General features: G+C 29.4%; 27 protein-coding genes across 27 annotated transcripts; 14 read left to right on the top strand and 13 right to left on the bottom strand.

Annotated features, from left to right (window-relative positions):
* Positions 1-454: 454 nt before the first annotated feature.
* On the top strand, positions 455-2,323 carry BN7_2023 (sodium/calcium exchanger protein; the record flags this gene model as incomplete). The annotated part of the gene is made up of 1 exon (XM_011277355.1): positions 455-2,323. One exon carries the CDS (start codon positions 455-457, stop codon positions 2,321-2,323), a length of 1,869 nt encoding a protein of 622 aa, XP_011275657.1.
* Positions 2,324-2,342: 19 nt separating this feature from the next.
* On the bottom strand, positions 2,343-3,662 carry BN7_2022 (ferric reductase family protein; the record flags this gene model as incomplete). The annotated part of the gene is made up of 1 exon (XM_011277354.1): positions 2,343-3,662. The coding sequence occupies one exon, from the start codon at positions 3,660-3,662 to the stop codon at positions 2,343-2,345; it is 1,320 nt and encodes a 439-aa protein (XP_011275656.1).
* A 5,895-nt stretch (positions 3,663-9,557) lies between these two features.
* LST4 (Lst4p) lies at positions 9,558-11,714 on the top strand (the record flags this gene model as incomplete). Its single annotated transcript, XM_011277353.1, has 1 exon — positions 9,558-11,714. One exon carries the CDS (start codon positions 9,558-9,560, stop codon positions 11,712-11,714), a length of 2,157 nt encoding a protein of 718 aa, XP_011275655.1.
* Positions 11,715-12,041: 327 nt separating this feature from the next.
* SET2 (histone methyltransferase SET2) lies at positions 12,042-14,489 on the top strand (the record flags this gene model as incomplete). The annotated part of the gene is made up of 1 exon (XM_011277352.1): positions 12,042-14,489. The coding sequence occupies one exon, from the start codon at positions 12,042-12,044 to the stop codon at positions 14,487-14,489; it is 2,448 nt and encodes an 815-aa protein (XP_011275654.1).
* A 1,533-nt stretch (positions 14,490-16,022) lies between these two features.
* On the top strand, positions 16,023-17,318 carry TOH1 (Toh1p; the record flags this gene model as incomplete). Its single annotated transcript, XM_011277351.1, has 1 exon — positions 16,023-17,318. The coding sequence occupies one exon, from the start codon at positions 16,023-16,025 to the stop codon at positions 17,316-17,318; it is 1,296 nt and encodes a 431-aa protein (XP_011275653.1).
* Positions 17,319-17,934: 616 nt separating this feature from the next.
* Positions 17,935-19,362, top strand: STE3 (Ste3p; the record flags this gene model as incomplete). Its single annotated transcript, XM_011277350.1, has 1 exon — positions 17,935-19,362. One exon carries the CDS (start codon positions 17,935-17,937, stop codon positions 19,360-19,362), a length of 1,428 nt encoding a protein of 475 aa, XP_011275652.1.
* A 367-nt stretch (positions 19,363-19,729) lies between these two features.
* On the bottom strand, positions 19,730-20,165 carry RIM1 (Rim1p; the record flags this gene model as incomplete). Its single annotated transcript, XM_011277349.1, has 2 exons — positions 19,730-19,832; positions 19,897-20,165. The coding sequence occupies 2 exons, from the start codon at positions 20,163-20,165 to the stop codon at positions 19,730-19,732; spliced, it is 372 nt and encodes a 123-aa protein (XP_011275651.1).
* A 688-nt stretch (positions 20,166-20,853) lies between these two features.
* Positions 20,854-21,879, top strand: MYO2B (Myosin-2; the record flags this gene model as incomplete). Its single annotated transcript, XM_011277348.1, has 1 exon — positions 20,854-21,879. One exon carries the CDS (start codon positions 20,854-20,856, stop codon positions 21,877-21,879), a length of 1,026 nt encoding a protein of 341 aa, XP_011275650.1.
* A 501-nt stretch (positions 21,880-22,380) lies between these two features.
* On the bottom strand, positions 22,381-25,350 carry SYP1 (Syp1p; the record flags this gene model as incomplete). The annotated part of the gene is made up of 1 exon (XM_011277347.1): positions 22,381-25,350. The coding sequence occupies one exon, from the start codon at positions 25,348-25,350 to the stop codon at positions 22,381-22,383; it is 2,970 nt and encodes a 989-aa protein (XP_011275649.1).
* A 393-nt stretch (positions 25,351-25,743) lies between these two features.
* On the bottom strand, positions 25,744-26,124 carry BN7_2014 (uncharacterized protein; the record flags this gene model as incomplete). The annotated part of the gene is made up of 1 exon (XM_011277346.1): positions 25,744-26,124. One exon carries the CDS (start codon positions 26,122-26,124, stop codon positions 25,744-25,746), a length of 381 nt encoding a protein of 126 aa, XP_011275648.1.
* Positions 26,125-27,640: 1,516 nt separating this feature from the next.
* Positions 27,641-28,162, bottom strand: BN7_2013 (uncharacterized protein; the record flags this gene model as incomplete). Its single annotated transcript, XM_011277345.1, has 1 exon — positions 27,641-28,162. One exon carries the CDS (start codon positions 28,160-28,162, stop codon positions 27,641-27,643), a length of 522 nt encoding a protein of 173 aa, XP_011275647.1.
* Positions 28,163-29,356: 1,194 nt separating this feature from the next.
* On the bottom strand, positions 29,357-32,035 carry SWE1 (tyrosine protein kinase SWE1; the record flags this gene model as incomplete). Its single annotated transcript, XM_011277344.1, has 1 exon — positions 29,357-32,035. One exon carries the CDS (start codon positions 32,033-32,035, stop codon positions 29,357-29,359), a length of 2,679 nt encoding a protein of 892 aa, XP_011275646.1.
* Positions 32,036-37,600: 5,565 nt separating this feature from the next.
* Positions 37,601-37,993, top strand: RPS22A (40S ribosomal protein uS8; the record flags this gene model as incomplete). Its single annotated transcript, XM_011277343.1, has 1 exon — positions 37,601-37,993. The coding sequence occupies one exon, from the start codon at positions 37,601-37,603 to the stop codon at positions 37,991-37,993; it is 393 nt and encodes a 130-aa protein (XP_011275645.1).
* A 649-nt stretch (positions 37,994-38,642) lies between these two features.
* On the top strand, positions 38,643-39,476 carry BN7_2010 (40S ribosomal protein uS11; the record flags this gene model as incomplete). Its single annotated transcript, XM_011277342.1, has 2 exons — positions 38,643-38,652; positions 39,058-39,476. 2 exons carry the CDS (start codon positions 38,643-38,645, stop codon positions 39,474-39,476), a joined length of 429 nt encoding a protein of 142 aa, XP_011275644.1.
* A 734-nt stretch (positions 39,477-40,210) lies between these two features.
* On the top strand, positions 40,211-41,566 carry BN7_2009 (heme-dependent oxidative N-demethylase family protein; the record flags this gene model as incomplete). The annotated part of the gene is made up of 1 exon (XM_011277341.1): positions 40,211-41,566. The coding sequence occupies one exon, from the start codon at positions 40,211-40,213 to the stop codon at positions 41,564-41,566; it is 1,356 nt and encodes a 451-aa protein (XP_011275643.1).
* Positions 41,567-42,195: 629 nt separating this feature from the next.
* SOP4 (Sop4p) lies at positions 42,196-42,894 on the top strand (the record flags this gene model as incomplete). Its single annotated transcript, XM_011277340.1, has 1 exon — positions 42,196-42,894. One exon carries the CDS (start codon positions 42,196-42,198, stop codon positions 42,892-42,894), a length of 699 nt encoding a protein of 232 aa, XP_011275642.1.
* A 575-nt stretch (positions 42,895-43,469) lies between these two features.
* On the top strand, positions 43,470-44,729 carry BN7_2007 (uncharacterized protein; the record flags this gene model as incomplete). Its single annotated transcript, XM_011277339.1, has 1 exon — positions 43,470-44,729. The coding sequence occupies one exon, from the start codon at positions 43,470-43,472 to the stop codon at positions 44,727-44,729; it is 1,260 nt and encodes a 419-aa protein (XP_011275641.1).
* Positions 44,730-45,024: 295 nt separating this feature from the next.
* Positions 45,025-51,543, bottom strand: BPH1 (Bph1p; the record flags this gene model as incomplete). The annotated part of the gene is made up of 1 exon (XM_011277338.1): positions 45,025-51,543. One exon carries the CDS (start codon positions 51,541-51,543, stop codon positions 45,025-45,027), a length of 6,519 nt encoding a protein of 2,172 aa, XP_011275640.1.
* Positions 51,544-52,095: 552 nt separating this feature from the next.
* Positions 52,096-52,749, bottom strand: BN7_2005 (NuoI/complex I 23 kDa subunit family protein; the record flags this gene model as incomplete). Its single annotated transcript, XM_011277337.1, has 1 exon — positions 52,096-52,749. One exon carries the CDS (start codon positions 52,747-52,749, stop codon positions 52,096-52,098), a length of 654 nt encoding a protein of 217 aa, XP_011275639.1.
* Positions 52,750-53,118: 369 nt separating this feature from the next.
* On the bottom strand, positions 53,119-54,860 carry BN7_2004 (Cytochrome P450 2C25; the record flags this gene model as incomplete). The annotated part of the gene is made up of 2 exons (XM_011277336.1): positions 53,119-54,716; positions 54,812-54,860. 2 exons carry the CDS (start codon positions 54,858-54,860, stop codon positions 53,119-53,121), a joined length of 1,647 nt encoding a protein of 548 aa, XP_011275638.1.
* Positions 54,861-55,376: 516 nt separating this feature from the next.
* Positions 55,377-58,482, bottom strand: CCT2 (chaperonin-containing T-complex subunit CCT2; the record flags this gene model as incomplete). The annotated part of the gene is made up of 3 exons (XM_011277335.1): positions 55,377-56,062; positions 56,553-58,113; positions 58,468-58,482. 3 exons carry the CDS (start codon positions 58,480-58,482, stop codon positions 55,377-55,379), a joined length of 2,262 nt encoding a protein of 753 aa, XP_011275637.1.
* Positions 58,483-58,518: 36 nt separating this feature from the next.
* PEA2 (Pea2p) lies at positions 58,519-60,054 on the bottom strand (the record flags this gene model as incomplete). The annotated part of the gene is made up of 1 exon (XM_011277334.1): positions 58,519-60,054. One exon carries the CDS (start codon positions 60,052-60,054, stop codon positions 58,519-58,521), a length of 1,536 nt encoding a protein of 511 aa, XP_011275636.1.
* A 743-nt stretch (positions 60,055-60,797) lies between these two features.
* On the top strand, positions 60,798-62,474 carry APN2 (DNA-(apurinic or apyrimidinic site) lyase APN2; the record flags this gene model as incomplete). Its single annotated transcript, XM_011277333.1, has 1 exon — positions 60,798-62,474. The coding sequence occupies one exon, from the start codon at positions 60,798-60,800 to the stop codon at positions 62,472-62,474; it is 1,677 nt and encodes a 558-aa protein (XP_011275635.1).
* Positions 62,475-62,529: 55 nt separating this feature from the next.
* Positions 62,530-62,955, bottom strand: BN7_2000 (uncharacterized protein; the record flags this gene model as incomplete). The annotated part of the gene is made up of 1 exon (XM_011277332.1): positions 62,530-62,955. One exon carries the CDS (start codon positions 62,953-62,955, stop codon positions 62,530-62,532), a length of 426 nt encoding a protein of 141 aa, XP_011275634.1.
* A 1,314-nt stretch (positions 62,956-64,269) lies between these two features.
* On the top strand, positions 64,270-65,673 carry REX3 (RNA exonuclease; the record flags this gene model as incomplete). The annotated part of the gene is made up of 1 exon (XM_011277331.1): positions 64,270-65,673. The coding sequence occupies one exon, from the start codon at positions 64,270-64,272 to the stop codon at positions 65,671-65,673; it is 1,404 nt and encodes a 467-aa protein (XP_011275633.1).
* Positions 65,674-65,775: 102 nt separating this feature from the next.
* On the bottom strand, positions 65,776-66,681 carry BN7_1998 (uncharacterized protein; the record flags this gene model as incomplete). Its single annotated transcript, XM_011277330.1, has 1 exon — positions 65,776-66,681. The coding sequence occupies one exon, from the start codon at positions 66,679-66,681 to the stop codon at positions 65,776-65,778; it is 906 nt and encodes a 301-aa protein (XP_011275632.1).
* Positions 66,682-67,160: 479 nt separating this feature from the next.
* On the top strand, positions 67,161-68,289 carry ERG27 (3-keto-steroid reductase; the record flags this gene model as incomplete). The annotated part of the gene is made up of 2 exons (XM_011277329.1): positions 67,161-67,204; positions 67,320-68,289. The coding sequence occupies 2 exons, from the start codon at positions 67,161-67,163 to the stop codon at positions 68,287-68,289; spliced, it is 1,014 nt and encodes a 337-aa protein (XP_011275631.1).
* Positions 68,290-70,810: the final 2,521 nt, after the last annotated feature.

The raw sequence follows: 70,810 nt of genomic DNA, 5'->3' as shown, positions 1-70,810 counted from the left end.
ATGGAGAATGTGGAAAATGCAAATAGATAGCCAAATAAATAGCCAATTCCCTTTCTTTCAAAACAATTGAAATTCAACGGAGTTGGTAAAGATCTAAAGATTTCAATACAAACTTGATTTTTTTGTTTTTGTTTTAAATTAATCAACAAAAAATCGCCAATTTTATGGAATTTACGCGATTTAACCACAAAAACGAAAAATTATTTCATTTTGGCGTAAATTGGCGTAAATGGCGTAGATTTAGAAGTCAATTACTTTAATAGGAAATAATTGTATTTCTTACATAATCTCCGGGGCTGAGTATGACTAAGCAATATAAGATTATAAGATTTAAATTGATGTCACCTTAGAAACGAATTTTTAGCGTTTAAAAAGAGATAATCTTATTTAGTTAATCTTGGTGGATATTCTTCTTTGAAATTTACAGATCTTTTCTTTAATCCTTGATTATAGGATGTCTAGAAATAGGACTCTAGAGTTCATTAAGAAGAAACAGAATTGGTTATACTTGATTTATTTATTCCCATCAATTTACATTTATATTGACTCACAATATGATATAGCAATAAATCAATATGATGATTACAATACAACTGATATATCAAAAAGCTTAACATGTGATGTTTCCAACTTTACAAGAAATGATCTTATATGTGATTATATCTCTGAGAATTGTGATTTAGCAATATTCAATCATTCAAAGCAATTTTATTGTTCTAATTCAAATCTCAGCAAGGCAACATTAATAATTACAATATCAATCATTATAATATTAATTTTCATAACATTTGGTTTAATAACTTCAAATTTTCTTTATCCAAACTTAGATTTAATTTCCCAATTTTTAAATATATCAAATCGTATAAGTGGATTAACTTTATTATCTTTAGGTAATGCAACACCAGATTTTTTCAGTATTTTTAATGCATTTAATTCAAATTCAAATTCTTTAGCAATGGGGGAATTAATTGGTTCTGTTAATTTTGTTATAGTTTTCATTATTGGTTCAATGGGGGTTATGAAACCATTTAAAGTTAATCATGGAGTTTTTTTAAAAGATTTAATTTTTTTCAGTTTACTAATTGGTTTAGCAATTTTTTTTATCCAGGATTCAAAATTATATTCAATTGAATGTGGGTTGATGATTTTATTATATATTGGATATGTTAATTATTCCATTTTTTTCACAAATGAAGGTAAAGATACATTACTATTGGAAGTGGTTACTAATGATGAAGAAATGAATTTACCTCAAGCTGATCATCATGATCCAGAAATATCATCAATATTATCCACAATTGATGATAATAAAACCAAAGGATTAACAAAATTTAATTTCATTGATGCTATAAACATTTGGAAATCCATATCTCGTAATTCTAATAAATCATCAAATAGTTTAGAAAGACCAAATTCTGAACCTATTCAACCTCAGGTATCAATAACTCAAAGATCAAGATCAGAAAGTGAACCATTATTACCTAAAATTCATCATCCCAAACCAATTCATATACCTCCAATAATATTAGAAACACCATCACCATCGCCATCACCTCCACCATCATCACCAAAACTTCTTGATTTATTATTATCGAAAGACCCTATGGACCCACCATCATCAATATTAATCAAATCAACATATCCAATCTTAATAATCCTAAACCTCATAATCCCAGTATTATCAAATAAATCCAATCCACCAAATTTCCTAAAATTCAAACAAAAGTTATTAATCCTCCAATCAATAATAATCCCTTGGATAATCATATATCAAACATCGTTACCATGGACCATATCACCCTTGATTACAATCATCCTCTTCATATCCCAATTTTTAATCAATTCAAGATATATAATCCCTCCCTTGGGGTTCATTACATCAATATTAATAATAATAATCTTATCAACCCATCTAATAAACCTTTTAAAAAACATTGGAACTATGTTTAAAATTTCAGAAACTTTATTAGGTCTTACAATCCTTGCCCTAGGGAATTCAATGGGTGATTTAATATCAAATTTAACATTAGCAGAATTAGATCTATCTATTGTTGGTATAAATGCATGTTTTGGTTCACCATTAATTTATATTTTGCTGGGGGTTGGTATAAATGGATTAATCATTAATTTCCAACATGGTGAAAAAGTTATGGATTTAGATATTGATTTACAATTCAAGATTAGTTGTTTAGGATTATTTGGTGGATTAATCGTATTAGGTTTGGGGGTTCCAATTAATGGATGGTGGATTGATAGAAAGATTGGGATTGTTTGTATATTATGGTGGTGTTTAATAACAGGATTAAATATTTATTATAAATAAAGTGCTGGGTGTTTGGTGCTTAGAATGAAAATTCTTCAGTTATTAAATTAATATTATAATTTGAAGATTCTTTCCAAACTATAGTTTTTAAATCATTAATTAATGTTGTTGGACCACAACTTATTATACTAATCTTGGAATAATCTTCATTTAGTGAATCATAAATCAATTGTGATATTTGAGGTCTTCCTTGAGTAGAAGTATACCAAATTATAACTTGATCATTATTATGAAATTTTATCTTGGTTAATAGTGATGGATTTCTAATTATCCAAATGAATGATATATCAAATTCTGAAGAATTATGGAAATGATGGAATGATGATAAAATAAATGAAATTCCTGCACCACCTGCAATAAATATGATTTTTTGTTTTGGAGGGGTTATTGATGATGCAGTTGTTGTTATTGAAGAAAATGAATTTTTTGATATTAATTGAGTTGTTTCTGTGGTTGTTGTATTTGGTTTAATTATTTCAAAAGGTGATGATGTTGGTTCATGATGATGAATTGGAAATTTTTCAAAAGTATTACCATAAGGACCATGAATAAAACATGTATATACCTGGTTATTTGTTTTAAGGGCATGATGGAATAATTTTTTGGTAAAACCTTTATGTATTTTGATTATTAATATTGGGTTGGAATCTATTGGATGATTAGCTATAGTGAATGGATGTGATTGAGTCAATGAGATCCATGGTATATTTATAAATAAATGATTTGAAATATCCCATTGGAACGTTTTACCATATTTAAATAAACAAATATTTATAAATTTTTGATATTTATTCAGTCTTTGATAATTCAAATCAATTTCTAATATCATAAACTCATCTAATGGAGTTATATTTATAATTTCAACTTGACCAATCCAAAATTTCCAAATTAATCTAACAATTCTATCAAATCCTAAAAATCCAATAATGAATAACACAAATGGTTTACAAACATAATGATGTTTATATAACAAAGGTAAGAATCCAACAAAACTTAATAAATGTAAATAATAAAAAACTTCATACCACTTGGTCCTTATATAACTCCATGAACTTATTGAAATTAAACCAAAAAGAAAGATTGATGATATACCAGTTTGACCTTTTATTCCATTAAATAAATAATCCCAAGTTAAACACCATGAAAAAGCTAGACCATGAATCAATGCCATCACTATGACCAACACACCAATAAATTTATGATAAACAATTAAATTTTCATAACTTTGATTAATTAACATTAATAAAGGACCTGATTTTAATGGGATTAGATATAGTAATGGGATATTTATACCCGAGACTAAACCTGATCTTAGAGCAAAATTGAATGAATCATCCATTGGTAAATTAAATAAGAATATAAATAAATTGATTGAATAATATATTGATATTATTATGAATTGAGTATATTTGTTGAATATTAGGTTTATTGGATATGGTGGATGTGAATTTAATATTGAATTGATTCTATTGGTCCTTTGTGGTTGTTTACCTTTATAATATGTCCATACTTTTTGTAATTGTACTATCAAGATATAAATCAATGATATAGTTATTATAAAATTTTGATATTGATGTGTAATGTTTTTTGTAAACCTAATATGTTTATAAATTAAATCATGATCTTTCTTGAAAGGATCATAGAATCTGAATGGAGATTTATGTGACATTATAGCATTGTGTGTGGTCTATGAGTATATGGTTCTATGATTGTCTATGATCTATTATGTGACATATTTATGTATTGAAATATAAATATTTGATCTCGCTTACTCGGTGGTATTATAAATGGGTGTAATTGGCTTATCGGTGGCTTTACGTGCATGGCTTTGTGAATGCCACAATAGGAGAACGGGTCCGTCTTTAAAGCACCGTGTGTTGATTGTCTTATTATCAAAACTATACTTATACTACTATACTGTACTATACTACAGATCACTAGTTTATCAGATCTAATAGATGTAATAGATAATAATTGTGTTCTGTATGTGTATTACATAATCACTGTACCACACATTACATAATACAAACAATACTATAAATTAACCGCTGTGTGTTTTTTTGTTCACTTCTTAAATTCTTTCTTTCTTTTAAGAACGTTATTGTTTTCTTCTTCTCTCAAACATTGATCTGACTTTAAATTGAAGTTTCTCATACCTAATTTGAATGAGTTTGATATATTCTTTTTTCCTTCAGATGATCAATTGGCCATGATGAATTCTTTCGATCATGTCTTGAATGGGTAAATTGGTAGATTTAAAATATATTGAATATATTCTTCTTGAATGATTGATATTAGTATGTGGTATATCATGATTATCCAAATAAGCAATCTATATACATTCATATAATACAATGGGTATAATCAGAGTCATCTTTATTGAATCATATGGTTATCTATGTTTTTTAATTGATTTAATTGTAGTTGATCTATTGTACATGGCGGCTAATACTAATATAAATAGAACCAAAAATTCATGTCTTGTGTCTTTTTCAATATATTAACAATCAACTAAAACTTTTGTAACCTTTGAAGAAGAATTTTCGGCAGATAATGTATCTTCCTTTGGGTGTTTTGTACCAACTTGCATTTTTGTGTTTGATCATTATCAATTAAACACTTGCGATCTTTATTATGTGGTATATACTATGATTATTTAAATGATTATAATCTTATATATATTCAAATTAATACAAAACAAGAGATAATCAGATTCATTCACGTTGATGATGATTATTATTTATATTCTTATCTAGTTTGATTGTAGTTGATCTCTAATGTACATGGCGGTTAATTAGATATATCAATTGATTACAAGATCACGTTCATCACAGACCATATATAATGTGTTTCATAACCAAGCATTCTACTTTAAAACAAATCAAACATCGTATTAATTCACCTAAATTATCATGGACTTATCAATTGAGCTCTCATTAGAAGCTCATCAAGTGGGATTATATGCTCTTTAGGAATCATTCATTTGGATTATAATCAATGATATTGGAAATTGGGATCAAACATAATTTTATATAAGAGCAAGAACTAGTTATTGTTTTGATAAATTTTATCAAGCATTCATGGTTACAACTTACTTTATAATAAATTGAAATGAAAGTACGCGTTAATTAAGTACTTATATTCACTGCACTATATATTACATAATACAAAACGCTACATATAAATAAATTCAACAATCCTTAATTTTTTTGCCTTCGAATTAAAACTATCAAATTTTAATTTATTCACATCAGCTGCATTGATTAAGAAGAAAATCTCATTTGGTTTGTTTCGATTTATTTCAAATCTGGAAGAATCAACAAACTTTTGTTAATGAATACAATTTTCATGATGATAGGAATATTGATCCTTGATCTAGATTAAAAGATAATTAAAAGTAATTATATTGTACTTGACATGTTTATTGTTTATATGATGATTACTTGAATTATTAATCTATATAACACATATCAATACAATAGTTTATCATAATCAAATTCATTTATTTATTGATGATGATTATATCTGTTTTCAATTGATTAAATTGTAGCTGATCTATTGTACATTGTACATGGCGGTTAATACAATAATTGAGAAGGATCAATGGCAATATAATCATGGAATTATATTTAAGCATAGATTTAATATGGATAAATAATACTAGTATAATATCAACAATGTTGTAATGTGTGACGTATAATGTGTCATATTATATTATCCTGATTCATAATATCATTGTACTATGGATAATTATATAGATGTGTAATTTAAATTGAACTACGTGAGTACACAAAGCTTTATTTTCAATGTAAATTACACAAAAAAAAATTAACCGCTGTGATTTTGAATTCTTTCTTTTAAATAAACAACAAGAACAACTTCATGATCGTGAAGTATAGTACTATTTGATCTTCTGATTTGACTAATATAGTTGAACTAGCTCTGTTTCTTACTGTTTCAAATATTCTGTTAGAGAAAATATACCTCTTTACCCCTTATGAGCTGTGAAATTTGGATCTTTTATTTCCATATTTTGTTGGATGATCTTACTTTTATTATGTTTATACATTGATTATTTGATTGAGTAATCTATATAAAACATAGTACAATACATGTGAGTAATCAGATTCATTAAACATTGATGATGATGTTTATTATTTATTTTTCATATTCTTATCTATAGTTTTGTTGTAGTTGATTTGTATTTATTACATGGCGGTTAATTTAATGATCATTTGACGGAGATTACAAAAGGTTAATATAAGATAAAACAAATTAAGAAATAATAATTGAAGCTCAACATATAATGAATATAGAAAAAAACAGTTATATTGCTTCAATACAAATTTGATCAAGCATTAAGTATTTTCGATAAAAAAATATCAAGATAATGAATACCATGAGGATTATGACTTGAGAAGAATCAAACCACGAAATAATTGATACTAGATCCGAAATATATGATATATATTATATATTACTAAATATTAAATTGTATCATTCAATTAGTTATTGTACATTGACTTTTTGTAATTATATCTACAAATTCACAATGATGATCACTCATTTGATTTACATTACATAATGCACAGTTTATAGTATATAAATTAAAAAAATTCAAATTAAAAATTTCATCCTTTTTATATTTTACCTTTATACTCATCGGATCACTATACGATTCAATTTTTGTTGGGTAAGCATTGAATTGCTGTGCCATATTATTATAAATGGCGTGACTATTCTGTGGATATTGTAAGAAGACGGTTCAAGACTATTTTGGAAGTTCAATTCATAATAAATTATGGGTTTATATTAATGATTATTTAAATGATTATAATCTATATATAAACACACATTAATACAAGGTCGATATGATCTGATTCATCCAAAAATTGATGATGATTATTATTATGTTTTTGACTAATACAAAATTATGTAGTTTGATTGTAGTTGAACACTAATATAGACATGGCGGTTAATCATTCGCCACTAATCAAATAATTGAATCAATCAGTATAATAGAATTTCAATAGTATTTAAATACAGCACTATGATAAGATTGATTAAAAACATTAAATAACTACATATTTGGTATTAATAATTAAATCTCGTTGATCATTTATAACCCATGATTTTATTATTGTTAAATTGTTCTGATCTATCATGTGCATTAAATAATTGTAAATATTTACACAAAATAAATATTAACCGCTGTGATGTTTTTTGATTTCTTTCTTTTAAATAAACAACAAGAACAAGAATCAGAATTAACCAAGAAGATCAGTAAAACTAGGAAGAACAAATTTTAATAATTAAATTAATTAGTTTTGAATCATTGTCTTTAAATACAAGTCATTTTTTTTATGTTTGCCTAATTCTTAATTTTGGACAAGGTGGTCATATTTGATTAATGTCAAGTTGAAAGATATTAAGTGATATATAATGATTATTTAAATGATTATAATCTTATATATATTCAAATTAATACAATATAAGAGATGATCAGATTCATTTATTTTACATTGATGATGATTATTATTTATATTTATATCTAATTTAATTGTAGTTGATCTATTGTACATGGCGGTTAATACATTAATTAATAGACAATAGACGATAATCATGAATCAATAACTAAAATTAACATGGAATAACTATAGGAATAGTAGAGTGACTTCAATGTTGAATGTGTTATTTCATATCATTGTATATCATCATAAGATCATTAGTACTATGTTACTATAAAAAGATCATATAATACACAAAGTTGATCTTATTTTTCATGTATAAATTAAAAAAAAAATAACCGCTGTGATTACAACTTGTTTATATTTATTTAATTCAACCAACAACCCCAACTTTAAACTTGTTATATTTTGTTATCATATTTGTTATGGTTCATCGAGTACACGACTTATAATGGCGTCAACTGTGTGTGCTTTTCCTATAATTATGGAAGATTTATGATGTATCTTGTTCACATCGAAATATGATGTTTTTTATGTGGTATATAATGATTATTTAAAAGGTTAATCTATATATTCATAAATACAATGATATATAATCAGAGTCATTATTACATTGATGATGATGATTATAATTGTTTTTGATAATTATTAGTTCACTAATTGTAGTTGAACAATATTATTGGCGGTTAAAATCATCTTAAATTGTCACTACTTCCACTAATCAATTAACAGATTTCTGAATATGTAATATTTAATATATTAGATCCTATGTAATTGTATTTTTATAAATTAAATTACATAAATCATTTCGATATTTTGATATTGATACTTTGATACTGATTTTGATCATATTCTTGTTGTTGTATAGTATATTACGTAATCATCATACTATGTATTATATAATACAATATACTATTCTATGATCTAAGTTGATAACTATTAATATTTATATGATAGTATAGTTATATTAGTATATAGATATGGTGTATGGAGCATTCTCTCTCTAATAATACTAGTTTCAAGTAGATTGGATCACTTTGAAATTTCATGTTTTTACAATATGTTTAATTTTGAAACAGATTTAAATTTTATGAGGTTGATAAAATAAAAATTATAATTTTAAAATTCAAATAATTTTTAATTTTTGCATGTTTTAAATATAATTTTAAGATTATGTATATATAAGATATATCATTAATAAAACTTGAGATCATATTGATCATAAATATCCAAGTTCCTTAAGTATTAAATATACCATACTAATTCTACCACTTATAATATTACATAATCTAATAGATAACGATTACCTAACCAGAAGAAGTCTGTCCCCTACCAATTTCTCAAATGAATGATCATTATTTTTCTTCAGATTTTAATCAATAAATTGTACTGGGATTTAAACGAAATATAAACAACTGCTAAACAAATTATTAATAGACTAAGAAATTCTTTTGGTATTGGTAAAGATATAAAGGTATTATTATTACTACTGCTGTTATCACCACCACTGTTATTACCCCAGATTATCACTATTACTACTCCAGTTGCAAATCTTGGTTTAAGTACTAGTTAATCTATACTAAGATCATCATAACATTATTACAAATAATTAGACAAAGAAACAAACAGGTATTCATATATCATATTATATTATATCACAAATCACATAAACAACACTTGCTTATTTCAATTTTATGGTTATTACAATATAATATTGGCCTTATAAGGCCTATCAATAGTATAAGAATATAGTCATAAATACCATCATGTTGGGTAGATTATTTAATAATAGATCTAATGAACAATTAAATTCTCATCAAAATTCATCAATAAATATTTGTCATACCATGAATAATATGAATAGTTTAAACACTGGGAATAATATTATTGAAGATTTAAATTCAAGAACTATTCTTTATGGTACTTCAAATCCAATATTACCAATAAATATAAATTTATCAAAGTTTAGATTATTTATTATCCAGGATAAAGGTGAATTAATGGTTAAAAATAATTTTAAAATTTATTATGATTCAAATATAACAACAACAAATAATGGTACTACTACTAATAAGAATAAAATTGATTATAATATTTTCCAATTTTTAGAAATTATGTTTGGAAATTCAATTCATCATGATTTCCAATCAAATGAAACCATTAAAATACATAACTTGGAATCATTACAATTTACTTTAATTTCAAAACATTTTAATATAAAATTATCAAATCAAAAGAAAAATTTAAAATTTGCCATTGGTTTAATTATACCATGTTCAATAGATTTAATATCAACAACTATAACACCCAATTGGCAAACAATAATTCATTATTTATCAATATTCCAATCAATATTTATTAAAAATCATTTATTAAATTATAATAATTATTTAGATATTTCAATATTTTACAAGAATTTCATTAAAAATTTAAAAAATTTAATTATAACTCCAAGATTATTACCAGGATTAAATTTCATTAATAATAACTTCTTCCTCAAGAAATGGTGTTTTGAAATTAATAATTGGATTGAAATTAAAGATGGTTCAAAACCTTGCTTAGTTAATGGTTCAAAATTTTTATTAACTTTATTAACAATTATTCAAACTGTTAAATATCAATTGATTAATAATAATAGTGATGAATTTATAAGAATTATTATAATGGCTTCAAATTCAATGGTTGCAACAAAATTAATTTTTATATTGAATGGGATACTACCATTTAATTTAAAAATTAATCAATTAAATGATGGGAATATTGAATTAAAGAGAGATACAACAACAACAACAACAACAAACCCAATAAGTACAGGTACTCATAATGATAATCAATATCACCCACCTTCACCTCCAACACCACATCCAATGAAAAAAGGTTGGGAAATCCCCAAAACTCCATCAAAATCAATAACAACACCATCATTAATGACACCATGTAAATCATTAATTATTCAACCAAATTCTTCAACAAATTCCTCAATCCCCACATCAAATTCAATGAGTTATTTATCTTCTTCATTATCTTCATCTTCAACAAATTCATCTTCAACAATTTTTTCAAATTCTTTAACTAGAGGATTCCAATATTTACAAAATTGGAAAAATTCAACAAATAATGGGAATACAGGGGATGTTATTTCTTCAGGTTCAAGTTTTAAAACTCCTTCACCTGGGTTAGAATATGATGATTATCCATGGAATTCAAATCATAATGGTTCAATAAATAATAATATTTCAAATGGATATAGTACTGGTAGTAATATGAATACCATGAATAATAATTCAATTAAATTTAAAAAAATTGAATTAAATTCTTTAAATATTAAAAGATCAACAACAACATTATTCAAGATTAATAATAATATTTCCAAAAATGGAATTGAAGGTAAGGATAAATTTTCCCAGGAATTTAATGATCTTATGAATTCAGATATTGATTATAATTATAATTATGATTCATCAAAATCTGTATCAATCTTAGAAATCCCATTTGATGATGAAGACCAAGAAGACTCCGAGGATAAAGATTATGATTATAAAAAATTACCAAAATTATGTGGTTATGTTCAAGATTATTTACCAGATTTCCATATTCAAGCATGTCCAAATTCTCAAGATTTAGAATCAAAGATAATATCGTCAATGAAGAATTCATTAACTCAATTTAACAAATCCAAGACTTTTTTAATTTCATTAAGAATTAGAGAAATTAAAGAAATTCAATTAACAAAAAATGATGAAAAAAGGTATACTTCTTCAATAAGGAAAATTTATTATAATTCAAAACCAAATTTGAATTATTTAAATCAAGATAATTATACCAAAATTGAAATTTTATTTGAAAAAATTAGAAATTTATTTAAACAAGATGAAAATGATGAAGAAATTAATAAAATTCGGGATTATTTAAAGAATTTATGAAGATGAACCAACAAACAAAACAATATACAACATACAACATATAATATAAATATATATACATTTATAAATCATATAGACTATAATAATAATTTAAAAATATTGGTTAAATTGTATGAGTATAAAATACTCCGAATTGAAAAAATATTCGCGAATTTATTTTCAATATTTTGATTTTTTTAGCGCGCGTTGGAAAATTATTGAACAAATATCAACAAAATATCAGTCAAATTGGTAATTAATAAGCCATATAGTTGAGCTAGAGATCTTTGCTTAAGGTTATACACTAATTGCTTGGTATTGACTTGAGGTATTCAAGGTGTTTCAAAGATGTCGGAAAAACAGGACGTTTTCTCAAGTGATGAAGAAGATTATGAACCAGAATTCAAGAGTGAAGGTAATCAAGATGAATCAAAATTTGAATATGAAGAAGAACAAGAAGATTATGAAGAAGAAGAAGTACCTAAATTTAGTGAATCTGATAAATTAGAATCTCAAAAAAAATTAAATGAAAAAATTAAAATTAAACAAATTATACCCAATGATATTAAATTATTTTTAGATTTAAAAGATAAAACTGATGAAGCATTAAGTACTTTTATTAATTTAGAAAATTCAACTTATGCAAATAAACAATTAGGTTCCTCGGGACAGGGGGAATTTATGTCATGTGAATGTCATCCAGATTGGGATGAATCAAATGAATTAAATTATGCATGTATTGATGATGATTGTATTAATAGAGGTACTAAAATTGAATGTATAAATGGTGTATCATCATGTGGTGAAGATTGTTCAAATCAAAGATTCCAGAAAAAGCAATATGTTGATATAAATGTAATACAAACTGAAAAAAAAGGTTATGGAGTACGTTCACAAATTGATATTGAACCTGATACTTTTATTTATGAATATATTGGTGAAGTTATTGATGAAAAATCATTCAAGAAAAGAATGTTGGAATATGATGAATTAAATTTTAAACATTTTTATTTTATGATGTTACAAAAAGGTGAATTTTTGGATGCAACAAGGAAAGGTTCCCTTGCTAGATTTTGTAATCATAGTTGTAATCCAAATTGTTATGTTGAAAAATGGGTCGTTGGGGAGAAATTGAAAATGGGTATTTTTGCTAAAAGAAAAATTTTAAAAGGTGAAGAAATTACATTTGATTATAATGTTGATAGATATGGTGCAAATGCTCAACCTTGTTATTGTGGTGAACCAAATTGTATTGGATTTATTGGTGGTAAAACTCAAACTGAAGCTGCTTCTTTATTACCACAATTTATATCAGAAGCTCTTGGTTCAACAATTGAAGATGAACAAAATTTCCTCAAAGAAAAACAAGAAGCTAATGAAAAAATTATTAAAAATGATAATAATATGAATATTGAATTTATTAATTCATTAATTATGAAACCAATTGATATATTTGAAGTTAATAAAGTTATGGGTGTATTGTTACAATGTGAAGAAGTATTAATTGCTGAAAAATTAATCGAAAGAATTGAATTATCAACTTTAAATGCCCTTCAATATAAATTAAGTTATGCACATGGTTATACCTCATTAGGTAGAATCTTGAAAAACTTTTATGGACAAGATGGTAATCAACAATTTAAAATTGATAATGAATTAGTTCTAAGAATTTTAAAAATTTTATCAAATTGGCCAAAAGTTTCCAAAAATTATATTAATAAAGTTGAAATAATTCCAATTGTTAAAGAATTAATTTCAAATACTAAGGATAAAGAAATCATATCATTATCAAATGATTTATTAAATAGATGGGATTCATTTGAAGAATTTCAAAGAATTAGAAAAAAATCAACAAATGAAAAAATTGCAAATAAATTTGTTTTTGATTCAAGAAGACAACATTTAAAAGAATTATCACCACAAAGATCAACAAGTAACACTACTACTACAAGTCAACAATTCAAACCACATGATTATAATACTCAAAATACTTCTTTTAATAATAGACCACAATTCCCACAAGCATATAATGAATTACCACAAGGTTGGAAATCAACAAAAGATCCAAATAGTGGTAAAATTTATTATTATGAAGAAGAAACTGGGAAAGTTCAATGGGAAAGACCTGGTAGAGAAAAATTTGAACAAGAACGTAAAGAAAGAGATGAATATATTAGAAAGAAGGAAAAACAAGAACGTGATTATCAAAAACGTAATTTAGAAAAATTAAAAGAACAAGAAAAAATTGCACAATCAAATTCTTTAGCCAAAATCATTGCAAATGCAAAAAAAATTGAAGAAGAAAAATTAGCTCGTGAAGCTGAATTAATTAAACAAGAAGAATTGAAAAAATTGAAAAAAGAAGAATATAAACGTAAATTAGCTGCTAAAAAGCATCATCATCATAATCATGGATCAACACATTCATCAAGTACAAGTACACCAATATCATCATCACAAGGTTCAGATTCATTTGAAAAAAAATGGTCAAAATTTTTTGCAAATCATATACCAAATATGTTGAAAAAATATAGAGATGAAATTGGTCATGATAATATTAAATTATGTGCCAAAGATATAGTTAAAATATTAATTGAAAAAGAATTTAAAAAACATGGTGATAAACCAATATCACCACCATTAGATTTATCAATTGAAAAACGTAAAAAAATTAAAATATTTATTGAATCTTATATGGAAAAATTCTTAATTAAATATAGATCAAAACATCAAAAAAGAAAATTAGAAAATGATGAAACTAATCAAAATGGCGGGGCCAAAAAGATTCATCCTTAATTAAAACTTCTTATATATAGATTTTGAAGAACAAGAACAAAAATCATTTAAAACAGAAACAATAACGAAACAAAAAAGTTTATAAAAAATCCAATGTCCATAGGGGGATTTAATTTATAGTTGTAATATATATGTATCATTTTCCACACCAGTATTGAACATTAAAAGCTCATTTAATTAATATATATCCATACTTGATCAAGACAATGAGAATACTTTAATCTTTATTAATATATAATTTGAAGTTTATTATGAGTATATGATTAATTTCCATTGTATTGACCCAATTAGGAAATTCTGGATTTTAGTTTCAAACAGTATAAAGAAATTGAAAAATTGTGTCAATTGAAAAGTACAAAAAGAAGATTGAATCCTTTGGAAAGCTAGAATAGTGATGGTGATGATGATGTTACTTATATAGTTGTATTCCAGGAGGTTCTATTTATCACGTTGATTTGATTTTTGATTTTTTTGGGGGCTTAAAGTTTTTATATAAAATGCATGGAATATCTAGTGAAGAAATTGGAAGAACTTATAGATTAGAGAATGATTTAGAAGAGCAGGTATTGGATTTAGGATGTTATTGTGAGGGGTGTTTATATAAGAAAAGGTTTAGAGATAGAGTTGTTAGAGTGAGTTTGAAATAAATCATTCCATATATAAGACCGACATAATACTAACTGATTCTATAGAATTTCAACTATGGGATTATAATATTTCCCTTATGGATATTGAACATCTTGTTCTTTTTCAAAAGTTTAACATTAAATAATTCTTATGAATTTAGTGAAGAAGTTCAAAAAAATCATAGTAATGAAATATCTCTGTTACAACCAAATTCTCTTGATGATGATTCAAGTTTAATTGGAAGATTAATTATTAATCATGAGTTGACACAGAAAAGTTTCGATCAATGGATATCTTGGAGTGTTATTGGATTATCATTATACTTTATCCTTGGTTGGTTCCTGGTGATGATTATGACTTCATCTCATGGTTGAATATATAATGGATTGTACTACCCAAATGAATTCAAGTGTACATGAAGCTGAAATTAATATAAAAACTAGACGTTGTACCTGGTCATTCTCCATTGTAGTGTAATCACAGCCATTGTTAAGCCCCTTGTGATAAGCCCTTAAATTGTTCAATTTAGTCCTTGTAAATCCAAATTTCAAAGGGATCTGTCATGGAAATCGGTTATATGTTCTCTGCGCCTACCAAGGAATTTTTATTTTTAATTTAGCAGTTTCCGTTTTTTTATTAGAGGCTATGAGAAGAATTTTTATTTATTTAAAATAGTTTTTTAGCTTATAATTATCCATTTATTTCCTTTAAATTAGATTACAAGGTTCAATTTCTCTCTGAAGTATAGTCAGTCGTTCAATTAAGATATCAATCCCCCAAAGATTCCCTTCAATCGTTCAAGACTTTTAAATTTTCAATCTTTTATACCCAGAGATTTCGTTTAAAAATAGCCTAGAAAAGCGAAGAAAAGGTTATAAATTAGATACATATATACAAAGCTAGGAAATGAAGATTACTCAAGTATTACAAGTATTGGCTGCTGCCAGTGTTGTTGCCAGTCAAGACAATAACAACAATAACAACAACAATAATAACAATGGTGGTGATTCTACTGCTACTGGTAATACCGGTGGTAGTTCATCTCAAAGTTCATCAAGTTCATCATCATCTGGTAAACAATATTCAAGTGAATTTGGTGTTTTAGAATTTGATAATTTTGGATTTGAAGGTTATTATAAACATGTTAAAAAATTAGATGATTCAGATAGTTGTCAATGTGAATTAGCTTCAAATGATCAACGTACTATATTTAGTGGAGCTAATGCTCCAATTAATGAAGAAGTTTCTGTTCATTTTAGAGGTCCGCTAGTTTTATCACAATTTGGGTTTTATACTTCAGATGATTTCCAAACTGGTTCAAGTAGTGGTTCTGGTTGGACAAGACAAGGTTATTATGATGGTGAATCTCAAACTTCTGAAAATATTACATTTTTAACTGCTGCAGGTGATAATTCAACTTGTTTAGGCAAAGCTTTAACTTATGCTGATACTGATGGTATTTCAAAAGCTGATTCAAGTCAAATTTTAGCAAAAGATACTAAGATTATATCAGATGAAGAATTTATCATTTTTTCAAGTGAAGAATGTGGTAAATCTGGATTTGGTAAAGATTGTGGTGTTTATCGTGATGATATTCCAGCTTATCATGGATTTAATGGTACAACTAAATTATTTTTATTTGCATTTGAAATGCCAGAAGAAGAATCATCTGATGAAGATTCATTTGATTATTATAATATGCCAGCTATTTGGTTATTAAATGCTCATATTCCAAGAACTTCTCAATATCCAACAAATGGTAATTGTTCATGTTGGGGTAGTGGATGTGGTGAATTTGATATTTTTGAAGTTATGAATACCACTGAAGCTAATCATTTATTCTCAACAATTCATGATTATCAAGGTTCTGATAATATTCAAACTGGTATTCAAGCTCAAGGTTATATTTCAAGAGATACTTCAAGTACTATGAAAGGTGGTGTTGTTTTTGATTCTCAAGGTAAAGTTTCTGTTTTCTTATCAAATAGTACAAGTCTTGATGAAACTATTAGTGCTTCAGATATTAATGATTGGATTAGTAGTGAATCTTCATCAGATAAATCATATACAAGTACTTTATCAACTGTTACTAATACCGGTTCAGGTAAGACTAGTGCAGCATCAGGTTCAATCCCATTCATGTTGGATGTCAGATATATTTTGGCTGGATTTGTTGCAGTTGGTGCTTCAGTCTTCTTTTGAATAATAGCTACTCAACATTAAAAGACATATATTTTTTTCAGTTCAATTTTTTGTTTTCTTATACACTTTATATAAACTTTTTTGAATATTTATATCCAAATTTTGCTAGCTAAATGAATAGATTTAAAAATAAACGATGCTTTGCTACTAAATCGTAGAGATAATATAAGTTTCTATATATTTTATTATAGTTAACTATGTGCTGACATAATCACCGAGCTTATATCTCAAAAATCTTTAATACCCAATATTCAACTTCACCAAAATTAAACCACAAATCATTCACTTTTTGAGGAATAAAGCTGTAACAAAATGCAACAAGATGGTCTTAACTATGAAACGGTGGTTCAAAGTGAGTGCTGCTAAGTTACTTATTTGTTTCAAACAAAGCCTGTGTTTCTTTTCAAATGAGGATACGTTTAATTACTTGCATCTATGTTATTACTTGATTAGGATCCCAATGGGTAGGAATAAGAAACATTGATTTGAAAAATTGATAAAGTATATATAAATACTGAAATGGGTTAATTCAAAGTTGTATCAAAATATTGAGATGGATTGAACCAATTCAATCAAGTTCATTCATTCATTCGTTCATTATATACTAGGTCACATTATGGGTTATCAAGCTGTGTTAATAGCACTTTCTACAATAGCTATACTTTTATTAATCCCTCCATTCATTTGGCATGCAAAAGCTATAAATATTCCAGCTATAACGTTAATCATATGGTTATTAATCATGGATATTAAGATCTTTATAGATGCTATAATATGGGGTCGTGATAATTTTAGTGAAGTTTGGAATGGTCATGGTTATTGTGATGTTATGGTTAAAATTAGTGTTGGTGCAAATGTTGGTATAAGTTCATCTGTTGCAGGTATTATGTTTAATTTATATCGTATTTTAAAAGCTGATAAAGTTATACCAGAATTGAAAAGTACTAAGAAAATCGTTACAGATTTATTAATTAGTTTATTAACTCCAATTTTCGTTATGGGTTTGAATTATTTAATTCAAGTTAGAAGATATTCAATTTTCCAATATTCAGGTTGTCAAAATGTTTTGTCACCAACTTGGTTAACAGTTATCTTATATACGGTATGGATGGTTGTTTGGTCATTAACTGGAGTTATATATGCAATATTAATCCTTTTCACTTTTTTCAAAAAGAGAAAAGATGTTAAAGATATCTTAAGATGTACAAATTCAGGTTTAAATTTAGTTAAATTTTCAAAATTATTAATTTTTTGTATTATTGTTATATTGGTTATGTTCCCATTTTCAATGTACATGTTTACAAATGATTTAAATAAATTACAATCAACTTATGATTTTGCACAAACTCATTCAAAGATTTTTTGGCAAGGTATTTTATATTTACCATTTAAACAACCATATTTAGTTACATGGGTTTATTTATCAATTTCTTATGTTGTTTTCATATTTTTCGGATTAGGTTCAGATGCTATAAATATGTATATTGATTTATTAAGTAAAATTGGATTTAAACCAATTATTGAATATATTAGACACAAGAGAGATTTATATAGACAACAAAAAGCTGATGAATCAGTTTCAAGAGTTTTTCATAATAGAGAACAATTTAATGGTCCAATGACTGGTACATCTGGTGGTACACAATTTGATATTGAAATGCAAAAAATTATTGATGAAGAATATGATGATAAATCACCAACTTCAACAGCAGTTTCAAATATATTTACAGATCAAAATGAAATTAATCGTCATAAAAAATTCCAACATTTAAGTGGATTTGATGAAAGTTTATTTGATGGATTAGATGAAGAAGATTTAAATTATATAAATAATTTATATGAAGAAGATATAAATGATTCAAATCAAAAATCTTCGAATCAAAGAATTACAAGTAAAAATCATGGTAAATCTGATGATTTAGAATATGGTAAAGATTCAACTCAAGTTGAAGTCACCACTCCTATATCACAAGAAAGTTCAGCTACAACAGCTAAAGAATCTGATTTTGATTTTGTTTATAAAGTTCAACATAAAGGTATTTAATTTCATGTTATATATATAAGGTCAGGGTTTAGGGACAATAATTAGTTTAATTTTAATGTTATGTTTTATGTTATGTATTCAACAAAATTGTAGTACTACGTATTTTAATTTAATCATTTCAATAAACATTGATTGAAATTATAGAATACAGAAAGTCCTTTTTATAGGGTATAAATTATAAAAAAATATGGTTTAAAAAAGAAATAAACTTTTCCAAAAGATCAAAACATAATTAGACAAATTGATAAAAAATAATTAGATATAATAAGCAAATTTAATTACTTATTCATCTCTGTTTTGATGTAAGATGTTAACTCTATCTATTGAAAAAAATATTGTTAGTATAATGAAAAAAAAATATAACGTGTCATGAATACATACTTTGAATGAAACTAGTTCTGTATTGTTTTTGACCATCTTCAGTTTCATAAACTTGAATATCTGGAGTAGCTTCAACATGAAGTAAAGCACTAAAAAAAGTTAGTAATTGTTGTTGAAAATAAAAACGTGTAACGCGTCAGTTGATTAACATACCCTTTCTTAGCATAAGTAGTTAAGAAATCAATTTGTTGTTCGTTGAAAACAACAATTGGGAACCAATTTGGTGGAGCATCTTTGTTGTATTTGTTAACAGCAATACTGTATGGTAAATATTTTTTACCATTAGCACCTTCTCTAACTTCAAAATCTTGACCAAGACGACCAATAATTGTGGAACTGGCAAAACTAGAAGCATTTCTAGTAGCGAATGGAGCAGCAGCTTTAGTGGTTCTTAAACCTGAGGTGGCGATTGAGCGGAACATTTTCAAGTGTTTTGTAGTAATAACTTGTTGTTGTTGTTGTTATTGTGAAAAGTTTGGTTAAAATCCTTTTTGTTTTGAATTTATTCGCCTTTCAATTGTTTAAAATCACAAAATGTTATTTAAAAAAAAGATATAAAACATTCCCAAAAAGGCAATTGTCTGTTTTGGGAACTAGACCAGCACATCAGACCACTAGTCCCATGTCACGTGAAATGTAGGACTATTAGACCATACTAGTCTCACTGATAAGATGACAGGGACTAGACCTTTTTTTAATCACCACTTTAAATTTAATTGAAATTGAAATCCACTAAAACGTCAACAAATGAATGAAAGAAACAACTTTTGCTCTATTTATTGGGGGAAAGGTTTAGAAAAGAGGATATTTAAACACTGGGAAACCACTTTATAAGTTCAGTTTTTCAAATAGTTAGTTTGTTGGTGATTTCAAGGGTAAAGTTTGCTTGGTTTGTTGATTATTGGAGTTTAGTGATCCTAGTTGCTGGTGGCCAATTCAAATTCAAAAGTAATTAAGTGACCTTTCGTGATATCAGTTGATAGATTTCCTTTATAAAGGATAAGATTTCAAATATATTATCAAGAGTTTTGTGATAAAGTTCATCAACCGTTTTAATCAAAATAAGCTGTTTTGCTTTTGGGGTTTTAATCAAAAGATCTGATAAGAAATATGGCATATAATCAAAGTTTCCATCAACCTGTACAATCTGGGTTGATTAGTACAAATTCATCAAGTTCAAATGTTTTAGCTCTGGGTAATAATCAATCTCAAAGATCTTCAAGATATGGTGAATTAAGTTCAAGTGGTGCTGGTAGTTGGGTGGTTTTTGCACCTTCTGTTGAAGAAGATGAAGATGAAGTATTATCCACCACAAATGAATATGATGATGATGAAAAAGTTAATTCAAGTTTGGATATTGTAAGTGAACACAGAAATAAAGAAGATCAAGATGATGACGATGATGATGATTCAGATTCCTTGATAGATTCATTAGATACCGATGAGGATCTTAAATTATCATTACCAACTCATGATGGATCTGGGAATTTTATGAATACATCATTAAATAATCAAGATGAAGATCATTTAGATATTTTTAATAAAGATTTATCAAAAGAAGATTTCATAACAAATAGAATTGATAATTGGAGACGTGAACAAGCAAAAATTTTAATTGAAGAATTACATCAATCAAATTCTTCTTCAAATTCTTTATTAAATGAACGTTCTCATGTTGATGAATTATTAGCTTCATGGGGTGTTGATGATCGTGATCCAATTGATTCAAATTTAGATATTGATCATAAAGAGAAAAGAACAACTGAACTACGTACACAACGTAATACTACTATAAAAGATTCTTCAAAACCATATAAACATGGTACAAAAAGATTCTATGGTGATGATATATTTGAAAATTATACAGAATGGGAAGTTAATATGATTAAAAAAGTTGCTAAACAATTATCATCATCATTAATTCGTGATAAAAGATCACAAGAATCAAATTTTGAAATTTCAACAGGACTGAAATCAAGAAGATCTTCATTATTATCAAATTTATCAAAAAATTCAATTAATAATTATTTTATGAATACTCAATCTTATTTTTGGCAAAAAGATTTAAGTTCTGCACATTCTTCAATTTCAACAACTTCAATTGTGCTTGGTAATAATTGGGGTGATGTTATGTGATTTGGTTGTTTTTGATATGAATATAGGGGGGTTTATAAGGTTTAGGGCATTTATTAGGTTTCATTTCGCATTATAAGTTATAACAATTTCAATTCAATTCAATTATTTGATGGACATATAATGAACAAGTCTTTATCAAAAAAATCAATATGTATTAATACATACAATTATACTATATAACTTGGTTTTTAAATTTATACAATACATTAATGGTTTTTATTATCGCATAGCAAGACAAATAATTTGTAATGATTAGCGCTATAATGATAGATTGACTAAGATATTAATATAACTGCAAAGCTACGCCATTCATATCATTTTAATCATATTTATTTTTAGTATTTAATATCACAGAATGTATACAATAGGTTTTTAGAAATTTTTATATAAAGTACAAAACATAGAAAACAAAACATTACTCTTTGTAAAAAGAGTAAATAAAAAGGAGAAGAAGCAAAAAAAGGTAAATCACAACAACTAAAGTCTATTTTCTAACAAAATTCAAGCTAAAGCTGAATAAGATCCCGCAACTAATGTTTTAGCACTTGGAACTGGTTTCCAAGTTTCTTGAGCAAATGGATCATCTTCTGTAAAATTTTGACTTTCTAATTCAACATTACTTGTAATAAATTTACCACCATTTTCATTATTTATAGAAAATTTTAATACAACACCTTGAGAAGATTCTTTTGCTTGTGTAGTTGTTAAAAATCTTGCAACTAATTTTTCTTCACTTGTTGAAGTTAATTTTAATGATTGATTATATTTCCAACTAATTCTACTTTTATCTTTATTAAAAGTACCTTGTGGTTTAGATAATGCACCTGTAGTTAATGCATCTGTAACTGCAACTGAAACATTTAATTCATTAATTTCAACAACTTCATCTGCATCTAATTGTTCTGCAATAAATGGAGCTAATTTAATTGTTAACATAACACTAGCTTGATGTGGTTCAAATCTCCAAACTGGATGAACAATAATTGGTGCATTAGAATTTTTAATTAAATATTTTAATCCACCTAAAGTACGTGATAAAATTGAATGAGGAATAATTTCAAATTCATCATGATCAATTTGTTTTAAAAATTGATTATTTGGAATAATTTTATCAAATTGTTGTGATCCATGAATTTTTAAATTTGATCTTGTTGGAATATCATAACCATCACTTAAATAATTAAATGCAATTTCACCAACAATTTGTGAATTAATTTGAACACCATCTTTAAATTTAGCATTAATAACTTCTGCAACACTAGCATTTAAACCTGGTTGAGTTAATGCAGAATGTTGGAATAATCCTGGATGATTTAAAGTTAATGATGAACCAGTTAATTGAGGATTTAAATTATTAATTGAATCACCACCAAAACTATTAAAACTTGAAATTCTTTTATTTTGATGATTTTCAATATCAGTTTGATTTAAATTAGTAAATAAACCTGATTGAATATCACGTCTTTGACCTTGAGTTGATGATGATGCAGCAACAGCGGGAGGTGGCGGAACAGAACCATGATGAGCTGGACCACTTTGAGTTGAACCAAATGAAGTATCACCATCTTCACGAATATTTGTCAAGTTTTGAGATCCAAATTGTTGAGTCTTTCTTGATGGTGGAGGTGGAGGAGCACGATGATCTTGAGTTAATGAATCAGATGATTGAAGTTGAATTTGTGATGGTGGTGGTTGATGTTGTAAGGCTTCATGTGAATGTTGATCATGATTCAAAGAACTATTAGTATCAGAATATGAACGTTCAGATGGTCTTCTATCATTAAAAGTTTGTTGAGTTGTTTCAACTGGTTTAGATATTGTTGGTGAAGCACCATTAACATTTGCAGATGAATTAGCTCTTGAAGTTGGTTTTAAAGGTGGTTGATTTAATGATAATGGGACATCACTAGAAGAAGTTGATTGTGAAGCTAAAGGTTGTTGTTGACCTAATGGTCTTTGTTGTTGAGGATATGAAGATGATTGTTGATTTTGAGGTTGACCATATGAACCAGCACCAGAATTTTTGGAAATTGGTTTTGGTTGTTGTTGTGATTGTTGTTGTTGTTGAGGATGTTGCTCATTTGATAAATGTGAAGCGACATAAGCACCACCAGCTGCAACAGCAGCACCAGCACCGGCTCCAACAGCTGTGACACCACTTGAACCACCTTTTGGTTGTTGACCACCAGAAATATCATCTTGTTGATGTTGTGGAGCTAAATTATTACCACTTGGTTGAGTTTTGAGACGTGATGCTAACGAAGAAGCTCTACTTAATCTATTTGTATTAGTTCTTGGTGCACTTGCTAATGAAGAAGTTTCAGATTCTGGAACAGTATCACTAATATCCAAATTTTTATTTTTATTCTTCTTTCTACCAAAAATTGAACCAACTTTTGATTTTAATTTACCTTTTGATTTAGATTCTTTACTCGATGATGATGAAGTTTCAGGTCTTGTTGCCTTTTTATTGTTGTTTTGAGTTTGGGTTGTAGCAGTTGTAGAGACTGAAGCTTGACGATTACCAGCAGATGAGCCAAAAGCAGAACCAGTACCTAATGGAGGACCAGCTTGAGAACCATGACCTTGAACATGACCATGTGAGTGAGAACCAGCAACTGTACCAGATTCATTTTGATTAATCTTTGGAGATTCAGCAGCTTTTCTAGCTTCTTTTGGAATATAAGAAGCTTCACTTGAAACTTTAGCAAATCTTGAGATTTCAGTTTCAGGATTGAAGTTTAAAATTGTTTCTAGAGCTTTTTCATTACTTTGTGAAGTTTTATTTAAAGCATCAGAGTAAGCAGTTTGGAATCTTAATAAACTATCTCTTAAGAATGATAATCTATCAAAATCAGTACATTCAAAAGATTCAAAAACAAATGGGGCTTCAGAATCCCAAGTTTGATTAGCACTTTGTAAAGCAGATTCATATTTAGCAATCTTTTCAGGATTTTTAGAATGTTGATATTTTTCAACTTTATCTTGATTGAATTCAATAGTTTGAGCAACTTCACTCAACTTAGCATGAAGACCTCTAATTTCACCCCATCTTTTATCCTTGGAAGTATATTGACTTAAAGGTGAAATAACATCACGATCTATAACTTGACCCAATCTATAATTTGTGGCAACTTCATCTTTAATTTCAGATATGACTTGACCCCATATTTGACCCAAATGGCCAATCGCATCAACATTGTAGTATTTTAACTCTTCACGACTTAGGACTTGATTTTCAATGATTCCACGTTCGATATTTTTGTTTAAATCTTGAGAATCTTTGATTAATCTATTCAATTGGTTCAAATAATTTGACTTTATACTTTGATAGTTCTTGAAAAATCTAGCAAATTCATCATTAAGCAACTTAGCTTGACTCAATCTAACCCTAACAATCTCTGTAGCATCAATTGGTGATTGACTCACCAAGATGGAGCTTGAGTACTGGGTTCTTTCTTGAGATGCCATTATATCTGTATCTAATGAATAACAGTGAACGAAGCAACGGCAAGCAGTAAATGGTTCGAATAGCGAAAAAAAGCAGCAGTATCACTTCAATGAGTCTAAAAGCAGAGTACCAATGAGAAGACACACAGATAGCTGATTGTTTTGCTGTTGTAGCCCTTTTAGAACCTTGGTTGACACTCAAAAGGGGTTCGCCCTAGTACTACAAATTCGTACTTCAGAAATGAATCTTGAAAAGTGCGCCCGAACCACCAAGTGAACATAACCATTTTATACCCATTACGTTACAAGACATTATTCGATGATATGACCTTAATTAATGCGTTTTAGGCCTACAGGCTACAACTACTAATTATTATTATGCTCTATATATATATTTGAAATCTATGCTATAGATTACATAACACTTGACCCATAACTTGGTGGAAGTTCATCATTAGTACCGTTGATATTGTAATTCAAATAACCAGGAATCAATGCAATTACCTTTTTATTTTGAGTTTCAGATAATACATCATTTGTAATGATATGATTTAATTCTTCCAACATAAGCTCCTTATTTCTCCATGTTAATTTTTCACCCCATATTACCATTAATTTGAGTTGATCTTGATAATTAAATTCATATGCTTTAACTAAATGATCATATGAGCCACGCTTCTCATATTCTTTTGACAAAAGGTATGTAATTAAACTTTCTAACATAATTCTTAAGGGTAATGTCTCATTTTGATGTTCTTGGAAAATATTTATTAATAGCTTATTTTCTTCAATCATATCTAATCCATTACCAAATAATTCAGTGTTTAAGAAAGCAGGTATATCACTTTGAAAATTCTTTATCAGATTTAATAGTATTTCAATTAAAAGGTCTTTCAATTCATATCCAGGTATTAAGTAACACTCAACTCTGCATGTTTTAATTGAATGTGTATGAACTTTTGCCCATCTTATAACTAAATATTGGTGGCTTAATGTAAGTTCTTTTAATGCTTTGGGAAATGTTTTCAAAACACTAACTAATTTATTATTTATAACTTAATCTTTATGGAAATTATTCAAAGCTAATTCACGATCTATTTTAAAATGTTTTGGTGATTTGGCAACTAATAAATTATCAACTTTGATACTAGATTTCTTATGCTTAGGTGAATTTTCATATAATTGCGAATGAATTTCAATTATATATTCTGATTTCTCAATTATCATGATGATGATCTAGCAAATATCTGTTATATATCAAATGCTCAAGTTTATAAATTGATTATAATCTTATATTATTTATGACTTCAATGAGTTAATTTTGAATCTTTATATATTAATATATTCTGAGCATGATCGAATTATAATATATAAAAGAAATCTTGCAAATATATATATATATATATATATATAATTTTAATTTAAAATTAATATTCTCAAATATATGCAATAATTTTTATAAGTATATTAAATTTATAAATATTAATTAGTTATTAACTTCTCATATATCAGCACCGCTCAGTATCAGCTTTAAAAGCTCAGAAATTAAATGTTCTCATGGTATATTGATGCAGTGCATCATGAGTATAATATATAAGTACGTATGATCCTATATGGGCAATATGATAGGCATGCATTGATGATCGATCGAAATATCTACTATAATCATATTTAACGTAAATCAATTTTAATTTTGAAATGATACTACTAGTCATGCTTCAATATTATAATTCAACAACCGGATCTAGCTACAATAATATTATGAATTCATAATAATTATTAATTAATCAGGACGTAAATATATAAAGTACATAAACTTTTACAAGCGTATAAACATATACCCCTGGTCTAAAAATCTATTGATTAATCCCATTCGTCATCATGCAATTATACCTTAAATTTAATTTTGATTTTTGATCTAATAACTATATATAGTTTTTGGTTAATGTTTTGGACACTGGTTGGATCTTGAGAAACTTCAGCAGCTATTAAGTCATTATTTCATGTAACATGCATATATAAATCAGTTTTAGCAATATCATTCAAAATTTGTATTTAAATTTTTTTGTTTAATATCTTTAATAAAAGTTTGGGACTAATTTTGAGATCACTTTTAAATAATCCATAATTAAAACCCCTTTTAGCAAAAAGTTTGATGGTCATCTAAAGTAGCTGTTTCGTTATTAATTTTAATCAATCTATTTTTAAAAGCTATTGAGCTTATAATGATGGAGTATACGGTGATTTGTTTATAATTTATACCATTTTTTTAGGATTTCTATCCCAATAGAACATCCAATAATACATATGGTTAAACAAGTTCTAATGCAATAATTGCCAATTCATCTGCAATTTTTTCATTATAATTAACATTTGACACTTTCATAAATAATCTTTTGAAGAAATAAAGCCCAGATCCAAAATTTTGTTTTATTCTTCCATTGGTCATTAAAACTGGCTGAATTAAAAAAGTATCAATGATTGAAATCACGTACAGGATATTTCTGATGTGAGTTTGTGCTTTACCTTCCTCATATGTAAATAAAATGATAATCAATAAAACAAAAACAGCGATAATAGCAACAATGGTTAAAAATTCTGACGCATAGATATAATGTCTGAAAGAGTCATGTTCCTTTAAGAATTCTTTACTAAATATATTGAAATTTCTTGAATCCTTATCATTATTATCATCAATATTTGACGTAGTAACACTTGCACCATCTTTACCATAATTAACCGCTGAATCTCCTTCTTTACCATGAAAATAACTGTCAATAACAAAATCAGGATAAGGAGCATCTGATCTATCAATAGCACAAGTACTTGTCATTTTCAATTCTGTAGTTTAAGGGTATGGACTCAATTAACTATTGTATTATATTTTGTAATTTACTGGACGCGTGCATGAACTAAAAGCTTTAGTATATTAAAAGTAGTTTAAATTAATTGAAGTTCACAAAAACAAACTGAGACTGAATCACTCCAGCAACCGATGAACATCGATCTTCGAGCTCCATAATTCCAGATAGATAAGTAATTAATTCCTTAAACGGTTGACTGTATAGATCACGTTCTCATAAATTCGATTTATACCAAATCATGATTGATCTCTGGATAGTTAAGGCTTTCATTTGATCAACACATTAAAATTATTCAATTATATGGATAAAGCCACGGTACTAAAAAGTTTTGTACCACATGTACTCTTTGACTAAAATGAATTTAAATTTATCGATCAGTGGCTACTAGTTTATAAAACATTTATATAAGTTGGAAGCAGCAGCTTATATATATATATAATTATATTACCAATTAATAATTATTTAATAATATAGTACATGGGATCGAATATATGCGCATGACATGGAAGCATGAATCGCGCGCTAGACAATTTTAATAATATATAATCTAAATTAAATATATATATATTAATTATATATCGACATGCAGATCGATAGGCACGTAATGATACATGAGTACGTTAATATAATTAATAATATATAAATTAATATATATAATTATATTAATATATAATATTTCTGATCAAAAATTAAATTCATTGTATTATAAATTATATTATAGCACGTCAGCTTACGTACTAGTGCATCATATATACGTACGGATTGGCTCAAAATGTAAGTCTCATAATTGGTCATAAAACATTTATAATAAATATATAATTTTTTTTGTAAAAACAGTTACGCTTCGTAAGATAAACATAAAGAATGGAAATAGTAAAAAACAGTCGATAATCTTTTTTGATATCAACAGAAAAAATTTATCAAAAAAAAAAAAAAACATAATTGTATCAAATTTTTTTTTTAGGGGTATTAATTTTTAGAAGTCTATTGACTTTATCATTTCTATAATAACAATATAGCACATAACTTCATGTGAAGTTTATTTATTTCTTTTTTAAAATTGAACTTGTTTCGTATTCTATTCATATAATTGTAATTCTTTTAGAGGGTATTCTTTTGGATAATATCTTCAATCATTATTTTTATTGTCCATTATTGATAATTCACCAACCTTCATTAGTTGATTCACCATTACCAGTTATTGTTAATAAAGAATTGGTATTGAAATTCAAATTCTTTAAATCATTATTCATAAATGCTTCTTCTTCATGATCTGGAGGAGGTCCATATTCACCTTCGAAAATAACAGCACCTGCTTTTCTTCTAACTTCAACAAATTGAGCTTCTAACGAATCTAAGATATTAACAGCAGTTGGTCTTTTTTCAGGTGAAGGATCAATCATCCATTTAACTAATTTATCCAGGGCTCCTTTACCATCAATTAAAAATTTTGGAGTCCAAGATGGAATTTTTTTCATATTTGAATCTTCAACTGATGAATAAGATGAACCACTTTCATTTGAATTATTTAATAAAGATGAATAGGTTGAATTTTTGGAAATTGAATCATGTGTTAAATTATAACTCAACTCGGTTGAACTTAATCTACCAGCATCTGATAAATCACCAGATCTAAGTTTTTGCCATGGAAGACCATTATCAGGTAAAATGATATTAGCAGCAATTTCAACCATAATTAAACCAAATGAGAAAATATCAGCAGGTTTATCATAAAGTTGTTTGGATATAATTTCTGGTGCAATATAATTTCTATCACCTTCTCTTTCAAAAGTTGAAGGGGTTGGGAATTTACATGCCATACCAAAATCACCAATTTTTAATGAACCTTCAAAAGTAATAAATATATTTGCTGGTTTTAAATCAAGATGTAATATATCACAAGCATGAATATATTTCAAACCCATACTTATTTCAACTAAAATTTTCCAAATTCTCCATTCATCAAGTTTTGAATTTGTACCATTTTCAATTAAATATTTTTCCAATGATCCATTTTCACAAAATTCAGTCATAATATATAAATGATCATTGAATTCCCATTCATTAATGAAATTAATAACATATTCTTTACCTTCATCATCTTCTGGTTTGTTTTCTTGTAAAATTTTCAAAATTTCAACTTCTTCAAAAATTTGTTTTCTTCTCTTAGAACCTAAAAATGGTGTTTTGATTCTTTTAACAGCATATTTGGAACTTTGAAATGTGATTTCATAAACATTAGAAAATTCACCAGTACCAATGGTTTGAACATTCTCAAATTTTGAAACTAAATGTTCATCAAATGAAGAACTATATGATTGATTATTTGTTTGGAAGGCTGAAACATTAGAACCGCCAAAACTTGTCATATTTGATAGATCTCCACTTGTATCCATAGTTGGATCCACTGGTGTTCTTGGTGTATATTTACCATTTGAAGGGGTTGGAGGTTGATGTGAAAGACTTTGTAAATCTAATTTCAGACTTTTAGAAAAAGCACCATTTTTAGCAGTTGTTGAAGAGCGTGTTGGAGTTGAAGGATCATGTAAACTTATATCACCATCATTATCAAATATTGAATCATTACTATCATCAAAATCATTAGCAAATTTAAGAATACAATCTCTTAGTTCATGGGTATTTAAAGCTCTAGCTGATCTAGGTAAAGATGATGAGCAACTCAGCACAGATGGGGATTCGTTATTATTATTGTATTGGTCTCTATCATCACTTTTTGGTATTGGAGTTGATTTGTCATTAATCATCGGTGAACTTGTAGCATCAGCATTTATCACATTTGATAGGTTTGAGCTTGGAAATGAAGGTTTATTGTTTGTTTGTGTCACGTTCAACTGCATTGGTTTTTTACATGGTGTCTCTGGTGGATGTATTGATGAATCACTTAATTTTCTATTCTTTTTGGATAATAACCCTGATGACATAAATGCAGTCTGTAGAGGTTTAACAAATTTGTATGAATTTGGTGTTATGAAATCAGGTTCTTGTTGAGATTCATTTAATTTCAAATTCAATAATGTTTTATTTGGCATCTGATTTGTTTGAATATCTAGCTTTGGTCTCTGTCTAGCAGGTCTTGATGGTGATTCACCTGGGGATTCTATATCATGAGTTTGTTTATTGTTTTGATAATGTATTGAAGGATTAGGCAGTGGATGTAATTCATTATCAAATGGAGATTCAGCTTCATAAGTCATTTTATCTAAAGAAACCATTTTTCTTAATTTGTTGAACTTCATATTTATAGAATTTCTTTTTGATGCACCAGTTTTAGATGAACTAAATATTAATGGTTTTTGATTATCATTGATGAAAGGCGAAAGACTTCCACTATTACTTGCTTGTCTTTTTAATGATGCTGGTTTTTGCTTTGAGACTGTTGGAGTAGAAGGTTCTTTAAATGGGGACCAATTCTCAACATCATCAATGTACTTCAAATCATCTTCATCAATACCATGTTCATTATCATAGTCCTCAATTTTTAATGATTTATTTTTCTTTAAGGTAAGCTTTGGAGAACTAGAGTCTTCAAATTTTGGTGAACGGTCAATAGATAGGTTCAGTAGACCAACAGATCTTCTTAAACCTTGTGAGCCTTGTGAATTTTGAGATGAAGTTATTGAATTATGTTTTGGAGTTTTCATTAAATTACCATCAGTAGATTTTGCACCTTCAAATTGTTGTATATCCTTGAGCTGTGGTGACATCATGCTTTCATTCATAACTCTTTTCTTGGATATTATGCTTTCATCATCTGTGGAAGTTTTAGTTATAGTTGAAGCAGAGCTATTCATACCCGATTGAAGTGTTGGACGCGATATCATATTTGAGTTTGTTGTAATTATAAATCTTGTAAAATAAAGATTGGACGTGGATGAATTGAATTGAAGGTAATTATAAAAGTTGAAGTATGAATGGTTTTGACTAAACGAATGACTGAAATATATTTGTTGTGTTGTAATAAAAGTAGTTGATGTTGGATCAATGTATAGATCTGATCTCAAAACGCCTCCTTTGAAAACTTGTTAGCTTTGTTGACGGCTTTCCAAGTTTTTAGTTTCTTTAAATTGCAAGATTGATCACAAGGCCGATCCAATTCTAGATAGTAGCCTGTGTAGGTTTGTTTGAAGTGTGTGGGTTGAGAACAACTCTTATTGTCTCTGATGTTTTGACTGCAAAACTTGGGAAACGATTTAATTTATTTGTTTTGATTTTGAAGCTTGATGTTTTTTTTTTCGCACTCGAATTTAAAAAAAAACTAGTTTTGGGCTTTGGCGAAAATATCAAAATTTGTTACCGCGACAACCAATTTGTTCACAAAGGTGCACCAAATTTAAAAAGTTTAAAATCGAGATGTTGTCCCAGAAAGAGTAGATGCAATTACCTGAAGCGGTAATATGCATACATCCAGGTACTTCATGCAGTTACAATTAAAGTTACAATTGTCGCTCAATTCGGATATGCATTGATTTGTTTCCAGAGAGATTTTATAACATTTCTGGATGATTGTTCAAAGCTCACCTATTTTACAATATTTTACAAAAGGGGTATAAATCTTATACGTTTTTGGCATAACGCATAGTCGCTATAGTTTCAGGTACGCGAGATTCGAGATCTATAGTACGTAGTTTGTACTGACGGTTTATGGTGTATTTTAGTGTTGATGTATCTAATAAAGGCGGGCTCTAAATGGGAAGTTCGTTTAAACGCTGTGATTCTAAGGATCTCTCGAAACTAATCGAACTTATAGAAGTTACCAAGCGTACAGTGAAGCGAGTGTATGATGTCGAAATGTCAAATTGTTCAAGTCATGGATACTAGAAGCCATTTACAGGAAGCTGAATAAACGATGTTGTTGTTGTCGTGGATCTTGGGCAGGAATCAAAGAAACCAAAATTCATCTCTTTCAAAAGCACAGATCCGCAACGTAACTGCGCTTTTTGATATTTCTGATCTCTAATTGATTTTCAGATGTAAAAATTTCAACATTCCGATCAGATAGATTCTCCAGCTGTCAACGGTTTGTTGTAAAAAATCAGATCCAAAATCACGCTAGTAACCAGTGCTAGATTGTCAATGCTTTTGACTAGTAACTAGTTTAGTAATGGTCAAGCTTGTTTTAACTTTTGACTATTGAGCATTGATGTACGTCGCTAGATACTATGTATGTACAAGGTATATCCACTTTTGAAGTATAGATAAAGTGAGCTTATATGAGTACATAATTAGCACTTCACGAAAAACTGAGTATATGCTTATGGGCCAATTTAACTTCATCAAAAGTATATTGTTCCTTAAGGTTGGAGATGAATCATGACCAGACCGTATGAAAGCATGTTGTGTTATTTTGCAGACTACATCTAACGATTGTACGATTTATGATTGAGATACAGTAGTAAGTACTACAAATTCTAGCTAATTACACCTTTCTCTTGCAAATGATAATACGATTTAGACACCTAGACTATTACATTTCACATCATGAATTATTGATATATATGGATCATTAATGATGAAATTAGAGAAGCGAAAACAGTTCACCTTGTTTACCCTTTGATATCATCGTAACGAACTTGGCTTAAGGCATCTGCGAATTTAATTGATGTTACCACCTGGTAATTATCATTGCAGTTCCGGTAAATCGAAGCATTGAAGAGTCAATTAAAGCGTAAACCATAGTTATTTGATCATAACATCTTCCAGATAAAGTACACCATGCTATATCTAATACGACGTAAACCTTGTAAGTTGTCAGAGTCATAGTCTTGTAAGTACGTTGAATAACTAATTTTGTGTTCCGATATCATTTTTCACAACATTCCAGAAGACATTTCCAGAAAACGTATATATTTTGGGAATGTTGATCGTTAAAATTATCATAGACTCACGTTTTAACAGCCCCATCGATTGAATCAATTAAGTGATGGTGGGAAAAAGATACCATAAACACAATCAAAAGATCGTCTCAAGGTCAAGGTATTTCGGTGAAAGTGCCTAATCCTAGCTCTGTGTTCACCATATCTGAGAATTGATGAGTTCGTTAGTTCGTTATAGGAAATGATCATTTACCGAATTAGTGAACTAATTAGTGAAGTACGTCTTACATTTCAGACATACGCTAAGGTAAGTTATTTGGGATTAATTTATTGATTTACTCTACACATACAACGTTAGACAATTAACAGTAAGTTCCGTCGTTAGGTCAATTAATTTGTTGCTTTAAGTGATCTCCGTTGATCTTAATTGAAAATTGGGTTTAAACTTTGAAGTAACGGTTTTAAAAGATCTTCAGATAATTCTATAGTAGGTGCATTTAAATGCTTTTCCCACATAAACATTTGTTTACATTTTGACAGAGTGCCAGAGTATATGTGCAGTTCTTGATCAATCATAGGCACTGGTCAATGGTTAAACATGTTCAATTTGTAAAATTGATAACAAATTAACAATTACCAGAAGAAGCCCAGTCAAGTAAATTCAAGCCAGATGTAGTTTGATCAGTGGTATTTTACACCTTTCAGTACTTCAACAGCCAAGTACCTGAATGATCAGTGCTCTTATTGTGATACTGTATAGAGGTAATCAACCCGACTGGCCATACTTCAACAATTGGATCTTCCTCATATACACACCGATTATTTTAACCGAACAGAAGATACTTTAATCAAATATGTAAAGATTGAAACCGAGTTTGGAGAAATTGCACTACATGATCTAAGACATAAACAAACAACATAAACATGGTTATTGAACTGATAGATATATACAAAATCCCAATTGAGATGAATCTTGAAACAAAATTGTTAGTACTAATGATAATTGATGTGATTATAGAATCTCAACCTTTGTGATTAACAATTTCTTTTTCCATATTAAAGGTCTCATTGAATATCACCGTCAAAGATCCGTAACTTCAGAGAGTTTAAATGTTAAGCAGGAGTTATCAAAACCGTTGAACTTTTGAATCAAACTCCAAACTTTCCCACAATTCAAAGTCCTTAGTTAACAAATCCCCATCAGGAAAATATCAATGATTCCAGTAGTATGCTTGAGTATATTGGATCAGATCTTAAAAATGCACGAATTGAAGTCATTAAAACATTCATATACTATCTAGCTATATTGAATTCAATGCTTAATCATCATAATAACTTGAGAATATCGTAAAATTGCTGTGGATTTGAGATTGTTGACAGTTGTTAAAACTTACATATTTCCTTCCCATAAAAATAACTCCATTGCTTTGTATAAGCCCACTCAAACCACCTCAATGGTCTTCACAATCTTCGCCATGCGAATGATCCAGCTTGTGAAACCATATCAGTGCACTGTAAAGTGGTAGCTATGGCGTTTTGCTTGAGTTATTTTGTCGATGATGTGAATTGTTAAACCAAAATAAAATTTTTAGGTAGTCAAAGAAAAAATTAAAAATCAAAAATGTTGTTGCGCATAACGAGATATCTTAGGAAAATAAATTAGGTCAATCAAATCTACTAGTTACCAGATAAACATGAATGTGGAATATCTCATCAAATGTATTCAAATGTGGTGGTATGGGTAAATACTAGTGTCACATTTGTTATGAATATCAAGAGCCACATTATATGTGCAATAATACGACCGAGATAATGTATTTTCGAGCTTGGTTTTGTGCATGATAACAAGAATGATAAAGATCTAAACAATGATGAATAATTAAGAGGTATTCAGAGCTGTCGAGCCTAAACATGTGTGGTATATAGAAGCGCACTAGCATGTGGCTTTTCAGTATATATTTTGGAAACATTTGGCTAGTTCACAAAGGGCAATTGAAACCAAATATCAGCATTTCTATGCTTTAGTGCTTTAGTTGAATAATCACAAACTACTGTAATGTGTAGGCTCATCTAATGATTCTAGGTTTAATTTTTTCAATCATCATGTATCATATGAAAATTTAATAAAGCTATCAAAAGGGGTATGATTTAGATAGACTCAACTTTGACTGTAACAAGGAAGAACATCATATGTTTGAGGCTTTGTGATTTGATAGTTGGCACTTGGTTGCTGAAGGGAACATGATGTATAATAAATAGCGTTACGAACTGAGTTCATGTTCAAGAAAAAGAAAGAGACGATAAGAATCACCAAGGTGTTAATGACTGGGCCCAATTGAGTAATCTTAGTGATTTCTATACCAATCACTACTATTGTACATGTTTGAAGTTATCTCTTCTCAATAGATCAGGTACAATAACTTAGCTAGAACCTGACAACCAAAATCATCATTTACAAATTTTCAACTACATGTTTAATCCAAAAATGCAACAATATACAAATTTAATTATTTATTTTATTAACTTGTAAACCAAAAAACCCTAACCAGCAAATTAACCTTTAATTCTAATTAATGAAATAATACCAGCAAAATGTCTTGATTCAACAAATTAAAAATTTTGGGGAATAAAAGAAACAATCATTAAACATCAACTTTTTAATATATATAATAGAATACAATAATGAAGCTTCTTAGATGTTTAATTTAGTTCTTCTCCAGTGACGTCTTTTAGCGTTGTATCTGATGGTGTTACCAGTTCTTAATCTGATCCATTGAGGTAATGGACGATTTTGTTTTTGGGCTTTAGCCAATTTTTGTTTGGTTCTGAATGATTTTTGAGACTATTAAACATGTTAGTATTTGAAACTTATATGATTTCTGTTGTTTTCAGTATTAAGGGAAACATTTGAATCTTATCCTAAATTTTCTTTGACATGGGTAATTACTTTGATACTTCAACTTTCAATATGTGAATCTAATTATAATCTTCTCAACTTAGTGGAACTACGATGTCTTTGTTGATTCTTTTACTTGATTTCTCTTTTCCATCTTGTACTTGACTTGTTATTGAAAATTTGTAATGATAGTTTTTCACATCAACATTTGACCTAATTTTAATAATGAATGTAATATTCTTAGACTATTGAACATGTGCTCGCTTCTTAATGATATTGATTGTTTCCCTTGTATACCTTTATATCCTCCTTGTTACATACAGGCATCGTTACTTCTTTATAATCTGTTAGACCTTTAATCAACTTTAGTTCAATTTTGTAAATATGGTTATAGAATATGAATTTTTCCCACCAGAAGCTCAGAGACTGGTGAAAATTCTTTGAAGTGTTGTGTGAACCAGAAAAATAATGGTGGTGTATGGATGCTCAACCTATGAAAAACTCATCCCAGATCAGGTGATACCATATAGGGCTCAGTTTAGCTTTTGAATTTGTTTTTGTTTTTCAGTTTGGTGCAACATTCGTCAAACCTTTGGTGAGTTTTTCAAAATTTTCAGTATAGCTTAGTTGATGAACTACGTACTATTTGTTAAAGAAGAGTAACCCATCACATCAAAATGACTAGAACTTCTGCTTTAGCCGATGCTTTAAACGCCATCAACAATGCTGAAAAAACTGGTAAACGTCAAGTTTTAATCAGACCATCTTCAAAAGTTATCATCAAATTTTTACAAGTTATTCAAAGACATGGTTACATTGGTGAATTTGAATACATTGATGACCACAGATCAGGTAAAATTGTTGTTCAATTAAACGGTAGATTAAACAAAGTCGGTGTTATCTCCCCAAGATTCAACGTTAGAATTGCTGATATCGAAAAATGGACTGATAACTTATTACCAGCTAGACAATTCGGTTACGTTATCTTAACTACCTCTGCTGGTATTATGGATCACGAAGAAGCTAGAAGAAAACACGTTTCTGGTAAAATCTTAGGTTTCGTTTATTAGATGTATTAATATATGAAAATTTAATGTGTTATATTTGAATTCAATTGGTGTAGAATAGATAGTTGTTTTAAATCATCTGGTATATATAGGTTGATTAATTAATATTGATTTACTGGTTAGAATGGTGCCAAAACATCGGTACAAACTCAATAATTACTCAACACTGACAATATACCAGAAGGTACTATGTGGTTCTGTACTACTACATAATAATCTAACGATGTAATCACTTTCTATTACGTATCTAACTGCTAAATTAATACATGTTTCAATACAATTACAATAAACAATAGATACCATTTATTAGTTCAGATATTTGAGTATGATCACATGACTTTATCTAGGGCCTATAATTATCAGAACACCCAAACATCCCTGTATATTCCCCACAGTCACACTACACAATTCTCCCATTTTTCAAATCTCGAAATCCACTGAAAAATCAAAATTCGCGCTCGCCAACTTCACGTAATCGCGAATTCCCAGCTTAACTATAAGTGATTACATCAGCCACTTTTCTAAAGTATGGTGCTGCCCGCTACACAATCTTTCTCCCACGAAAAACTAACAACGCAAAACTTTTTCAAAAGTGATTATACTAGTCCTTGATCACTTGTAGAGGTAATATCATCACACAAAAATCGTAACAATGTCAAAAGGTATGTCCTATAGTAAATGGATTAGATGAATTAGAATGGATTATATGAATAGTGATTGAAGAAAGAACAAGATTTATATCGTTATTTTGGGATATTTGATGAAATTTTATACATTGGGAAATTGAAATTTATTCAAGATATCAAATGAGAAACATAGAGAATAAAGTGTATGAAAGAGAAGTATAAACAGGAACTACATGATTATATGAGTCGAATAGTGTGAATTATTATCAAGATTTTATTAGTTTTATTCAAGATTCAAAAGTTTAGTGTAATTTATCCAGTATTGAAAAATTGACACACCATAAACAAACATTGACGAAATACATCAATAAACCCATTCTTTTAAAGTTCAATCCAAATAAAACTATCATTAGAATCATATACTAACAATTTACTTATTAGAAAACGTTACTTTAGGTCCACAAGTCCGTGATGGCTCCCAAGTTTTTGGTGTTGCCAGAATCTTCGCTTCATTCAACGATACTTTCGTTCATGTTACTGATTTATCAGGTAAAGAAACCATTGCTCGTGTCACTGGTGGTATGAAAGTTAAAGCTGATCGTGATGAATCATCTCCATACGCTGCTATGTTGGCTGCTCAAGATGTTGCTGCTAGATGTAAAGAAGTTGGTATCACTGCTGTTCATGTTAAATTAAGAGCTACTGGTGGTACTAAAACTAAAACCCCAGGTCCAGGTGGTCAATCAGCTTTAAGAGCTTTAGCTAGATCTGGTTTAAGAATTGGTAGAATTGAAGATGTTACTCCAGTTCCATCTGATTCTACTAGAAAGAAGGGTGGTCGTCGTGGTAGAAGATTATGATTTATTCAATTTTTTAAAAATCATAATCAACTTTCATGTCATTCTTATAAATCAAAAATCATCATTACACTTACTACATACCTACTTTCAACAAATCCCCTTTCAGAATAATATAATCAACCTTGGTATATTGGAGTTATTGATATATATTTTCTAATTGTACGTTAAATAAAGCAATTTTGGAGTTTAAAACTTGATGTAGAATTTATATTGTTATCTAATAATCTTCATACTCTAACAATTTGAAGTTTCCATATTAATTTAGCCTATATTTGGTCCTAATATTCTGTCAATCGACTCAGTGAATCTAAAATCGACACCGATCACGAAAGATCAAAATCAAAATAAAAACACAGTAAAACAACCAACTTCCCAACATACACCAAGTACCATGGAATAACAGAGCGATTCCCTTGAAATACTGCTATGAAATGGCCTGATCGTGGCTTACCAACCAGTCAAACAGTTTCTATTAGAAAGCTCAAATGATCTCGAAATTGAATATGTGACACAGAAATCTGATTGTTCGCTAACTGTTTAGCTTTTCCGAAATGGGTTATCAAGTCCTGATAAGATATACTCCAGGCTTATTTTCTACCAGAATGTCAAGAACAACCATAGTGCTTGCGATTATGATAATGATGTCTATATAAACTGGAGTAAATCCAGTGAGTTTCAAGGTTTTTTAGGTATGTTTAGTGTTGATTATCCAACTCTATTAAGACTGGTATAATATGATTGCTGAAGTTGTGCTCTTTGGTTTATTGGCTATATTAACTGGTTTATTGGCCTATAAACCATTACTTCAAATCTTGAACAAATCCAAAACTAATGCTGCTGCTCCAAAGAAGAAACCTGCTGCTGCTGCTCCAAAAAAGGTTCATTATGATGCAAATGCTCCAATTCCTGAACCAACTCCTTTAGATATCACTCCAGAACAAGTTAAAACTTATGATGATAGACCATGGAGACCCTTCCGTTGGCCATATCATCAAACCATGTCTATTTATAAATTAGATATTAATCATTGGTTAGATATGGATAAATATTATTGGCATTATATTGAAGAGAAACAAAGAATTCATCATAAATATGGTGATTTAAATTTTGGTTGGTTAGAAGAATCTGATGCTGCTTGTGAAGAATTATTAGATACTGTTGTTTCTCATATGTTGAAACGTTATCCAAAATTGTTTACTTCAAATGATAATGGTGTTCATGTTAAAAATGAGTTAACTGGTGAAGTTATGGATTTATCTCGTCCTTTAATGGAACACCCAATGATGTATGTTTCAAGAATGGCTAAAGAAGATTTTTATCTTGTTCAAAAAAGAGATGATGGTTTACATTATTTAACTGCTGCTGCTGTCCCATTCCCAGGTGGTTCATTTGATATTAAACCAAAGTTAGGTAAAAATTTAGATATAATTCATACAAATGTTCCATATTATGAATCAAAATTGAAAAAATCAATGGAAAGATGGTTTTCCAAGATGACTGCAAGTGATCCAGTTGAAAGAGCTTCATGGTTTTTATCATGGGATTATGATTTATTTTGTAGTGCAGTTCATACAGTTCCAAATGATAGTAAAATTGATCCTTCAGTTGATCCAAAATCTTTTATTGTTAGAGTTGAACGTCAAGCTTTAAGAAGATTACCAAAAACTCAAGCTATTATTTTCACAAATCATCCAATTCATTATACAATTGAAGAAATGAAAGATGAACCAATGATCCCTTCATTATTGAAGAAAATTATGTATGAAGCACCAGATGATATTGTTAAATATAAACATTTTGAAAGTTTTAGAGATCATTTGGTTCCATATTTAGATTCATTAATTCAACGTCAATTAGATTTAGGTATAATTACAGAAGAAACTCCATTGAAAACTCAATCTTCATATCCATTTGCTCATTGGGTTGAACAAAGTGATGAAACAAAAGGTTGGAATAATGCAAAAGTTGAAGAAGATAATGCTGCTTATGAAAGATTAAAAGCTGATGCAACAGCTCATGAAGCAGTTTTAGGTAAAGATCAAGTCACAATTGATTCCAAACAAAAGGTTGAAAAGATTCATCAACATTAATAGATAATTACATGATTATTGGTGTTTTTAATTTATATTTCGAATTCACCTGGTGTGAAATTTTTGTTTTTAGTGTATAGATATGTATACCATCGTTTTTATTTATTATGATTTTAATACGACATAAAGATTATTTAATTACACTTTGTTGTTGATGTAGTCAATTGTCATTTATTACTATCAAATTGAAATTATAAAGATGTATGATTCCTGGTAAGGAGATGACGCCATTGAGAATATCAAATCATAGCGTTGATTTTAATACTTCACACGCCTACTCCAGCTAGGAACCTCCATTAGAACCTTCTCAAAAGGAAAGAACTAATCTTCTCTCGAACTCGTTGTAGAGAGTAGCAGCCTCGAAATGTCACTGATACCCTACAATAATACGAGTCCTTGGTACAATAGAGAGGAGGAAAAAAAGGTCTAATAAAGAAGATGGAAGTTTGAGGATTTGTTGATAAAATTTTTTTTATACTGGGAAGAAAAGCTGGTGTTCGGGTTTTATAAATGGCGATTTAGTTTTTTAGGAGGGAAATTTGAGATAATCAATCAGGGCATTTAAACAACAACAATTTAAATAACAACAATTTGATCAAAGATTATCATCAAGATATAAAGAGTTCATAATGCAATTGGGAAGAATAGGAATCATATTGACTTCATTGATACCGTTTGTTATCGGTGCTACCGTTTCAGGTTTTATAGAATTACCAGGTGATGAATTAACAAATTTAGATCTTGTTCATACATCAATTGAATTATTAGAGATCCAAGGGGCACAATCAAATAGTATAGGACTCAAAAGAAATGCACATATCAATTCTGAAGGTGTTTTCAATTTCCATGATATTCCAAAAGGTTCATATTTATTATCCGTATCTCACATTGAATATAATTTAGTTCCTTTCAAATCAAGAGTTGATGTTTTGGAAAATGATGAAGTTAAAGTTCATTTAGTACAAGCTGCACAAAAATGGGATGATAAAGGTCCAGAAATTCCACAGCCAATAAGGTTTATTCCAAATACAAAATTCCCAGAAAGACAATATATTAAAAATAGATCACCAGGTATTTTAGAAAGTGGACCAATCGCTACTGTGGTTAATAATCCATTATATTTAGCAATGGCATTCCTTGCAATAATAGCTGTTGTTGCACCATATTTATTAGAAAAATTTGATCCAGAAACTGCCAAATTATTAAAAGAACAAAAAGCTCAAAGAAATGTAAATTCAAGTGCTGCTGCTTTAAAAGCTGCTGAATCTTTGAATTTTGATCTTGGTGAGAAGATAGGTAGTTCAAGAGCATCAAAAGTGAATAGATAAACTCATACATTAATACATTAATACATTAATACACATTTTAATTGGTTTTTGAATTGTTTAATATTGAATTGGTATTTATTAGTAGTCGGAACTCCTAACATTTCACGTGATAATGGCGTGACCATTTTTAGCGCTGGTTCCCTCGGATCTCGTAAATAATATTTGGCTGTACCTTTTTTAATTTTAGGATCTTTTTATATAACAAAAACAAAAAAATTCAGTAAACAATCAGATTTCAAATTTCAATTTCCACCGTGTTTACTTTCCAGAGATCTTGCTCAAAAGAGATCAACGTATCATTCACATCCATTCGCTTGTTACATTTGGTTCCATAAGTTTAATCTGGCTTAACTTATTGGTACTGGTTATTACATTCCCTAACTATAACTTTTGTTTTTGGCGTTGCTGCATTGTTATATGCCACTAGGCTGCGGTCCACAAAAGAATTGAAAAGGGTTTAAACAAAAACTAAAAGATTTTAAAGGGTCAACTATTGTTGTTCAATAGGTGTTAGAAAGGTATTAATAGACGGTTATAGAGTCTTGGATATTACAAGTGGCTGAGTCTGAAGAGACATGATGAATTCCATTTTAAAGAATCCCAGAAGCATCATACCACCCGTGTCCATAAAGATTGTTTCCTTATGTTTCTTGTGGTATTCCATATCATCATTATCTTCACAACTAACGAAATCCATTTTAAATGATTTCCCATTCCCGTTGGCTCTTGGTGAATGTCAGTTCCTTATAGTGTTTTGTCTTTGTGTGTTAACAACTGTCATCTTATCAAAACTACCACAGTTACATGCATTATTCCCTGCAGGTTCTATCCCACCTTTAGATGGTTCACCATTATTGAAACCTGATAGACATATCATCATCACTGTTTTACCTTTAGGATGTTTCCAATTCTTGGGGAAGTTATTTTCACATAGTGCTACAGCTTTAGTCCCCGTTTCTACTGTTGCTGGTGTGAAAACATTATCACCTTTAATTCTTGTCACAACTTATAGATTGCTGTACAATGTTAGATTCCCTATTGCAACTTATCTGTCATTAATACCTTTGGTATTTGGGATCTTATTGATTGTTGTTGCTGATACTCATGATACTTTGGTCACAACAACTGCAAGTGTTCAATACACAGGGATCACTTATGCTGCTTTATCATTAGTTGTTTTCGTTGCACAAAATATCTATGGGAAAACAGTTTTCACATATAATCAAAATAAAATCAATGATCATGCTCAATTAGCCTTATCAAATGCAGATGAAGATGGTGCTATAAATGAAAAAGCTTCATCTTCAAGCCAGGATCCAATCTTACCTTTAAGTCATGAACAAACTACAGTACAAAATAAAAATTCAGAATATGCTAAACAAAGTCAAGCGTATGATTTAAAAGTTGAAAAATCACAATTATCATCATTCCCAAAGATTAGAAACAAATATGATAAATTAACTTTATTACTGTATTGTTCTGGTGTTGGATTTTTATTATCATTACCTTGGTTTTTATACATTGAAGCACCAAATTTCTTAGATATAGATTCAAGTTCAGATGTTTCAGAAGCACAATTAATTCATATTCCATGGAACTTATTAATAGTCAATGGTCTATCACATTTTGCTCAATCTTTAATAGCTTTCCATTTATTAGGCGCAATTCCAACAGTTAGTTATTCAATCGCAAGTATGATGAAAAAAATCACAATCATTGTTGTTAGTATGATTTTCACAGGTCATAAAATAACAGGAATTCAATTTGCAGGTTTATCTTTGACTGCAGCTGGGCTTTATTCTTATGATAGATGGGGTGGTCATAAAGGTCATTGATTCCATTATTTGATATCGATGTCACACATTTCTTTTCAGTTCCCCTTTTTAAAACTTTTCAATTTTGTTGTACAATACTTTTCACTACATGATTTGATGTATTTATTACAGGTTAATATCAAACACAAATCATTGTAAATACTAATACCATTTATATCCTTTCAATTATATATATCCCATGTAATTTTACGATGTTGAGTTTTTACATTATTTTCATGTAAGTCAGATTGCTACAATAGTGTTCATAGTTTTCGTATACTATCATAAGCTCATGTTATACACGATCATCCAATTTTCATCTCCATACAGCTACTCTACCATTAACATCACCTGCAACAACCTCAATCTTACCAATTGATTCACCTTCAAAATTTATATAGCTTTTCAAATATCCTTCCACTATACTTATACTTTTATTTGAAAATTTCCCATTTGTTTTACTACTTGATTCACTAAAATTTAATGAAGCTTTTTCAACTAAAGTCCAATTACCAATCGGGTCAATATCCAATACATGAATCTTTATATCACCATTTGACCAACCTGTTAATAAAATTTCCTTTTCATACCAAAATTCATGAGAATCAACATTTTGTGATTTGTTTAAAGTTAATTTTCTAAAATTAGCGAAATCAAGACATGTAATATAAACATCATCATCAATACCAAATTTATCATTAATGATCTTTTCACCATTTATAGTAAATAATGTGACTTCTGATTCATTTGATACTGCAATCATACCTGTATCATATGAAATTGCACAATGATCACCCATAATGTCAATTTTTTGAATAAATTTATATCTAACAAGATCCCATAAATAACAATTACCTAATGAATCTAAACTTAATAATAAACTATATTCTGGAGAAACTTGAAGTTCTTTTATCGGTGATAAATGACCTCTTAATGGAGCTTCAAATTCTAATTGTTCATTCAAACCTTTGATGATAACATTGTAATTCCATACATGAATTATACCATTCTTGGTACCAGTTATCAAATTATTTGAACCAGTCAAAATTTTCAAAGCTATAATTTTATCATCATGTACTCTTTCAAAAGTTCTTCTATTAATAACGAGTGAACCTTCGCTATTCCCCAGTTTAACTTCAATTTCACCATTGAGAACAAGCTTTGGGTATCCTCTCCAAAAAGCATCACCACTGTTGTCACTATGTGTCTTATATTGAAGGTAATGGATTGGCTCATGAACTTTGGTTTGATAAATTAAAGTTGGATTTGTTTTTAGTTTATCATATCTAACTGATAAAATTGAGTTATATTCTCTTGGTGGATGTGGTTTATTGAAAACTTGTTGTGGAGTTTGACCAAAATTATGTATAATACCAGTGATTGATCTTCTTTCAACAACATTATCAATTTTATCTAAATCGATGGCACCTTGATAACTTAAATAATTGAAAACATTAAGAGCCTCAACTGCTTCTGGACCAATTTGTTTAAACCCAAATATTAAATCAATCCATTCATGTAAATGATCTGAAACAAATTTACTTTCTAATGCTTCTCTATTTTTTTCAACAAATATTTTTGGATCACCTTTAGCCCATTTGGGTAATTGAACATGATTGACTTCAGTTCCATCTTGTAATCTACCAAAATCATAACCATTAATATTTGATAAGAACTCAGGTAAGAAAAAGAATTCAGGGATTAATTCACGAACATCAGTAGTATTATCTTTTGATGCAGATTTCCATGCCTTCTCAATCGAATTGAATAATCTATCAGCATGATCAATCTTACCACCTTGAAGTAACAAATATGACTGGATGAATGGTTCTAGTCTAATCAAAAATGAAGCAACAATCATTGCTGATGAATAATGTGTACCATAATGGAAAGCTGGTGCATCTTCGTTATCAAATGACAGTAAGGCTTCGTATCTTTCTTTAAATTGAGCTGCTCTTTGTGGTGTTTGAGCACCCATTGGTTTTGATAAATCTCTGAAACTTTCAGGGTTGGTCAAATCTAATTCATCACTAGTATAATCTGCAATAACCCATGGGAATACTGGATACTGTGTTAAATCATTGAAAGTTCTACCAGCCAATGTATTAACAATCATCAAATAATAAAAGTTAGACATCTCACCTCTTTGCCATTTCTTTGTAGCCTCCAAGTAATTAATATAATCAGTACCAAAAACATTGGCCAATTTCATAGAGATATTTCTACCTGTAATACCTGAAGTATTGTTCAAGTTGGTCTCTTTGAAGATTGCTGATAAATCACTGTCTATATTGGAGTTTGTTGCAACTGAAGATAAACTTGAATAAATTATATCTCTATCTCTGGTGTTGATGGATGTGATCAAAAAACTTCCACCATTACTGAAAAAAATCTCTAAAGCAACATCACGTAATAAAAATTGTCTTTTGGTTACTGATGTGAGTTTATGTAACTCCCATGTTTGAACATTATGATCTTTGAGTTCTCTCTTACCAGTTGCACTTTTAGGTCTAGGCTGCCCTGAGATAAGCTTCACATTTGGATCTCTTTCACCCTCAGGAACATCATCCATATCTATTATTTCATCATTTTCTGACTTATGGAAAAAATTTCTGATCAAATATAAGTGTGTCTCACCGAGGATTAAAATACCTTCATTTATCTCAAGACCAACCACTTGACTTACATTCCATAGTTGATGGATACGATCACCCGGGAACAAACTCTTCAAAACCTTCCTGTTTTTATCATTATATGTACCAATTGAGTCATCAGTTAAGTCATGTTCAATAAGTTCAAATGAGTTCAAGCTGAGAGACTCATTCTTAGGCTGCTCATTTGCAATGTTAGCTGCAATTGGTTTAACTGGAACTTCTATTGAGTAAGCAACTTTTTGATCCTCAGTTAAATCATCATATGGTAGTAGCCTCTTTCTCATTCTATCACTACCTTCCATATAATCTAATGTCCACCTTGAATTAATGGAGCTATTATTAAAGCAAAGATTCATGAATTTTGTTATCTCAACATTGATTTTGTTGAAAGAACTAATATAAAATTGAATATTATCCTGTTGATCTTGTTGATTTCTTGCAAGTTTATTTGCCTCACTAGTAACAACTTTGATACGAAGCATCTCATTGTCATCCTGTAACAATTTACCCAACTTTTCAATTGTCTCATATTTGAACTTGATAAACTGATCATGCTTTTCGAATAGATGATTCATCTTTTCTTCACCGGTGATAAACTGTTGTTTTGAAATTTTTTTGGATATCTTATTCTCAAAAGAATCAAGATGCCCGCAAAAAGTTGACTTGAGCCTGCTATCACTAACAAGCTTGGATACCAGATCATCATCATTCATTGATAATATTGAGTCAAGGTATTTCGCAGCAGTTGTAAAATTTTTGAACGTTATTGAAGCACATATGGCAGTAAGATCACCCTGACGGTGCATCAATAAGATTCTCAAACAGTTCAACGATAATCCAGTGAGCATTGGTTCACTTTTCATGGAAACTTCAAGTAAAAAGCAAATCAAATTTGAAATACACTCATTTGAAAGAGATCCATTTTCAAACAAATTTTCTTGATGAAACAGTAGAATCTTTAAAAAGTTTTCTAGCTGATCCATAGATGTGGAAAACCTAAGCACGTACATAATCACTGTACATACATTTGCTATGTTTTTCTTTAGTTGGAGATAGCTAGATCTTTTGGTGTTCTTTCCAGATCCTTTGTATGCTTCCACTATAGCCAAAGAAACATTGAAGAAGCTGAAATAATCTTTCTTATTCCACTCAAAATCTAAAAGTCTATCATTGAGTAAGTTCAAAAATACAGCAATGCTTTCGATTTCGAGTGCATCTGTAGAAAACAAAATCTTAAACTCTGAAGAAAAATCCTGTAAATGTTTCAATACTTTAGGAAAAACAAAAGATAAAAATAATGTTCTTGTAGAATCGGACGTTTCATCATCATTTTTTTGTAGAAATGAGTTGATATAAGCTTCAAGACCAGAAGCATCACCTTTGAAAATTTTTGACAGAATGACGCTTGATAAAAACTGAATAATTTTTTCTGCAGAATCAAAATAAATTGTTGTATTTTGAGGTTTTGTGACTAAAATTATGATGTTACATAACTTGTTGATGAACTGTTTATCATTTTGGAAAAACTTTTCAATACCTTTAGACTCTTCTGAAATTTTGGATATTAAGGCTGTATAAGAATCAATAAGACCTGAAATTTCTTGTTGTGTACTAGTTTGGAAAATATCGTGTAAAATGGTCCATTCTAGCAAATCTAATATCATATAATGTAATTCAGGAATGATAAGCTTGTCATATTGAGCAAGGTGTTCACTGAGTTCCGAGTCCAATTTTTGAAAGTTTAAATCATACTGATAATGACCAAAAGACCCCTTGACCAATATATTTAATTCTCTTTTGTCGAGTTTGACATCTCTGAGTGAACTAAATAAAATTTTGAGTCCATTGTTTTTATAAAACAGATCAAAAGACTTTCTCACCATCAGGAATATTTTCATTGACAATGAGAGTGCAATATCAACAACTTCCTTATTCTTTTTCCCAAGCTGTAACACAAGAAGTATCCACTTCAAAGAAGGTGCACCAAATAACTTTCTCCAATAGCTCACATTTGAAATAAGAGGGTCTAAAAATACAGCAGCTAGGACCCGTAGTACCAACACAGCAGCTGACTCATTGCCCTCATTCAATGCATGCACAACGAAAGAAGATAAAGATTTAACTGTATCTGGAAATAAACTTGTTTTGACCATTATCAAAAGTGTATCAAAAACATTATCTTCCATTTCTGGAGAGAAAAAACTTTGTGTCAAAAAAGTAAGCAACTTCTTTACTACTTTCATCTTTTTTAACTTTAATGAATTGAATGAACTATATTTACAATCTTTTGCAAACACCTGGAATTGGAAAATCAAATTTTTTGATAATTCTAAATCTGATTGTTTGAACTCTTCATTAAACGGTTTCCAAATATGGAAATCAAGAATCAATGCTTCATATGCTAATGGGTTTATAATGGCAGAATGATATGGTGATGCAAAATTATAACCACAGAAATCAAGTATTAAATCCAAAAATCTTAAATCAAGACTTTGTTTAAACTCATTTCTCTTCAGTTTCAGTATTGTGGCTATTAGTTGATAGCCACTTATAGTTTCAACTTCCATGGCAAATTTCCAATTAGAGTTCACCAATTTGAAAAAAATAGAAAGCGTATTATACAATACATCCATATCATTAATAGCAAATAGTAACTTGAGGAAAAGTTGTAAGCTTCCAATTGAGTAAAACACTTCTGATATGTTTGTTGCTTGATAATGATATATGCTTCCAGAAATTGTTAAGAGTGAGGACGAATTTGCAGTCAAATAATCATTTCCTCTTTCAAACAACTCTTCTGACAAAGAGTTACCTGCTGTTATATTTAAAAGTAGATTGGACCTGATAATTTTGAGGTTCAAATCCTCTAGACTTAAGTCACCATCAATGTTATTTTTTGATTCTAATAGCTTTAAATTGAACCTTGTTCTTTCATATATGCTCAAAAATTTGATTAATGTATCATCTGAGAAATCACCTTGGTATTCAATACCCAGATAGTATGACAAAAGTATCCATTCTATGGCTTGTACTTCATTGACTATCAACAGTTTAGCAATTTCAAAATCACAAGTATTAGACCCGATCGTTATAAATGAGCTAACCTCAGCTCCTGGATTATCGTGGAAGTTAAAATCTTTTGTGGAGTATATGAGTCTCTCTTGTTCGATGAATTCACCATTGATAAATAATTTCACTTTACCTTTGATAGCATTCCCATTTGATAGTTTTGCTAATTGATGTAAGAGTACAATATGATAATAACGGCCTTCTTCAAACTGGAAGCTTTCGAATTTAACTAATAATCTATTCTTATGTATCAAACATAAATTACCATCATCAAGCCGTAGTATGGTTCCACTTATATCTCTGAAAAAATCACTCTTCTCCAGATTATTGAACTTAATCCAAAACTGATTTGTGTAACCATTTGATGGTGATGATACATAGCTCACTGGGACTTTAACTGATGAGTTCTTGAAATGTAAATGATTTGTGTTTTTGGTGTTGAGTAAAGAAGTGATCTGATCAAGGTAAAATTGTTGTTCGGTTGATGATGATTCTATACTCTTGTTGATTAAGCTCAACAAGTCATAGGGTAGTAATAAAGATTTGGAAAGTTCCAAGAATAGCTCTTGTAATGGTTGTTTCAAACTTGTATCTGAGAGATTACCTATGATACTATGTGTTATTCCGGGTATTTGTGATATAATTGACCTGTTTCTTTCAGATTTAGAGCATAACCTAAAAGCTAATTCTATCAAAAATGATTTAATAACCATTTTCTTCTCCAATAGCGAGTCAGTATCAAGAAACAGTATACCAAAAGCTACCCCCAATAGCTTTTCATCTATTATATTTGCTGATCCTTGAGAGATTTCACTGAAATTGTCTAAGAACTGATCAATCAACCCCGGTACTTCCTGGACTATTGATAAATCATCATCAATGCTTTTCATTATGATTGACTCAGCTTTTTCCACAAGCACTTCACCGCTGAAACCATCAATGCTTATACTGCTGAATATGAGCTCATAGATCAATCTATTTCCATCAATTTCTTCATTCTTGTTATCAGCGGTTAAATCGTGAATGTCCTTTTGTATATTTTGATAAGTCTGTTCATAATTGGAGAAGTTCAATTCCGTCTTATACCTCGTGAGGTTTTTCAATTGATCCATTATGATATCCAAAGACGATTCTTCAGCTCTCTATATGTTGATATGATGGTTGAATAATTGTGTCTGGTGAAAAACAACCGTCTTTGGTTATTGTCTCTATGTTCTTTTTATGATTGAAGGCGATGAATATGACATTTTTCCGAATTAGTACGTTCGCACCAAATATTTTCGGTGTGTCAATATTTAGTAGGTAAATTCCAATCAAACAATCACATTTCCTGATCTGGTGAATTTGCGTATCTGTAGATATGAGATCAAGTTTCTGCTTTGATTTTATTAAAGCTATCTTGTAATTCATACTTGTGCCTGTAGTTTCTTAAGAAATTCAGAGAAACTATACATATATATATATACGTCCATCCGTAATGAACCTGGGTGAAAAACAATATGATAAAATGTGTATTTTAAATATTCGTATGTATAATAAATAAATAAATAGCTCAATCATGAATCCTCTATATAAAGGAAACATATTGTTAATAAATAAAGTTGATAATATAAATAAATATATTCCCACTTTGAAAAGTAGGAATTCAATAAATAAGGGATCGTTCATCTATATGGTGTATCATAATCCAAACAATATTGGATTTCTTGTTCCCATTTATCACCATTAGATAATAGTTTTTCCTTGTTGTATAATAATTCTTCTCTTGTTTCTGTTGAGTATTCAACATTTGGTGTCTCAACAATTGCATCAACTGGACAAGATTCTTGACATAAACCACAATAAATACATTTAGTCATATCAATGTCATATTTATAAGTACGACGAGAACCATCCATTCTTTCTTCTGCTTCAATAGTGATTGCTTGAGCTGGACAAATGGCTTCACATAATTTACATGCAATACAACGTTCTTCACCAGATGGATATCTTCTTAAAGCATGTTCACCTCTGAATCTTGGAGATACTGGACCTTTTTCAAAAGGATAATAAATAGTATATGGAGCTCTGAAATAGTTTTCTAAAACAACATACATCCCACGGAAAACTTCAGCAAATAAAAACCATTTTGTAGCTTTATCTAATGCAGATTCACCTGTATCTTCCCAAGTTTTAGGTTTTGGAAGTCTAAAATCATCTGGATATGAAGATGCAATGGAACCACCAGCGGCTAACGTAGGTTTCCCCTTTTGGATAGTTGATGATATAAATCGACGAGGAATAAAGATTCTTTGACGACTAATAATGCTTCTAAACATCTTCACTCCTTTTAAGTCTTATCCCCACAATAAAATAGAACTTGCTTCTCAGCTTTTATGACGGTACTATCAAACGAGACCTATTTTGGTGATGTAGTTTAGTTACCAAATAGTACTGTAACTCAAAGACCTTATAAGAAAACGATAAAATTCTGAAGAAATACTTTAAAAGTTGTTGCTTTGTGTTGATATTTTATGCTGAATAACAGATCTTTTCTCCCTTTCCAATTCGTGCAATAAAATTCGCGGGTGTTGCTCTTACCGGGAGTATAAACTCACGTATAAAGCAAAGCCATAATTTACTACAATTCTTCTTTAAAAAAACGGAACATTTGATTAATTTATGACCTTGTAACGTGATTCGAATAATCACACTTCCTGATGGGACGCTTGGGGATTGTTTTGTCCAATTAAAATATCAAACAACTGTGGATCTCTCTTCTCAAGACGAACTTTATAAACTGATGGTTCAATTGCAACTGAATCTGGAACTGAATTTAATTTGAAAGGATCTAACTCCATCAAATTGTTTTTTAAGTCCTTTGGTGGTTTGATATGGTACAAAATGATTAATCTTGTGAGTGCTATATACATCTCTTTATTCGCAAGGTATGAACCTGCGCACATTCTTGCCCCAGCACCAAATGTAAAAGAATTTGTTCCTTCATCATTGACTTTCATTTTGTAATCTTCAGTCAAATATCTGGATGGCTCAAACAAAAATGGATTTTCGAAATGTTTCGAATCGTGATTTGCAGCAAATGTATTCATGAAAAGTATGGTTCCTTTCGGTATGACTGCATTTTTATAAATGATATCTTGTGTAGTTGAACGAGGTAAACTTGTAGGTAAAACCGAAAAATATCTTAAACCTTCTTTCAACAACGCTTTGATATAATCAATCTCAATCTCCTCTGAACATCTATAATAAGCAGTACTTAAATCACCATAATGACCCAAGATTTCGTTGATTGCAATGGTTTGAAGTCTTTCACCATATTCAGGTTGTGATAAATGACCAACAATATGATTCAAAACTAATGGAGTGTTATCTAGACCAGCGCTAACCATTGTTAAGCAGACAGATTTCAATTCAGCTTCTGTAACAGTGGGGAAATCTGGATGCCCTCTCAATGACTTACTGACTATTGAATCTTTATAATCTTCATCTTTTTCCATTTTCAGCTTCAAATCATTTATAAATTTAGACATATATGTATCTCTTCGATCTCTAAAATCATTAGCCTGTTGACTTTTTTCACCAAACGGATTGAATCTTAAAATAGGTAAATAATCTTGCAAGTTGGAACTGTGACCTCTTAATCTAACAATGATGTTTTCAACGTGTGTAATTTCATCAAATAATTTACATTTATCAGTATGTTCCACTTTCACAAGATATCCATAGGTAATATAAAGACTGACTCTTAAGACGAAACCTTGAAGTAATTTGAAAAGGTCTATATCTTTATCTTTTGAACATTTATCAATGATGGCTTTTTCAACTTCAATTCTTTTGAACATATTCGTACACTCTTGATCCATCAATCCACTCAACTTTTCAACATTTTTCTTATTAAGAGTAGTGGCAACGATTTTTTTCTTCCTCTTGTAAGAATCACCATATGGAGTCGTACCTATAGTAAAACCTTGAGTACTTGAAACAACTGAATGGAAAGTGTATAATATGGGTCTAGAGTTGTTTGCATTTCTATTTTTTATCCATAACTCTTTAACTGAATCAAAAGAATTAGCAACGACAACGATTCTTGTTCCAAACCTCATTTGAAAAACATCACCATATTTTCTAGCCCATTTCATATAAGTTTTCGCAGGATTTGATAAAACTTGATAAAGATTACCCACTATAGGGAATCCTGGAACACTTGGAAGATTCTTAATTTTCTCGGGGGAAAGGATACCAATGAAATCCAAAAAGATCCATGCTAGGACAATCAAAAATGGTGCTATAATAATGTCTATAATTGATGAAGTTTGTTAGCATATTTCTGTAAATTGTGTAAAAAATTAAATGCTGAAATATAAAGGTATCATAAATTACTTGTCAAATTTGATAAACAAAAGGCACTAATGTCTTGGGTATTGAACATTCTTGAAATAATTTTAATGTTAATAATTTTTTGTAGTTTTATAAACAATTGCTGATTTTGATATGTTTTCGTTTATGGTATATGAAGTTTTTTGGCGAAATCTTAACGAATGATATTCTGCACAAGGGATTATTTTAAGCAAGTGGTTTAGCAATTATAGTAAAAGTAATTAGTAGATAGCAATTTCTGGAATTTGGTTCAAATGAGTGTGATAGTTTCCTGGTGGTAAATTTAGGCTAAAAAGTTGTTGATGTTCAAGATTTTGTTTATGTTAATTTTTTTTTAAATCCCGAATTTTGGTGCGTCTGATTTCAAAGACACAAAAGCAAAATCGAATGTTTCAAAGATCAAGAAAATAAAAAACTGGCTTACCAAGTACCAAGTATAGATTGTAAATAAATAAGTTCAAACGTGTATAAATAAAAATAAATAAATGGATAATAAATAGTAATAAATAGGTTAATAAATAGTAATAAATATGTTAGTATATCTGGACTTGTAACCAAATCATCATGTTCATTTCTTTGGTTCATCTTTATTCTCAGGCTCTGGTTCTGGTTCTGGGGTTGGAAATTTAAATGATTCAGGTGTATCATCTCTACCATTACCAACTTGTTCCCAAACTGAAGAACCAACTGAAAAATTTCTAAAAGCTTGAGTCAATTCTAAAGGTTTATAAACAACTCTCTTCTTTTCTTCATCCCAAAAAACTTCTTCATAACCTGTGGTTGGAAAATCTTTTCTTAATGGATGACCATTAAACCCATAATCAGTTAAAATTCTTCTTAGATCTGGATGACCTTCAAAGAAAACACCATACATATCATAAGTTTCTCTTTCGTACCAATTAGCACCTTCATATAGTCCAGTAACACTTGGAACTGGAGAAACTTCAGAAGCATAAGTCTTGATTCTAATTCTTGAATTGAAACGAACGGATAACAAATGATAAACAACATCAAATCTATTGGTTCTAGATGGATAATCTACCCCAGTTATATCAACAATTGACTTGAATTGAGAAGAAGTATGATCTTTCAAAAAGGTTAAAGTTGGAATTACAGCAGTAGGTCCAATATATAATACTAATTCATCTTTCCACACTGAAAATTTTTGAATGTATTTTGGCAATATTGTGATTAAATATTGACCAAATTTATGAAGCTCTTCACTTTGTTCCTTGTAACGATCAGCTGGATTAACTATTGGTTCTTCAATATCACCATCGGGAACTTCAATTAGGTCAAATTAGTTATTACATCCTTCTAGAATAAGTCATTATACTCACTTTTTCTAGGTAAATTTTTTAAATTCTTCAACGGTTCCTCTTCAGCTTGTAGTGATGTTAGAGAGCTAGAAAACAAACGTGCTCTCAAACTTGAACTTCTCACAATCTGAGATAGCGCATTCTTTCTCAAAGCAGTACGCAACATCTTCAATCAAACAATCAAAAGTATAACCTGGCTTTTCAATTCCTTACCTGGCTCTTTCTTAGTTGTATAATCTGAATCTTGATTGGTGATTGTTGACCAAAATTTGTCTCCTTATAAAACAAAATGTTCGCGGAATTCAAATAAAACTGGGGTTGATTATGTCAGAAATTACAAAGCACAGTATCAAAGATCAAAAAATTCATTTATTAAACAATTTTTCGTTATGATTTTCAAGGGTATGTTCATGTTTAGCCTCTACCAGCAGTTCTTGGTTTGGCACGGATGATGTTATCAACTCTTAATAACACTTCAGCAGCTTCAGCAGCAGAACTGACAACAGCTCTTTTCAATTTATATGATTCCACAATACCTTTTTCTCTAACATCTGTAATGATACCATTATCTAAATCTAAACCTGATGTTGTCATACCGTTATATATAGCAGTTCTTAACTTAGTTATTAGTTCACTTGAATCGAAACCTGCATTATCAGCTAAGATTGTTGGTAATTGTCTTAAAGCTTTTGCAAAAGCTTCAACAGCTAATGATTTTTTACCTTCAACATTTTGTGCAGCAGTATCAACAGCTTTTGACATAATCATTTCTGAACAGCCTGCACCTAAAACGGTTCTTGTTTCTCTTGTTGTTTGTGATAATACTGATAAAGCATCATGTAATGAACGATCAGCTTCATCTAAAACTTGTTCAGTAGCACCTCTTAAAACAATTGTACAAGCTTCACCAGCTGCACAACCTGAAAATTTAGTCATGACATCTTCACCAATAATTATTTCTTCAATGGCTTTACAAGTACCTAATTTAACTAATTCTGGATTATCAAAAGTTGAAACAACTTCACCACCAGTAACTAAAGCTAATCTTTCAATACCTTCAAAATCAGCATGTTCAATTGAGTTAATACCAGCATCTGTGAATAATTGTTCTGGATAATCATAAATCAATTGTCTATTTATAAATGTATTAATACCGAATTTACTAATTTTACCAATTTTACTCTTCATTTTTTCCTTTTCAGCTTTTTCTAATTCAGCTAATTTTGAAGTTGAATCAACTTTAAATTTTGCACCAAAAATTTTAACTTTATCTGTATCTAATGAAGTATTTGCAATTAAAATTTTTGCATCTTCAACTTTTTTAGGTTGACTTGTACCAAATCTTTTATTTAAAATAAAACCTTCATCAAGGAAAGAATCTGATAATTTACCACCAATTTTTTTTATTATTTGAATATGTTCTAAATTAGTTGAACCATTAAGACGTAAAATTGCATCAACAGCTAATTTAGCAAAATAATCTTTATCTTGTGATAAAATTTTAGATGATAGTGTAGTTTTAGCAATACTTAATAAATCATTATAAAATTTTTCTGAATCTTTTGAATTATCTAATGCAGATTTTTCTAAACTTTGTAAAGCAGCTTGAGTAGCAATTCTAAAACCTTCAATAATAGTTTGTGGATGAATTCTTTGATCAATTAATTTTTCAGATTCTCTTAATAATTCAGCAGCTAAAACTGTAACTGAAGTGGTACCATCACCAACTTCATCATCTTGAACTTTTGATATATTAACTAACACTTTAGCAGCTGGATTATCCAATGGGATTGATTTAAGGATAGTAGCACCATCATTTGTGACTAATGCTTGATCAGATGAAGCTGATTGTAATAATTTATCCATACCTTTTGGACCAAGAGTAGATTTAACTAAATCACCAACAGCGATGGCACCAACAAAGGCAGAAAGACGAGCATTTTCAGCTCTTTCTTCAGTGACTTGATCACCATAAATTTGAACACTCTGTTTCTCTTGTTAGTACGTTATCCTATGATACTCAAAACATATCTCATAACTCACCATTCTGTCTATAATTGTCCAATTCTTGCAATGATCTTGATCTGATCTTTATAATCAATCGTCGCCATTTTGACTTTTTCATTATTTTGAAAAGCGCGTATGTCAAAAAAAAAATATATAGATGAATTTCCGGGTAATCCCTGTGAGATTAATTATAATAATAAGTATATAAGACATAATTATCCACTAATTTCTACATTCTTGAAGGTTTAAAACAGTACTGGTCCTTTATAATATTACACTCTTGTATAAACTTTAAAAAACTATAAAAAACGTCAAAAACTTCTATGCAAATACCTCCAAAACTAGCATCAATCAACTATTATCTTTTACCTGATATACTTTTCTCTATAATTCTAAATCACTATTTCTTTCTTCATAAAGTTTTAATAAATGTTCTAATCTTTTTCTTTCAATTTTTTCTTTTTCAATTTCAGATTTATATGAATCATGAATCTCATTAACTAATTTTTTAAATTCATTTCTTAAAACAGATATACTATTATTAAACTTTGGTGATGAAGGTGAAGCATTACGATAACTTCCATTCAAACTTTGTTGTAATAATGGAGTCTTAGGATTGGATAAATACTTATTCTTATCCTTATGACCTTCATGAGACATGCTTAAGTTTTCATCTGGTGAAACTGGAGAAATTTGAGATTTTTCAGGACTTGGAATTCTTGAATTTGAATCATTATTTGTATGAATATAACCTAAATTATCAATTTTTAAAAGTGCAACTTGTTTTTGTAAATCATAAATATCTTTCATTTTATCATCTAAAGTTCTTTCCAAAACATTTTTTTCATGTTCAACTAATATAGACCTTTGATTTGCCTTTTCTAATGTTATTAAATTTTCAGCTAATTGTCTTTCTATAGCAGCTTTTTTATTTTTATGAGTATTCATTACTGTTGAATTTAAGTTTCTTTCATCTTCATATTGTCTTGTCAGGTATTGATGAGCAAATTGTAAATCTTTCAAAGCAGTTCTCAAACTTGTAAGTTCTTGTTCATCATTTGGAGAATTTGATTTAATTTCTTTATCATTAACATTAGAGTAATTTTGATCCAATAATGAATTCAAACAACTCTTAGCCCATTCAATATTTGAATCATTAGAATTTGTTGAAGCAGGTGCAGGTAATATAACATTCCTTTGTACTGCAACAGATGCAATATGTGATAATAATTCATCAGTTTGTTTATCATTTTGAGGTTGTGAAGGTGAGGGTATATCAATATTTAAGTCCTCGAAATAACAAAATGAAAAAGCTAATGAATATTGATTGTATAAAGTCTTCGTAGCATTTAAAATATCTGTTGAAATTTGATCAAATTGTTGATTTAAATCATTATTTGAATATATGATACGATTTATAGTATCTATATCTTTTTCTATATGTGATGCATTTGATGTAAATTTTTGTAAAGTTTTAAAATTTTCTTGTAATTGTTTAGAAATTTCATCTCTTAATAAAATTGTTTGTTCAATATTTTGTTGCAAAATATGAATTTCACCTAATGATAATAATTTTTCTTTTGAATCTAATTGAGCTAAGGCATGTTCAGCTAATAACTTAATTTTCAAATGACTTGAATCAATATCTTCAGATAATTCATTTTGTAATGAAGCACTAATTAAATCACTTTTTTTCAAAATTGATGAACCGATTTCATTATAATATAATTGTTTTGTTGTATCTTTTGATTGTAAATATTTCCCAGTTTCTGATAATTCAGATTCTGTTTTAGCAAATTCAATAGCTTTAGAGTAGTTTGAATCTTCTGTAAATGATTGGAACTCATTTGCTAAACTTGATTTAAAAGGTGAACCTTGAAGCAGTTGAAGCCCTTGACTCAGTATTATTTTTTCTGACATTTGTTGTGAGTATTAATTATTATTATATCCAGCCTAGTATGTATTTCAAAAGCAGCTTCAAAGCACCACTAGTTTTCCAAGTTTTCTTCCTTGTTCTTAGTCTATCACCTATTCCCTTAGCTACCCCTAGTAGTGACCTCCGATACCTTCAGATCTAATCTAAACAGCTCTGTGATGAGATCTTAAACTAATTTTAACAGACGCGTTTAGATTTTCTCGAGACTTGAAATTTAAAATTTGGTTTTAGCCCTGCAGTGCAAATTCGCTAAAACTATTGTAACTATTCAATAATTGTATCGTGTTTGAATGGGTAAGTAAATTGGTATAAATGGTTATATTCAACTTATTTGTGATAGTGGTGATGGTTTTATACGCCCTGTGTTTAGTTATTGCCCTTTTCAGTGGAGTTCTGGGGCTGCAAAGTGGATGTTCTGTGCTTATTTGTTTGTTCGCTGGTTTCACTTCGAAACAGGCAATTAAAGAACAAGATAACGAGGATTTACAGGGGATCAGACACAAGCAAGACTGGATATGAACTCTAACTTTGTAACGTATAAGCCCAAGAGATGTTCTTCTCGAGAAACTCGAAATTCTAGTCTTTTAACTGAAAGTATCATCTTTTCATTCTGTATGACAATTATGGCATATTCTTTTGTACCAGTTAGTAGACGCGAAAATAATAATGTCTTGCTTGATAAACTTACACTATAGATAGTTCAACAACAACTCAGAAAAATGGCTCTATGATGAGCAAAGAGGCTCCATTAGACAACATCCCAGAGAAGGGAAGAACTCATGTCCGTTTCATAACGTTCAACATTAATGGATATAGGACAGTTTTCCATTATCATCCATGGAATAAATTAAGAACATTCAATAACATGTTTGATTCTCTTCATGGTGATATCATTACATTACAAGAAATTAAAGTAGCTGCTAAGGATATCAATCATAGTATTGGTAAAATACCTGGCTATAATGCATTTCTTACAGTTCCTTCATTGAAAAAAGGTTATTCAGGTGTTGCTGTTTATGTTAGAATTCCCAAAATTGATGAATCTGAATCAGTGAAAGCTGCATTAAAAGTTATTAAAGCTGAAGAAGGTATAACTGGTATTTTAAAATCACATGATACACAAGTTGAATATCGTAATAGTGATTTATCAATTGGTGGATATCCAAATCTTGAAGAAGATATAAGTCATCAAATTGATAATGAAGGTAGATGTATCATATTAGAAATGGGTAATGGAATTGTGGTGATTTCAGTTTATTGTCCTGCAAACTCAATGGGTACTGAAGAAGGTGAACAATTTAGATTACAATTCTTTGAAGCATTGTTCAGTCGTATTAGAAATTTAGAAAAATTAGGGAAACATGTTGTGTTAATGGGTGATATAAACATATCTAAAGATTTAATTGATAGTGCAGATGGTATAAATGATCGAATGAAGATGGGGAAATTATTGAAAATTAGTGATCCTCATAAATTTGAAGAATTGAATAGAGAACAAGCTTTAAATTTTATACGACGTTCCTTACCAAGAATTATGCTGAATGAATTATTAATTGATAGTATTGATCAAGATATGAAGTCTGAAAAATCAAGAGTAATGATTGATACTGTTAGAAAAATACAAGGAAGGAAACATGGATTGTATACGGTATGGAATACTTTAACAAACTCAAGACCTGGTAATTATGGCTCAAGAATTGATTTAATATTAGCAACTTCAACTTTGGCAACTTATTGTAATAATGCAAACATATGGCCATTCTTAATGGGATCAGATCATTGTCCCGTGTTTTCAGATTTCAATGTTGAGCAACTTGAAGCTAAATATTCATTAGATGTTAATCTTCCCAAGCTTGAAGCTAGATTTGTTTACAAGTTATCTGGTGGTAGTATTGATTCAATGTTTGCCAATATGGCTAAAAAGAGAAGTTCATCAACCAGTCCCGATGTGGTTGTCAATAATGGAAATGATATAAAGAGGGCTAAACCATCAGAACCCCAAAAGAAGAAATCAGTAGTAAAAGCTACAAAAGGTCAAAATCAAATATCCAATTTTTTCAGAACTAAAAAATCAAATTCACCATCAGAAACTAAACCACCAGTAGATGATGAAGATTCAGATGTTCAAGAGGTTTCAAATTTTGAATTATCACAATCCCTTTCACAATCCCAAACATCAACGAACAATAAAACAAATTCAGTAACCCTAGGATCAAATGGACAATTTTCAATCTCATTTGAGAAAATACCTCATTGTAAACATGATGAACCTTGTATATTGAAAACAGCAATGACAAAAGAAAATAAAGGAAAGAAATTTTGGACTTGTTCTAAACCAAAAGGTCATAAAGAAAATGAAATAGATGATATGAAATTTACTTGTGGTTTTTTCAAATGGAAATGAAATGATGTTTTTGTTATTTATATTTTTAAAGATATAGAAAATTATGAATCATAAATTAAAGCACGAATAATATAACCAAACAAAAAATTAGTAAATATAAACCAGAACGGTCTTCATTATTGTTATTATTGTGATTATTTTGATTATATTGACCGCTTCTTTGGTTATTTTCAGGCTCTTGTTGAAGTGGATGTAGTTGAACAGATTCTGGATTTTGTATTGGTTGAGGTGATTGATGAATAACTCGTGGCTCTATTGGATTTGGTGTAACAGGTTGTATGTTTTGTGATTCAACCTCTGTGGTTCCACTATCAACAGTAGCAGCTTCATAGCTTGGTAATTGATCTTTTGGTTGGTCTTCATTGGAATTCCGTGGACTTTCAATTGAATGTTGATTTGATTGTGATTGTGATTCTTGATCTGATGTGTAAACAGGTGGTTGATCTTCCTGATCCTGTGGTTGTCCAGCGTCACCATCCATGATCAAAGTAGTTCGTGTATATCATTCAATAAAAGGAGAATTAACAATGGATTTTTTGCCACTTTATAGCTTTTTATATACTTGAATTAACCGCTGATATTCAACTTCATGAGAGCGGTAAAATATTCTCAAACTGAAAACAATGAAGATCGACATCCATCACGATTTGGACCATGACCAGTAATCCAGTAATAAGTAATCAGTGATAGTACATTTGTTTGAAAAGCTTTTGGTTGATATTAAGTTTTTCTTTATTGGTGTTGATCGTTAACGGTTGATTAGTTTCTGGGGAATTGCGTGTACTGCTAGTGATAGTGTGTCAATTTAGTTACAATATGTAGCGCTACTAATCTTTCCAAACAAGTTCGTAGTGATCCTCAATTATGTCAATACTATTGATGACCATACTAAGGTTACTGAATAAACATAAAGTACATCAAGTCATAGATAAAATAAATAGATCAATAAACACATATATTTAAATGAACCAAGGGTCTATGAAATGCGCACCAATAAAATATATATATCTCAAGCAAATAATAACCCAAAGTTTAATAATTTATTGTTTTGATGGTTTCTAATTATAAACTGATTTTTTATTGTAGAATAATAACGAAATGATCATTTCATAATTGAGAATATTGACTGGATAAGGGTAAAACCATAAGTTGAAAATGATTCTTATCTTATTGATATAATCTTTTGATGAAGTTAAAATATTTGGTGTTCATTTATTGTATATCTCCTAATAGAGTCTATCTTATCAATAATTTATATCTTTTTGTACGATATATGACCTTTAACATGTTTATAACCAAAAATTGATAAATCTGTATTAAATGAAGTGATTGCTGATGTAAAAGTTTTTGAATCCTCTTTTTGAACTTTGACTATGCTTTTCTTACCTTCATATCGTACTATATCAACATCTATAGCACTTCCAAACACTCCATGTAGTTGTTTTAAAGCTTGTAAAGTATATGTTTTCCATGTCACCAAGTCAACTTCAACGTCTTTTAGTTCTTGAGTATATTGAGGATCAACTTTCCTGAAAAATTGTTAGTACCAAGACAGATCAACATCAATCAAATTTTCAACATACAATTCTAGCTCATAAGTATCCCATACTTCTTCGTCTGACATTTTCTTTCACAAGCTTATAGATTATCAATATTCTGACTATGTAGTCGGTGAAAGTCGGTGTCTAGTCCATATAAAATTTTGTATTTGTGCAAAAAAAAAAATACGATCAGAATATCAAAAATAAGGAACCCCAGAATTTGACTTATTTTCACACTATAATCCCAGTTTTAAATGAGACACTTGATCAGGATGTTCAAGTCGTCCACAGGATACTTCTCAAATGTCAAATGCCCAAAGCTGGAGCAGTGCAAGCTCCCTATGTGTGTGTTCAGTCATGGTGCCAAAAGATCGTTATCTACCATGGCGAAAGATCAGAATGTGAAGGAGAATTTGAAAGATAAAGTGGTACAATCAGATAACAAAAGAGCCAAAATCCAGGATAGTATACTAGCAAGTGTTACTCAAAGGACAAATAATGGTTCTGAAGAAGATGGTAATGTCAAAGATCTTGATTTGTGGGCTCCGAAACAATTACCAGGAGTTGGTGCACCTGCTACTATTCAACAAAGAATCAAATACATTTCAGCATTAATTAATCAGTATACGAAGCATAATATTAGTCTTCCAAAGAGGAAAGCTGTGGAGAAAGAGTATGAGATTGCTTTGAAAAATAAAAGTACAACATATTCATTTGCAATGAAATCAGCTATAAGTAAAGCTAAAACCAATCAACATGATTATACTTTTGATCCTAAAGGCAAAAATAAAGGTAAAGTTTTAAATGAAAATGAACAATATGAAGCTGTAAAAAATTTAGTTCATACTGTGGAGAAATTGAAAAAAAACCAATATGCAACAGAGATTCCAACTGAATATTTATATGAGGTTAAAGATCGTAATTTGAAAAAATGTGATCATTGTTCAGAACATTTTTATTTTGATAAGATCCATGAAACTACCAAATGTCAATATCATGAACGCAGGAAAAGAGTTGTTACAAATGCTGGTGAAAGAACTGCACATTGGGAATGTTGTGATCAAGTTGTTGGTGAATCCCAAGGTTGTAAAACTATAAATCATCATGTTTTCAAAGCTTCTGATCCATTTGAATTAGAAAATTTAATATCATTTAGAAAAAGTCCAAAAGCTGCAGAGGGGGATAAAAAACGTCAAATTGTTGGGTTAGATTGTGAAATGGGTTATACTACAAGAGGTTTAGAAATGATTAGATTAACAATTGTTGATTTTTTTTCAGGTTCCACTATATTTGATGAAATTGTTAAACCATCAGGTGAGGTATTAGATTTGAATACAAACTGGAGTGGTGTTAGTAAAATTCCACCTGAATCATTAACACTTGATGGAGTTTATGATGTTATTCTTGGATCAATTATCAATGAAGATACCATTATTGTTGGTCATGGTCTTGAAAATGATTTGAATGTGATGAGATTGGTTCATCATAATATTGTTGATACTGCAATTTTATTTCCAAAATCTTTAGATAAGAAATTTTCGTTGAAAGATTTATCATTTCAATTCTTAGATAGAAAAATTCAAGGTGGTGAACATAGTTCTGAAGAAGATTCTTTGGCTGCTATTGATATTATCAAACATCATATTTCACATTCATAGACTAATCTGATTGAACAGAATCTTGATAGACCATTCAAAACTATTATTGTATATAGACATTTTGTTTTCCCTTGAATAGAATATTGATTTTCTTTTATGAAACTACTTTAAACGTTTTTCTAGAGCGTCTAATTTAGACATGATGATTTCTTGATTTTGCAAAACTAAGTTCAATAATCTTTGTGTAGAATTATCATTATTAATATCATCATGGTGTATAGTTTCAGCTATTTGATTTAACTCTGGATTAAAAGATACAGCTCTTTTGCGTTTTCTTGGTTGAACTAATTCAGCATTTTCATTACCACTACTCAAAAATGCTTTGACATCTTTAGCATTTGCAGCATTCTTCAGTGTATTTAAAGTGGTTCTCATATCATTATCTTCATCACTTGAGCTTTCACTTGAAGCTTTAATGTTAACACCAACATTTGCAATATTATCATTTGTTGACTTCAAACAAGACTTAACTTTCCCCTGTGCTTTGAACTTATCAAGTAAATTTGTGTTGATATCTTTAGCGCCAACATTCAATGGTTGTGCATTAAATCTAAAGACTCGATCTGAATTTGGTAATGTTCTGGTTCTCACGCCCCTTCTTGATGGAGTTCTAGCAACAGTTCTTAAATTACTTGGTGCAAGACCTTTTAAAGAATTGAAAGTTATTTCAGGTTTGGATTCTTCTTGAGGTTCAAACCCATTTCTGTCAACACTTTGAGTTGATCTTTTTATAGGAAGTATTCTTCTTGGAGTTGTTGTAAAGCTTGGTGGATCTGGGTTTAGTCCATTTTTATTTGGTGATAATCTTCTTGGACTTCCTAAACCTATGTTTTCCCTAACTCTCATTGGACTTCCTAAACCGCTAGCTGTTCTAGTTGGTGATGTTTTAACCAGTGGACTTGGTGCTTCAAACTCTAGTTTTGGCAGCTGTTGAAGCACTTGATTAGGGACTTGTGAATCCCTAAGCGGTGACTTTGTTGGTGATCTTGTTGGTGATACTGACGACATGTTTCTTGTTTTGTGTAAATGAATTGAGCTAAAATGTAGAACCCTTTCACTACAAACCTCCGAAAGTTGGTGATGTTTATTGTTCACTTTTCAAGTTTTGTTTTGATTTTGATTAATACTTTGGCAGAATTCACGGGTTTTGAGTGTGTATATCAATATAGTACGGTAACCGAGGAAACCAAATGACCATAAGTTCTAAAATAGTTTACTTTTAAACTTCACAATAATGATATATAATTTTTTGAAATGGTCACAATACTATAATTTGATGAAATTAGATAGAAGTTTTGATTATCAATTTTTAGGTGTTGTTTCTTTGTTTATCTCAGATTTCTGGCATCATCCCATAGTTAAGGAAGCTGAGAATTTCTTAAACGAGCTCCACGAAAAAATAGATATCCACTATATGGAAAGACCATTTATTCACATTCACATCATTTTGATTTAAACAGGTATATCAAACGCATAACTCTCATATAATGGCTCCTCCAAGAATCACTGCACTGATTACTGGTACTAACAGGTATGTTCACCAACTTTTATGAGCATCAAATCCAATATATATGGGTATTTACATTCTGAATAAAATCAACTAACATAACCATATATAGTAACCTTGGTCTTAATATCGCTTATAGATTAATTGAATCACAACCAACAGATGTCAGAATCACTATAATTGTCACCTCAAGAACACTTCCAAGAGCTCGTGAAGTTATTGATAGTATAGCTGATTTTGCTAAGACCACTAAAAGAGAAGGTATAGTGGACTTTGATTATTTATTAGTTGATTTTACAGATATGATTTCAATTTTAAGTGCTTCATATGAACTAAATAAGAGATATGCTCAATTAGATTACCTTTTTGCTAATTCTGCTCAAGGCGTTTATGATGGTATTGATTGGTTTGGTGCTGTTAAAGAAATTTGTGCAAATCCAATTGCTGGTGTTACAGATCCTCATTATAAAATTCAAAGAATTGGTGTTAAATCAAAAGATAATTTAGGTTTAGTTTTCCAATGTAATGTATTTGGTCCATATTACTTAATTCATAAAATCAAGCCATTATTGAAAAAAGCCAAAGCAAGAATTATTTGGGTTTCAAGTATAATGTCAGATCCAAAATATTTATCATTTGATGATTTACAATTATTGAAAACTGATTCATCATATGAAGGTTCCAAAAGATCAATTGATTTATTACATATAGCTACATATAAAAAATTAAAAGATGAAGGTATAATTCAATATGTTATTCAACCAGGTATTTTCACAAGTTTATCATTTTATAAGTTCTTAAATGTCTTTACATATTATGGTATGTTATTCTTATTTTATATGACAAGATTCTTAGGTTCACCATGGATGTGTATTTCAGGTTATTCAGCTGCGAATGCACCAATTTATGCTGCTGTTTTAGCAAATCCAAATTTTGAAAAACAAGATGTTAAATATGGTTCTGCTTGTTATAAAGATGGTGCTGAATATATTAAACAACAGGAAATCGATCCTACAGGTGCTTCAGATGTTTTAAAATATTTAGATGGTTTAACTGAAGAATGGGATGAAAAATTAAAAGATCAAATTACAATTTCAAGAAAACCATAATATTACAGTTATGTGTATCTTAGGCTAATAATGAATGTTTATCAAAATTGTTTGTGAATTTTCCCCATGTAGGTTATAAATTATTTATATATAAAGCTTTGTAGAAAAAAGAAGAATCAAGACTGTAAATTAAAAAATTGAAGTGAAATGAGTCAAACACTTATAATACATTTAATATAAAAAAAACATCATCATATAGTCTTTATGAATAAGGGAGCAGCAGCAGTAAAAGGTGAGCAATGAAGGAATATCAAATCATAAATGTTCAACAGCCATTAATGAACCAACAAAGGTATAAATAAGTCTTGAACGAACTTCATTGATATCTTCTGGAACTAACCAAATCAAAGCACCTAATTTTCTTGCAATTGAAATAGCTAATCTTGCATTAGCATATCTATCTTCTTCAGTATTACCTGGAGTAACTAAATCATAATCAACATAACCAGGTTTTAGTCCATTCAAAACATCTAACAAAAAGATACCATTAGCAATTGAAGAATCTGAAAATGATCTAATTGTTGATGATTTACCACCTTTAGCAACTTTTTCCTTTGCCCATCTTAAAATATCTGAATCTGATAATTCACGACCATTTGCAGATAATGATTTCAATGTTAAAACGATATTACGTCTCATTATTTGCCATACAAGACCTAATGTTAATAATTTATTACCATCAACAATATCTGAGCCTTCAATACCAACTAATGAGAAATGATTAGCTTTACCAGCTTCAACTGCATAATTCGTGTTTTCCAATGCTTTGAATCTAGATAATTCAGCACCTGATGCAGGTCTTTTATTAACATGTTTTGTATTGATTGAACCAGGTAAAACTTTTTCAAATGATTCTAATAAAATTGTACCATCTTTTAAATCTTCAAATAAACTAACAACTGGAGGTTGAACATCTAATGAATTTAACCATAATGTGAAAACTCTTGCTTCTCTTTCACCTTCAGCATCAAATTCTTCAATTTCTGGTTTTTCAGCTTCTTCAACTGGATCTAAACCTGGATGAGTATTAAACAAATGAGCAACGAAAGCTAAATTCAATTTTGGATTACCAGCAACTAAAGCAGATGGAGTTAAATATTTTCTTGCATCTAATTTTTCAGCATTTGATAGAACTTGTTCAGCTCTTGTTAATAAATCTGAAGTTTGTAATGGTTGTAATGAACATAATTGTGGATCTAATTGATTCAATAGAACTGTATAGTTTTCACCATCCGCAACATCTTTTGAGAAATTTGAAACTCTTCTATTCCAATTTGCAGCTTTTAAATGATAATTAAACCAACGCAATAAAATTTGTTCAGGTGGTAATCTTAAAAATTGTTCTAAAGTTTCATCTTCTTCTAATAAACGATATAATTCTGGATGTAATTTGATGTCAATTTTGTTCAACAAACCTTTTCTAATAATTTGCCAAATCAAACCCAAGATTAAATGTTCTTTACCTTCAATAAAATCTTCAGCATGAACATTAACAACAACACAACCAATAGCTTTAGCAGAATTAATAACAATATTTGCATTTTCAGAAATTGTGAAATTATTTAAAGCTTTACCCTTTTTAGGGAAGTTTAAAACTCTTGTATCAATAGTATCAGGAACTGAATCATTAATTAATTTAGACAAGATTAAACCATCTCTACATTCATCAAAGATTTGGAAAGTATCAGCAGGAATTGGAATTCTATCACCGATATCCGCATCACCAGTTAAAACACTATTGATATGTTTAGTGAATTCTGATTTTTCTTCTTCATTAATGGTATGAGTAGTACCTGATTGAGAACCACCAACGATAATTGAAGCTTTAGCACCAGTACCTTTATGTTGAACAGTATTACTTTGAGCAGCTTTTGGAGCAGTTTTATTTTCTCTAATTTTGGCAATCAATTCAACATAATCATCTAATTCAACACGACCTGAAGAATCAACACTAACTTGTTTTAAAGTTTCACGAACATCATCATATGAACCTTCACCAGATTCAGAGATTTTTTCAATAACAACTTGTTTTTCAGCATAACCTTTATCATCGATATCAATGGATCTAAATTGTTCAATAACGTTGAACAAATCCTCTTGATTCAAGATCGGAAATTTTCTCTATTGAATTGTTAGTACATCATCCAAAAGAAGTTACCAATATCCTTGATTGATATTGAATTCCATTCATATGTTGATATGAGCGCAATCATAATGGCAAAGAAATGGAACAATAACAGACATCAAAATATCAATAATCAACACCTCAATTATCACTACTCACTTGTAACTTGACGATATTCATCCTCACAATTGATTAAAAAACACTCGTAACAACCTAAAAGGTCACTTCTTGGTTAATAAAAGAGTTGAACAAAGTATAAAGACACCGGAACCTCTTTGAAACAGTGTCAAGTGGCTTTCCGTAGGCGGGCAAAATTTAAATTAAGGGAGAAATCTCAGCCCTTTCGCGGAAAAGACGGTGACGGCACTACTCGGATTTTATGTACTATACTAATAG

Source organism: Wickerhamomyces ciferrii, contig 00047 (genome assembly GCF_000313485.1).
Source record: "Wickerhamomyces ciferrii WGS project CAIF00000000 data, strain NRRL Y-1031 F-60-10, contig 00047, whole genome shotgun sequence".
NCBI lineage: Eukaryota > Fungi > Ascomycota > Saccharomycetes > Phaffomycetales > Wickerhamomycetaceae > Hansenula > Hansenula ciferrii.
Note: the sequence above shows the minus strand (reverse complement) of the source record. Positions and strands in the feature narration are given on the sequence as shown.